Consider the following 72,089-nt stretch of genomic DNA (forward strand, 5'->3'; position numbering starts at 1 on the left):
ATCATGGTATGTATAAGAAACGGTTTCCAGTTTGTAAAGGATCGGGTATTAGACCAGTGATGATTTCTCAAGGTATAGTTCTTTGATGTTATAAAGAATGGTTGGAGTATAAAAGTTTCTGTGCTTTCAAACAATTTTGTTCCAGTGTTTGGTGTTTGGTAGTTATACATTTGGGGAGTGGTATCATATTTGTGTGATTTGGTATCTGAGGATCAACAAAGGATGGTTTACAAAGAACAAGGCTTACGGCTCAAGATCAAGAAAATCAGGGTTCAAGGGTAAATAGTTTAAAGCACTTGCAATATAACCAAGAGTTATTTTGAATAAGAGTGACATGTTATGAAATAGTTCAAAAATAATTGCGATATATCTTGAAGAAAAGTTCGGAAGTACTTGCCTTACAGGGCTGTACAACTATTACTGATCAAATCTGAGCTGATTCTGCCGCTCAGGCTCTAACGTCCAATCACTAGATCACATTGGATTCGACTTTGATACTCAAGTTTCTCTTTTGAAACTCTACTGAGCTCGTCGACTGGCTACTAGGTCATCTTTAGTCCATCGTCCACTTTCAGTTTCCCGACTAGAACCTACAGGGTAGAAATACCCTACGTTAGACATCTAGGTATGCTTGACATATCCTCGATACCAATTTTACCCAACGATATTCAAACCCGACTCGTAATTATTTATATCATAATAACACACGCAACAAGTAGGGTTCACAATCTCGAAAATCGATTTGGTGTTTGTTTTCGGAAAATACATATACTCTTTATTTTACAAAATCAGGGTTATCGATTGGCAAAATATTTCATCACATCGTACTACCAAGTTCGTATAAAACACCCACATATATATGTATAGTCTCTCGATGTCCCGATATTCATCGGATACGTTCCCGTATTTACGTAATTCAGTTTCCCGAAAATCGGGCAGCGTCTCCTTTGTTTATCGAACTACCCGTCGAAACATCAATCGACGTCAATTCAACAACAATCCAATTTAAAACACGACAACCAATCACAACTCGTCAACTAAATTGCATACTCGACTTTAATGTAAAAATCAAATTCTTGTTTCAAAGATAATTTCACGAATTAATTTATTTATTTATATTAGGACTCAGAACCGCGTCATCACAGTCCACCGTCGGCTCGCCGAGGCTCATCACCGACGGCGGTAAAATCTGGAGGTTCCCCTAGTCCGGATTCCGATCGTAGATCTCACCGATAAATTTTATGAATAATTAGTACCGATAATTCATTTAATCACAAAATTTATTCGAATTTATTGATTCACGACATCACGAAAGCAATCATCGAATTGAATCGAAATCTCAAAACAAGTCTTCGAATTCTACAATCACAACAGCACAAACGGAATAACAGATTCGAGGCTACAGAGAGCAACGCCGATCACATGCCACCTCTTCGCCGGAAAACAGCGAAGGGCGGCGGCTGGGCACGGAGAAACAGACAGCAACCATACACAGCAACATCACCCACACAAAACACATACAACGCACGCACAGTATAACACATACATAGACCACCTCGCCAGAGAGAAGTCCGGCGGCGGCCAGAGGTGAAAGACAAGAATCGTAGGCGGAAATTACCGAAACAAGAAGGGCAGCCGGAAAAAAGTACCGAAAATGGAGCTCGACCTGGAGGGAAGAGCAAGAACATAGGAATTGCAGGAAGCAGAAAAACGAAGAGTAGAGGAGGAGGAGGAGAGACTGAGATAAAGAGAGAAAGACCGAGAGATTGTTTGAGAGAGAGACAGGATCGGGAGGAAAGAAAAAGAAATGCCAAATTTTTAGACTGCAGACACGTATCCAACAATTGTGATACGTGTCGTTTTTGTTTTTAACCGACTGTAATTACGTGTTTTATTCTGCCCCGAATTCATAATTTCTGAACCAAATTGTGTATAAAATAATTCCAGAAATTTACTAAAATAACCTTAAAAGGTTACAAATATCCCTAACTTAAATAAAACATACATTTTATAATTTTAAAATAATTTCTGAAACGCAATTTATACCCGATTTTAGCAATTAAACGAATCGACGCGCTTGTGGAATTAATCCCTAAAATTTCCAAAATGATTTTAAAATTCTCGAAATATTCCAAACATAAATAAATATGAGTTTCATAATTTTTGAAGAATTCTGGAATTAACTATGGATTTTACAAATAAAAGTAATCAGAAAATCATTTAAAGATAAATAATCAATAAAATATTGATTTCTCAATTTTATAAAATCCTACAAATAATCATTGTAATTATAAAATCATAAAAACCATTTTAGAGACACTTCAAATATTTATACAAATAAATTTTCGTTAAATCCACTTTAAAAGTGAAACCATTTAATATAATTCCTTAATTAATCACGCGGACAACCTGATACATCATAAATCACAAATAGATAATAATCAAACAACCCATAGCGGTCAAAACCAATGCACATATTTTATTTAATAATTTCCATAATAATCACATATTTAAATAATTCAAAAATATACGAGTCATTATATCCTTCCCCCCTTAAAAAGATTTTGTCCTCAGAATCTGATATAATTGCACAAGTGAGGATATTTGTCAAGCATATATGACTCTAGTTTCCAAGTAGACTCTTCTACTCAAGGATTTCAAACGTACTTACTATAGATATACACTCATTTTCAATGACTCGCCTTTAACGATCAAGAATTTGGATTGATCACTATGTGCAAAACAAACTTGGACAAGAGCCCCATTGGCTCCTGATCAATCACTTAATTCAAATCAAATACTTATCGCTTTAACTTTGACAGGCCAACCACATTATATGTACACATTGTTGTGACGGTAACATCAACTCATGAACAACTTTATCTATATTTATCAATATTTCGAAAATCATTCACTAATTTTAGGACTTAACCTGTCCCTTCTACTTAGACTTATCCAGTCTCTTTCAAGATGAAACTTGTACTAACACTACTGGTCCTATTTCTATACTCATATTCTCTCTCGATACAATTTCGCCTTTTTTCTTTGTCTACTCCGAGCTGCTTCAACCAATATTCCTACGCTCTTGGTGTGCTGAATTAACTTAGAATTTAACAACTTTCTTTCTCCCACTTTATCTCAATAAAAATGGGGACCTACACTTGCGTTCACATGAAGCTTATTAAAATGGCATTCTAAAGCTGACATCGATGATAAATGATCATTCCGGTGTTTCCTTAAAACTCAACCTCTCAACATATCTTACATTTCCTAAATCACTTCCGTACTTTGACTCTCCGCATAAGGATGTTAGGCGGTGCTCATTTTCAACTTGGTTTCTAAACATTTAAACATCTCTTACTATTTTTCATCAGTTAAAGTTGAAAAGTAGTCTCATATATCCACGTATTATCACCTTTAAGTATTTAAACTTCAGATTCCACTCTTTCCAATTCGTCTATTAACTCCTCGGTGGTCTTAATTACATCCAATCTTCTCTGTCGGCATAATGCATCTGTTACCATACAGCTTTGCTTAGGTAGTTGTTCATGGATCAATTCAGAATCTTTTGTTAACCTTAGTCAAAACTTCATTCTTGAAAACTCAACGTATAGTTGCTTTCCTTCTGATCTTTGGAGAAAAATCCTTGGGCATTCCACACAAACTTTTTTATTCTTTGAGTAGCTGAGGATGTTATCAATAAATACAGTTTGCTTATTTGAGTACTCCTTATACACCATGTTCCTTAATTCTTTATAGTCAACTGATACACTTGTTATTTCACATAATATCCCTGGGGCTGGTAATGCTCATAACTCATTTTAAATCGTAATCTCTAATATGTTCTCAAGTCAGATCTTAAGTTAATTCCCGAGACATAACATACTTCTTGAATTAGGTCTCGTAAGTAATCAATTCTTTATAGGGGTCACTTATTCTTAGTCGTTGTTTTATTAAACTCCCGCTAATTAGTACACAATCTCATAATTTTATCCCTTTTCTCCAACAACATCACTGGTACATTTTACGATTCACTTTTTGTAAAACTACTCCTTGGTCTGTCTTGTCCACTAGACCTTCGATACTTCGCCTTACTTTTTTTTTGACATGTCCAAAACTTCTTAATCCATTTCGAAATTTCCTTCTTATACCTGCTTATTACTATTTTTCTTTGAAATTTCCCATATATCTAGGCATTTCTTCAGTAAATCAAATACTTTATATTGTAAATTCTCTGTAGGATCTCATTTCTTAGTTCGTTTGCTTGTAGCATCCAAGTGCTAGAAGAAAACCTAAGAATATCGTGATTATTCTCCTGGGCGCATAGATTTCCTCTTACTAACTGCTAACATCATGATTTATTATCTTCTCTTGACATCTCCTTATCTTTCCCTTAACAACTTCGACTGAAAGGTCATACAATCCATCCTTGCTTTTTTTGGATTATGAACTCTGACTTCCAATTCCAACTTCAAAAATTCTATAGATAATTTTTCTAGTGTAGTTTCTATGTTTGTTCTCTCTATTTTGCTTCTCGCTTGCCATTATATTTGCTTTCCTAAAGGCGTCCGGAGACAGTCCGAGCTCAAGTTCCTCGTGAATACATACTTCAAACTCTTATGGTTCGTATAGATCTTACACCTTTCTCCATACCTATCATGTTTCCCAATCTTTCAAAGCGAATATTATTATTGCTAGTCCCAAATTATGAGTAGGATACTTCTGTTCATAAGGTTTCGGTTGTCTGGGTGCATATACAATAACTTTATTATATTGTATCAACACACATCCTACTCTCTTATAAGAAGCATCACTATCAATTACCAAATCTCCTTGATTCATTCAAAGTGATAGAGCAGGTGCTGTAACCATTCTTTCATTTATCTCCGCAAAACTTTCTTCACCCTTCTCCATTTCATATAACTTCTTGCTTTTCTTGGTTAGCTTCGTCCAAGATATTGCAACTTTCAAGAAATCTTGCACAAATTTCTGATAGTAACCGGTCCATGATAAAACTTTTTACTTTTATTCGTGTTTCTGGTTTCTTTTCATTCATAGTAACTTTAATTTCTGCTGAATCTCTTTTGATCTTCTCCCCATTGACTATTTATGCTAAGAACTATATTTCATACAACTTTTTTCTTCTCCAACTTCCCGGTTATCATTAAATGCTTTGCATGGTTCTCCGTTGACTTTAAGTGTTACACTCCAGCTTATCCAGATATTCCTTAAAGATTCTATCCATCAAGTTCAAATATTACTAGTATACTGGTTAATCCCAAATGGCAATACAAGAACAATAATTAGTTCTGAAAATTATCTTTGGTATATCCATAGGTTTAATCTTCAATTGGTGAAATACCAAGTCTTAAATCAATCTTATAAAAGTACTTTGCTTCTTTCGTTTGATCAAACAAATCATTGGGTTGCGATAACAGATACTTGCTCTTGATAGTAGACTTGTTGAGCTTCCGCTAGTTGATGCATAATCTCCTACTTCTATCTTTCTTATTAACAATTAATACCGGTGCACTTTATGGGGTACACTAGGTCTAATCGCTCCTTCTTCTAACATCTCTTGCATTTGCTTTACTAGTTTCCTCATTTTAACTGGTGCCATTTTGTGGAAGGCTTTGGTCACTGGCTTCGTTTCAAGTGTTAAGTCAATCGCGAGCTTCATTTCCCCATCTGGAGAACATTTTGGTAATTCGTCTGGAAGTATATCTTGAAACTATAAAATCTTCAAATTCTGTTTACTCCTGACTTCTATACATAATCACCATAGTGCTTACCTCTTGGTCACCGTAATCATTGCTAACAAATTCTTTACTCTCCTTCGTCCTTTACACCTCATCATATTCTCATTTGACGTCTTCAGGACTATCTTTTCATTACGACGGTTTGTCTGAGCATCACGCTTAATAGTTAATTCATTCCTTAGAATAATATCAAATCCTCACAAACTTATTGTCAAAAATCTCACTTTCACCATTGGTACTTACTTATGTAACAAATACACGTTCTTGAATTTGCTAGTCCTTTAATCATAATTTTATCAATTCAACGAGGTAAATCATCTTATCAACATTACCTTGGGGAATAAAAAATCAAGTTGCTTCCACATCTTCCGATACTTTAACGCATAAGGTATTCACAATAATCATCCAGGTCATCATGTCCGTATTCTGAATAACATACTTTACAGACAACTCGTAAACTCTCGTTCTGGGAGACGTATTCCCTATTGGAGTAGATTCCCTTGGCTCTTAGTGGATCCTTCACTGGGGCTAGTGATTGCAATCATTGTCATATGCCCTGGTCTCCTTTCCGTGTATAAGAGGTAGCATGAACTTTTTTCGCTTGGTTCATAATACGTTGATTTGTTTGAAAAACTTTTGCAAAGAACGACGGTATAACGAAATAACTAGAAGGATTCATAATTCAATAAACTTGAAGTTGAAAAGAAAGAAGAAATAATGATTTGGATATTAATGAGACAACCACATTGGTACTTAAGATGGCCAGTCTTTCATACCATATGGCATATAGCACATGATTAGGTGGCGTCCCACCCGACTCTTCGTCACCCCGACAAAGCGTCTCACCATAACACTGTTTGTCCCAATCAAATAGCAAAATTTGACGGGAATAATTAAATTTGAAAGGAATGCAAAATCCTCCTTTTTGATATCATCATAAGGAGTTTATTTAAAAAAAAGTTCATACATTTTTAGGAATTAAAAAGGAATATACGCTGTAATATTGAAAACAAGAACGATATCATTGGACATCATCCACATTTCACTTTTCTTCATCTTTCGAGCTTGTTCGATCATATCCCAATTGTGTCATATAACAACTTTAGGAAGTACGCTGAAATGCCTTCGCAAATCAAGCATTATAATGAATTCTTACTTATTAAGTCTTGCATCTTTAACATCGCACTTACACATATAATACTTTAACAATTTGATCATAATGGCATCCTACCAGATAACTTCGAGTTTCCTCTTTTAATTTAGAATAACCACGAACCATTCAACATAACGATCCTTTTGTTGATAATATTCTTTTTTTAGAAAGGTCTGGAACTCTTCCCAATCTTCTTCGATCACGCCCAGGCTCCTTCTATATCAATGAATTCTTTAAACCTTAATGGTCTCTGCCACTGGCTGAATAATTACTCCGTACGCGGATTCTGTTATTAACCTGGTCAAACCGTTAGGAATAATCAGCTTATTCATAATCGCGGGTTACTTTGTTCTCTAAATAAACAAAATTAAGTCTGAAACATCCTTCCAGGTAATTCGGGTCTTTTAACAAACAAGAAACTCTAGTAGTAACTTGAAAACCAAGATTTAAAACTTATTTATTCAAAAAGGCTTTTAGAAATTTTGTAAGGGAAAAATCTTTTTCCAAAACTTGTTTAAAGAATTTTGAAAATCAAAAATATGGTTGTTGCCCTTCCTACCTATCACAAGGTACCAAATTAAAGAAACAATCACATAAAGGTCCGTTCACTTCAATCTACCTTTCTCCTTCATCGTGTCCATTTGCCTTTCTTAATCGACGAAACTTCAATTGTTGTTGCATATTATCTTATTCATAGCTTCACATCAAGGCTCCCATACTGGTAATACTTCCATCATCAACTTTGCAATCATTAAGTGGAACAGACTATCCAATAGTCAACAAGTCTATTTCATAGAACCAAAATTTGCCCATATCACATCACATCACTACTTTACATATCACATTTATCATAGCACCATCATTTAATTCTATAAATATTCTAGATTTATATTTTTCTCTCTAACTTTTTCATAATTCATCTAATCCATCCCACAACCAATCACTGGTGGCCTATTTACTAGTAGCTCCATTTAATCTGGTAACAGCTATCCTCCGAGACACGTGAATCTTCTTCCTAAACTCCTTCTGACTTTTACTTATATCTCAAATACTCACCATTTACTGTAACTCCCGAATTCATCCTTGTAGGTACAATTGCTTCATAGGATAAGTTTTAAACCGGGGTATAGAACAGGGTGTAGGGTAAACTGAAGAGATACACTCGTAATTGAATTTCCAGTAAAACAAAAATAAGCAGATAGAGGTTCTTAAATAGATAGTCTCGTATCAAGAGGTGATTGAATAGCGCAGAATAGCTTGAAGAGGTGCAACTGTCATAACAGAAGGTAGTACTGTTAATACGGATGGAGGAACAAGGTGCAAATCAAATCCGAGAGAAGATGACAGTCCTTGAACGGAAAGCCCCAAACGATCGGATGGTACAAGGAAATCAGGATCTGCCATTATTGTTGTCTAGAAATCATGTCACAAGCTAAGAATCCCGAATTGTAACACGAACCGTGCCGGAGATCTACTATATAGTCGCACTCATCCTCATGACGTCTTATCTTTCTATTTCCTAATCCTAACCCTCTACCCAATCCCGACAATCTAGGCTTGTTTCAGTGACTTATAACATGTAGCTCTGATACCAACCTGTGGCGCCCTCCGAACCCGGGTCAGAAGTTTGGGGTCCACAACACATACACAATATATGAACCTGTATATAAGATACTATTTGCTATGACCCTGCTTTATACAACCACGGATCGCAATAGGTTAAAGTACGAAAACAAGCCACAACCTTAACTTTTATTACAACGTACCAAATCCTAACTTTTATTACAATTTAGTATAATAAACAATGTAATTCAATAAGCAAGATCATAATCAACAGCGATAGAGCATTGGTATAAAAGCGTAATGCAATTCTTGAGTATCACAAGGGTATATCAGGGTATATATAAGAAACGGTTTCCAGTTTGTAAAGGATCAGGTATTAGACCAGTGATGATTTCTCAAGGTATAGTTCTTTGATGTTATAAAGAATGGTTGGAGTATAAAAGTTTCTGTATTTTCAAACAATTTTGTTCCAGTGTTTGGTGTTTGGTAGTTATACATTTGGGGAGTGGTATCATATTTGTGTGATTTGGTATCTGAGGATCAACAAAGGATGGTTTACAAAGAACAAGGCTTACGGCTCAAGATCAAGAAAATCAGGGTTCAAGGGTAAATAGTTTAAAGCACTTGCAATATAACTAAGAGTTATTTTGAATAAGAGCGACATGTTATGAAATAGTTCAAAAATAATTGCGATATATCTTGAAGAAAAGTTCGGAAGTACTTGCCTTACAGGGCTTTACAACTATTACTGATCAAATCTGAGCTGATTCTGCCGCTCAGGCTCTAACGTCCAATCACTAGATCGCATTGGATTCGACTTTGATACTCAAGTTTCTCTGTTAAAACTCTAATAAGCTCGTCGACTGGCTACTAGGTCATCTTTAGTCCATCGTCCACTTTCGGTTTCCCGACTAGAACCTACAGGGTCGAAATACCCTACGTTAGACATCTAGGTATGCTTGACATATCTTTGATACCAATTTTACCCAATGATATTCAAACCCGACTAGTAATTATTTATATCATAATAACACACGCAACAAGTAGGGTTCACAATCTCGAAAATCGATTTGGTGTTCATTTTCGGAAAATACAGATACTCTTTATTTTATGAAATCAGGGTTATCGATTGGCAAAATATTTTATCACATCGTACTACCAAGTTCATATAAAACACCCACATATATATATGTATAGTCTCTCAATGTCCCGATATTCATCGGATACGTTCCCGTATTTAAATAATTCAGTTTCCCGGAAATCGGGCAGCGTCTCCTTTGTTTATCGAACTACCCGTCGAAACATCAATCGACGTCAATTCAACAACAACAATCCAATTTAAAACACGACAACCAATCACAACTCGTCAACTAAATTACGTACTCGACTTTAATGTAAAAATCAAATTCTCGTTTCAAATATAATTTCACGAATTAATTTATTTATTTATATTTGGACTCAGAACCGCGTCATCAAAGTCCGTCGTCGGCAACCGCGTCATCACAGTCCACCGTCGGCTCGCCGAGGCTCATCGCCAACGGCGGTAAAATCTGGAGGTTCCCCAAGTCGGGATTCCGATCGCAGATCTCACCGATAAATTTTATGAATAATTAGTACCGATAATTCAATTAATCACAAAATTTATTCGAATTTATTGATTCACGACATCACGAAAGCAATCATCGAATTGAATCGAAATCACAAAACAAGTCTTCAAATTCTGCAATCACAACAGCACAAACGGAATAACAGAACCGAGGCTACAGAGAGCAACGCCGAGCACACGCCACCTCTTCGCCGAAAAACAGCAAAGGGCGGCGGCTGGGCACGGAAAAATAGACAGCAACCATACACGGCAATATCACCCACACAAAACACACACAACGCACGCACAGTATAACACATACAGAGACCACCTCGCCGGAGAGAAGTCCGGCGGCGGCCAGAGGTGAAAGACAGGAATCGTAGGCGGCAATTACCGAAACAAGAAGGGCGGCCGGAAAAAAGTATCGAAAACGAAGCTCGACCAGGAGGGAAGAGCAAGAACATAGAAATTGCAGGATGCAGAAAAACGAAGAGTAGAGGAGGAGGAGGAGGAGAGACTGAGATAAAGATAGAAAGACCGAGAGATTGTTTGAGAGAGAGACAGGATCGAGAGGAAAGAAAAAGAAATGCCAAATTTTTAGACTACAGACACGTATCCAACAATTATGATACGTGTCGTTTTTGTTTTAACCGACTGCAATTACGTGTTTTATTCCACCCCGAATTCATAATTTATGAACCAAATTGTGTATAAAATAATTCCAGAAATTTACTAAAATAACCTTAAAAGGTTACAAATATCCCTAACTTAAATAAAACATACATTTCATAATTTTAAAATAATTTCTGAAACGCAATTTATACCCGATTTTAGCAATTAAACGAATCGACGCGCGGGTGGAATTAATCCCTAAAATTTCTAAAATGATTTTAAAATTATCAAAATATTCCAAACATAAATAAATATGAGTTTCATAATTTTTGAAGAATTCTAGAATTAACTATGGATTTTACAAATAAAAGTAATCAGAAAATCATTTAAAGATAAATAATCAATAAAATATTGATATCTCAATTTTATAAAATCCTAAAAATAATCATTGTAATTATAAAATCATAAAAACCATTTTAGAGACACTTCAAATATTTATACAAATAAATTTGTGTTAAATCCACTTTAAAAGTGAAACCATTTAATACAGTTCCTTAATTAATCACCCGGACAACCTGATACATCATATATCACAAATAGATAATAATCAAACAACCCATAGCGGTCAAAACCAATGCACATATTTTATTTAATAATTTCCGTAATAATCACATATTTAAAAATTCAAAAATATACGAGTCATTATAACACTCCTCCTGAGGGTAATATAGGGAAGAAACAGATCTATCCTCCATCGCCTTTTCCTAAGCGGCTGCAGAAGAAAAAGCTGGACAAGCAGTTTGAGAAGTTTCTGGAGGTGTTCAAGAAACTTCATATCCACATACCTTTCGGTGAGGCTTTTGAGCAGATGCCTAGTTACGTAAAGTTTATGAAAGGTATTCTTTCTCGAAAAGTGAAACTAGATGATTTAGAGACAATCACTCTCACGGAGGAATGCAGTGCTGTGCTACAACAGAAGTTGCCTCCGAAGCTTAAAGATCCCAAAAGCTTCACTATTCCATGTACTATTCGAAAAGTGTCTTTTGACAGATGCTTAATCTGATGCCTTTGTTAATCTTCAAGCAGTTAGACTTACCTGATCCAAAACCAACTTATATGACTTTGCAATTGCCCGACCGTTCTGTTACATATTCGCGAGGTGTTGTGAAGGATGTCTTGGTCAAGGTTATTAAACTCATCTACCCTGCTGATTTCATCATTCTTGATTTCGTGGAGGATAAGAAGATTCCCATAAACTTGGGAAGACCTTTATTGGTGAACAGCCGAACTTTGATAGATGTGCAAGAGAGTGAGCTTACAATGCTAGTGCTGGATCAGGATGTAACTTTTAATGTGTTCAATGCTATGAAACTTCCTACGGAAATGAAGAGTGCTTAAAGGTGGAGTTGGTCGATTCTATGGTTACTTCAGAACTTGATCAATTACTAAGGTCTGATGCCTTAGAAAAAGCCTTATTGGGAAATTCAGATAGTGAAGATGATGAAGGTGAAGAACAATTACTGCTAGAAAATGAAAAGAATGAGCTTATTTCTACAATAACAGTCATGGGGTGGAGAGTTTGCATGGACTACAGAAAGCTGAACAAGGCCACTAGGAAGGATCACTTCCCTTTGCCCTTCATTGACCAGATGCTTGATAGATTGGCTGGTCATGAGTACTACTGTATTCTTGATGGTTATTCGAGTTACAATCAGATTTGTATCTCTCCAGAAGATCAGGAGAAGACTGCCTTCACTTGTCCATTTGGTACTTTCGCCTTCAGACGAGTTTCTTTTTGTATGTGTGGTGCAGCAGCCATATTTTAGAAATGTATGATGGCCATTTTTTCTGATATGATTGCCAGAATGCGGAGGTGTTCATGGACGACTTCTCTGTATTTGGTGATTTTTTTGATGAATGCTTGCAAAACCTTGGACATGTTCTCAAGAGGTGTGTTGAGACCAATTTGGTTCTCAATTGGGAAAAATATCACTTTATGGTGTGACATGGCATTATTCTTGGGCACAAGTTTTCTAGTAAGGGTCTTGATATGGACAAAGTCAAGGTGGGGGTCATTGAAAATCTTCCTCCTCCTATTTCTGTTAAGGGAATTCGTAGTTTTCTTGGTCATGCGGGTTTCTATAGGCGTTTCATCAAAGACTTCTCTAAGATTTCGAAGCCATTATGCAGTTTGCTAGAGAAATACGTCCCTTTCAAGTTTAATGATGAGTGCCTTGCAGCTTTTGAAATATTGAAGAAGAGTTTAATCACGGCACCTGTCATAACTGTACTTAATTGGAATGAACCTTTTGAGATGATGTGCGATGCAAGTGACTATGCAGTTGGAACAGTTCTTGGGCAGAGGAAGAACAACATATTTTATGTGGTCTACTTCGCTAGCAAGACCCAAAATGGTGCTCAAATGAATTATACTACTACGGAGAAAGAACTTTTGGCTATTATCTATGGTTTTGAGAAATTTCGATCTTATCTACTTGGGACTAAGGTGACAGTTTTCACTGATCACGCTGCAATACGTTATCTCGTCTCAAAGAAGGACTCGAAGCCTAGATTGATTAGATGGGTTCTGTTGCTTCAAGAATTTGAACCAGAGATCAAGGATATAAAGGGGACTGAAAATCAAGTCGCTGATCATTTCTTGCATTTAGAGAACCCTAATGCTACTTCATTGGATAAGACCTTGATAAATGAGTCTTTTCCCAACGAGCAGCTATTTGGAGTGCAAGAAGAAGAACCGTGGTTTGCAGACATTGTGAACTACCTTGTGAGTAATATCATGCCTCCCGACTTATCTTATGCTCAAAGGACGAAGTTTCTACATGAAGTGAAGTGGTATATGTGGGATGAGCCATTTTTTTCGACAATAAGCTGACCAAATCATCAGGAGATGTATACCTTACAGCGAAACGGGGGGGTCTTGCGAGATTGCCACTCAACGGTTTATGGAGGACATTATGGTGAAGAAAAGACAGCAGTTCGTATTCTGCAAGCATGTTATTTTTGGTCAACCTTGTTTAAAGATGCTCACCAGTTTGTTTTGAAATGTGATCGATGTCAACGTGTGGGTAATATGTCTAAGAGGGATGAGATGCCTCTTAATGTCCTTCTCGAGGTTGAGGTCTTCGATATTTTGGGAATTGACTTCATAGGCCCATTTATCTCATCCTGTAACAATCAGTATATCTTGTTGACGGTGGATTATGTGTCGAAATAGGTTGAAATTAAGGCGTTGCCAACGAACGATGTGAAAGTGGTGCTTAATTTTCTTCATAAGTAGATATTCACAAGATTTGGAACTCCAAGAGTCATAATCAGTGATGAGGGGTCACATTTCTGTAACCGCAAGTTCACTACTATGATAAAAAGGTATAATATGAATCATCACATTGCTACGGCTTATCATCCTCAAACGAATGATTAAGCCGAGGTATCTAACAGGGAGATCAAGCGCATTTTAGAGAAAGTTGTGTGTCCATCGAGGAAGAATTGGTCTTTGAAGCTTGATGAAGCTGTTTGGGCGTATTGAATAGCATTCAAGACTCCGCTAGGGATGTCACCGTATCAGTTGGTTTATGGTAAGGGGTGTCATTTGCCGGTGGAGCTGGAGCATAAAGCGTATTGGGCTTTGAAGAAATTGAATCTGGATTTCGATGCAGCTGGAAAGAAAAGGATGCTTCAACTGAATGAGCTCGATGAATTTCAACTTCAAGCTTATGAGAACAACAATATGTATAAGGAGAAAGTCAAGAGGTCGCACGACCGGGGTCTAGTGCTTAAATCATTTGTGTCGGGGAAAGAAGTTCTTTTGTTCAACCCTCATCTCCGTCTTTTTCCTGGAAAGTTGAAGTCAAGATGGTTAGGGTCATTTATTGTCAAAACTGTGTTTCCGCATGGAGCGGTAGAAATTTTTGAGAATGATCTGGCCCAAGCATTCAAAGTAAATGGTCAGAGATTGAAGCATTACTATGGTGACACGGCAAACCGAGAGGTAGTTTGCCGTTTTATTGTCCATTTGAGCTCAAGGTTCTACGTCAAGCTAACGACGTAAAGCAAGCGCTTCTTGGGAGGCAACCCAAGTTTGTTGTACATTAGTAAGTAGAGGAAGCAAGAAAAAAAGAGAAAATCACAAAAAAATCATAAAATGGAAAAAAATTCTGGGCTGACTACAAAAGCCTGGCGCGCCCGCGCTGTCCTAGCGCGCGACCGCGCTGTCCTAGCGCGCGACAGCGCTGAAAACACAGAAACACGGCACGCCCGCGCTGTTCCAGCGCGCGCCCACGCAGGTTTGGCAGAAGTAGTACACGCCCACGCTGTCCTAGCGCGTGGCCGCGCCGAGGTCCCGACTCAGAAAAAATGAAAGGCAGTTTTAAGGGGGGGAATCGGGATTTTTGCTACAAAATCAATTCCCAACCGAATTTTACTCCCCCACATCCCAAATTTTCCTCTCCAGATTAAACCCATTACTCCCATTATTCCCATAATCAAATCCCACTTATATTCCATATATAATTCTCTTTTCACCACCTATATATACATACACCTCATACACAAACTTCTTCACCACTTCACAAATTCTCAACACAAATTATCTCTCAAACACAACTCTCATTCTCTCTACTCAATTCCAATGGCACCCAAGAGACAAAGAACACAAGTAAGCAGTAGCACCACCGATTCTTCAAGTGTGGGTGGTTTAAGGCCGAGGTTCTCTACTCCCGAGGCTGAAGCGGAGTATACGAGGGTTCTCTCGATGTCGATCATCAAGGAGCGAGGTTTTCTGCCATCAGGGAAGGATTGTAAGCTATTGGAGATGATTCTGGAGATGGGCTGAGTTCCTTTTTACAAGGCCCCCGTTGCTGTGCCCATGAGTGTTGTTCGCGAGTTCTATGTGAACACGAAGGCTGAGAAGAATGGCTTCACGGTGGTTCGCGGGAGGACTGTAGAGTATAGTGCAGAAGTTATCAGGACGGTGATTGAGCAGCCCGCGAGGAAGGTCGGGCAAGACACGTGAAATGATAAGACTCTAGAGGACTTTGATCTGGATCTTATTGTTGCTACGCTGTGCCAGCCCAACACTCACTGGAAGATTAAGAGGGGTACGACCGAGTATTCTACGTTCCCGCTTCCAGCATGAACAGGTTTTCCCGTGCATAGAACGTGTTTATTTGTGCTAACATCATGCCATCTTCGCATGTACATGAGATTACTGTGGAGCGTGCACGGCTGTTATGGGGCATTCTTCAGGGCGATTATGTGGATTTGGGGATGGTGATTTATCAGGGTATCCTGAAGTTCTTGAGGGGGAGTACCACGGGGTCTATTCCGCATGCGTCTGTTGTGACGTAGCTGTGCGTGGCAGTTGGTTTTCATTGGCCCGCACATGAGCAGTTACAGATCCCGAGTGCTCCTATTGACAGCACTACTTTGGCTACAATACAAGAATGAGATAGAGGCAAGCCCGATCTGAAGGGGCTTGGTTATACTTTTGACCACCTACCTGGTGGGAGGCCAGCTGCTGGGGCCACTCAGGCGAGCAGGAATACATGGAGATCTCAACTAGGAGATGAGGCAGGGCCATCGCAGCAGGCACATGAGGAGGAGAAAGGAGCTGATATGGGAGCTGGCATGAGCATGATGCAGTACAGGCATCTGGCTAGGAGGATGGATGTGATGCATGACATCCACAGCAGGTTTGCACGTGATCTTACCTAGGCATTCGGGACAGCTTTTCGAGCCACCGGTGTTGACATCCAGTGGCCAGGTTTTAGTGAGGATGTCGTGTATCCACCTCCGGACACACCTGACACTCCACCCGTTGAGGGTGAGGAGCCTGATTTTGAGTAGGTATGCCTGATTACTTACTATTACCTTCATTGAGGACAGTGAATATTTTAAGTTTGGGGATAGTAGTTGAAGGAATATGTTTTGTGTGATATACTTTGCATATTCATGATAATTTAGTTCATATAGTGCATATTTTTCCATGTAGTTTTTTTTATTATTATTATTTTGGTAGTTTTTATGTTAGTTTGTTCATATAGTTCATGTGTTTGCATTATAACATGATCCCTTAGATGATTTTTCCGATTAATTTGTGACATTGATGCTAGTGTAGTGATGTCGTTTTTAGTGATGTTAAGTCTTATCGAATTAATTTGCATGCTAGAGACACTTGTATTTCACTAAGTCTTATAGGCTGCTTAAGTGCTAGATCATGATCATGGTTTGTTTGTTTGTCAAGGTTTAATCGCTTGTGTATATTTAAAATTTAGGATATTTTTTTAATAAAGAAATAACATGAATTTTTAGAAATTGGAGAAAAATTGGATTTCGCTACTAGTTGTTGTGGCTAGGTGTCAAATGGCTAGTAGTCGGCTCATAATTATATGAGTAGTCTAGGGTTGAACGAGATGGAGCGAAACGCACTCGTTCAGAAAGAGAAAAGAAAAAAAAAGAGAAAAAAAGAAAAAGAAAAGAAAAGAAAAAAGAATAAACGTTATGTATAATTGATCACGAGTGGGCTCTTTAGTACTCGAGTTATTAAGTTCTTAGGGGACTTTGTGCCTAGTGACCTAAGGCTTTTATAGTTTGGGATCCGCTAACCTAACGCTCGCTACATGGATACTATTGTATAAGTCTTTTGTGGACCTCACTCATTGCACGATCAAATAAACATATGTGTGTTATTTTGTTTGAATTAAAGCATGAATCCATATAAAACTCCAATATAAGAATTGAAGTATTATAAGTTATTTTGAGTCTAGCTTTTTATTTTATTTATAACCTTGCGATTGCCTTGTTGAGTAGTGAGTCATGATTATTGATCTAGTTACGATAGTATATCTGTAAACATTTGCACACACGCACATCTCTAGTTTGTAAATTGATTTGTATGATTTGATTGATCTTTATGCGAGTAACTGCATTTGTTGAGATGTTGCTCGTTGATTGGTTTAGTTATTCTATTGGGATCGTTGCATTCATATTAGTTGCATTCATGCATTTTTGTTTCTTTTTCTTTGAGTCTGTTTATGCTTGAGGACAAGCATCGATTCAAGTTTGGGGTATGTTGAGTGGCATTTATGATACTTTATAATGCTCTATTAAGCTTTGAATTGATGCATTTGTACTCAAGTTGTTAAGTGTTTTAACGTGTTTTCTAGTGTTTTTGCATTTCAAGCATTATCTAGGTAATCAGGTGAATTAGCATTGTTTTGGTGCTAATTTGGTGTCAAGGTGGTGTTGGAATAAAAGCTCTGGAAAGCTGACTCGAAGTAGCAAAGAAAATCAGAAATCTGAAGTTTTTTCCAGAGGTACAGCGCGCCCGCGCTGGTCAAGCGTGCGCCTGCGCCAGGATGTCAGAAAGGCAGAGCGCCTGCGCTGTGATAGCGCGCAGCCGCGCCGGTGCAAATTCAAAGAATCCTGATTCTATTATAATTACAATTGGAGGACTTCTGGATTGCATGGGGCTGCTATATATATTCAAATAAAGGACTTTTTTAAGAGAGAGATGTATCAGAGCGTAAGGAGATCCGTAAGAAAACCGTTTTAGCACGGATTCAACAAAGACGAAGAAGATCTTGTTTTTACTTGCGAATCTTTGTTCTAAGTTGTAACTTGGATGCTACTTTTCTTATTTGTGAACCTTACTCTTGTTTCGTACTTAGTCTTGTTATTTAAGTATAAAGACTACGTTTGTTATACCATGTTTTCATCAGAACACACGTTGATGATGAGTCTGATTATGGGCTAATCATTATCGTGGGGTTCTAACGTATTTATTTATGGATTTCTTTAGTTAATTTATTTTGATGCCTTAGTGTGTGGTGATTGTATGATAATCTAGTATTGGTTGTGTGTATTCGTCTTATGAGCATCGCGAACTTATAAGATAGCGTGTTAATCTTTAATGAAGCGACAGTGAATTTAAGGATTTAGAACTTGCCATGCTAGCATAGGTTCATGTGTTATTGTTATGCATGATTCGTAGATAATTTTAACCATCTTACTTGCCCTGTGTAATCATGATAGATAACTTGTGCTTAAACCGTTATGTTGTCAAATTTTATAGACATATAGGGTTATAATATAATTGGTGTCTATTCAGCTTCCATCTCTTGTGTGGATGTCTGATAGTATGTTATTCGTGCAACGAAAGTTGGCGTTTAGCAGTTCCGTGTTATCTGATTAATATCATCACCATTACATGCTAAAGTTAATAACAATAAGGCTTTTGAATGAAGTATTTAATGAAGTTAGAATTTCATGTTTGTCTCATATAATATACAACCCTCTTTATTCTCTTAGTTATATTTGTTAGTTAAATTCTTAGTTATAAACAACCTCAATTTGTTATCGTCTTAGCATTGAATAATGACCATACATTGTTGCTTAAGTGCATAAATTAATTAGTTAACCAAAGTGAGTCTATGTGGGAACGAATATGATTTATATCTTATACTACTTGCGAACTCGTATACTTGCGTGTAAATTAGCGCGTGTTTAGCGACTAACAATAATCTAATAATTATATAGATTGATGGTACCTTTTTATTTTTGAAAAATTCATATTTACATACCTAAAGTTTACTTAAATTTGAAATATTCATACACATACCTATGACACATATACATATACACATATTTATGACACATACACATATATGAATATAAATATATGATCTATTTATATTTCATGTTTAATTATATTTTATTTCATTCACACGACAAACACACACATGTTATATATGCATGACAATGTGACAAAAATTCATCTGAAAATATGTGAATACACATAATTTTAAACACCTAATTAAATTAATATACAAGGGCAAATTTATCATTGCACATTAATAAAATATCTCACCAATTTACATGAATAAAACATCTAGCATAAATGGCAAAAGGTAATGATAATGTTAAAGACCGTGATATTATAATTATGTTTGAAGTTAATAATAAAAAGGTAGTAATGTTTATGACACTCATATATTATGTATATAATAAAAAATACAAGTGACAATATGATGTAGTTGTGTAAATAGTTATATTGTTATGAATATATATGAGTTTGATTCTCACTAACAATAACTTTTTAAATAAATATTAAATATAGGGGTAAAATAGTTATTTCAACTCACAAATAAAATGTCACTAATTTTATACCCATGTTGATGTATTATATAGATAAAGATATGTATACATATATGATAAGTGTATAATTTATCACTTTTTTAAAACTAGGAATGAAAACTATGTTTGGCTTTTAATGGATGGGTTGAAAAACTAAAATTTCAAGTATAACCTTAAGGCGTTTGAGTAATGCAATGGAAATATGTATAATGTAACTATAATAAAAATTTAGCAAACGATAGTTTCTCGTCGGTAGTTTAACAGCCTAAATGTAATTACATGAAATGCACTTTATTCAAATTTAAATAATAATATCTTATATCTTGTGCAATGCACGATTTTTTAAAAGTTATCGTTTTTATTTTTTAATTTTTTTTAAATTTTTTTAATACAAATATAAATATATATATCCTTATTTATGATATTATTAATTTTTTACAATATATAAAAAACATGTGAGACCAAGTGCATATCTCGTTGGACTTGCTGAGCAGACTTAACTCCACTCTAGGTTGAGGCCACACGGATTTATTTTTGGACAACTCACAAAAGGTCTCATACTAATTGGAGTTATCTCGTTGCTTATATACTAACAAAATGCCCCTCCCACAAACGATGTGGGACAACTCCTAACAATCTCCTCCTTCACACATCGGGCTCGACACCAGTCGAATATCTGCTCTCCTAGGCCCGTACTGAAAGGCCCACTTGCCTTTTTCTTGAGCCCATACTTGATAGCCCATCTGCCGCATTTTAGGTCCATTCTGGAGCACACGTGAAATTGTTATGGAACGTCTCAACCAGGTAGCTCATATGCCGCTTCTTAGGTCCATTATGGAGCCCACGTAAGATTCTTATAGACTGTCTCAACCATAACTCAGATACCACTTGTTGGTCTTGCTGAACAAACCTAACTCTACGTTAGAATGATATTGTCCATTCTAGACTGAACCCGCACGGATTTATTTTTGAACAGCTCCCAAAATATCTCATACTAATTGAAATCATCTGCATGCTTATATACTAAAAAACTCCCTCTCCGAAAAGGAAAAAAAGGAGGAAATATAAGTGATTCAACAAACTTTGAAAAAGGGCCACCACTTTTCTAGAATCTGAATCCTCTATTGGATATTTAACGGAAAACACCATCAAGATCGCACGAATTCAGATAGTTCCATCCATGAAAAAGTTAAAAAGAACGATTACAACAATTTTTAAGGAAAAAACAGGACTACAAGCAATGGACCATCAAGACCCAAGTACAACAAACTTTGAACAAGGACAACACTTTAATCTAAAATTCAAACCCTTTCTACAATTTTCACAGGAAAACCACCTTCCATCTTTGAATTGAAGTAGGATATAAATTTAGGTTCATAACCATCCTGATCCATCACTGCCACCACCTTAAACTGCCGCAGCACAGCTGCAATCACCCTCTTCATCTGCCATGTAGCCATCTCCCTACCCATGCAAGTTCTTGGACCTGCATGAAACTGTGGAAAGTCAAATTGGTCGGCCCTCACCAATACCAGTTTTCCATCATTTTCATCTCTTTTCAAAAACCTTTCAGGCTTGAATTCTTCCCAGTCATTCCCCCACAACTTCTCCGACCGCCCCATTGCATAATTATGATAACTTACTCTTGAACCTTTCTTGACTTGAGTCCCATCTGGCATCACATCATCTTGTACAGCTGTTCTCGAGTTCACAGGAACAGATGGATATATTCTTAAGCTTTCGTAAATTGATGCATGAGTGTATGTTAATATATCTGATGAATCTTCATTAAGTTCATCAAGAATCTTTGCTTCTCTTTCAGGGTTTTTGGAGATCAGCCAGAAGTACCATGTTAAGGCTGCTGATACAGATTCTAGACCCGCTAAAATGAAGTTGATGACCATATCTTTGAGAAAGTTATCGTCTGTAATACCAGAGAATAGTAGAAGTGATAAGAAGTCCTGAGACTTCTTGTTTTTGCGGACTTCATCCTTCTTTTTCTCTACACTTTCTTTGAGGAAATTTTGTATGACATTTAATCCGTTTCTGAGCTCTTTCTCAGATCCGATGTTAAGAAACCTTTTGGTTCTCCAGATTATAGGTAAAAGTTCACTGAATCTTTGGTTGCTAATTCGAAGTGCATCATGAAAAGCTTGACCTAATACAGATGGAGGAAGAGATGGTAACAAAGAATTGTCATCATATCCACACGCAACATTACATATTGTGTCCAGTCCAAATCTTTCAAGTATGTCTTGAAAATTGAGCTCGAGTTTATTTGCCGACGCATGAGATAAGACCGGAATGAGACCATTGATAATTTTGGAAGAAACTACACTTTGAAAAAACTTGACAAATTCTTGGTTATCAAACTCATGGCTCAGAACTTGTCTTTGTGATTTCCACTGCTCACCATCAGCAAGAAATGTACCTTGTCCGAATAAATCAGATAAGGTGTTTCGAAAAGTGTCACCCTTTTGGTAAACATTGAAGCTTGTCTCTAACATATGTTTAACATTTGCAGGATTTGATGTCAAGACACTCTCTTGACCGAATGGACGATGAAGAATGAAAGATGAAGAAGGTGAATTCAGAAGAATGTCTGACGTCCATTGGATGACTCGGTCTTGATTAGCTACGATGGAAGGAAATGAACCGATAAGAGGATATGTTGGTAGAAGTTCTTCGGATTTGGTTTTAGTTAAGAGATTCGAAGTCGACATTACCAAATAAGCGATGGAAAAACAAAGTGGGTTTATGAATTTTCAGTTGATTCTTGTTAAGAATGATGGGGGTACGGTAATGGCTTTTTATATGAAGATGCATATGTATAAATTCGTTGACAATTCTATTACGTTTAAAATGTATATATAAATGCGTAAGATACCGGCGGAGATGAATATATCAATATACGCGTTGGCACCACCCACGTTAACCCAATTATGAAAGATATATATTACCTACCTAAGCCACAACACCCAATTATGAAAGATATATATTACCTACCTAAGCCCCAACACCAAGCAGAGTCCTACAAAATTCTATTATTGTCACATTCCTACAACAGCACAAGAGACTGCAAATTACTCAAATTACGGAAAAACAGGTCTCGTTACTTGATTAATACAACTATGTTAAGTTAACGCTAATACGACTCCACATTATTCAACTTCTGTTCCTTGACTAATTCATTGGTTAATTAGCTTAAGAAAAAAGTTATTGGGGGTGTTAGCTTAAGAACAAATGTTGACTTCAAGAGCCTGTTTTTTAATGTCTTACTTAAAGTTTTCTCATTCTAGTGTTCATAAACATATACACTACTTGCTAGTATTATGTATGGGCATCTATTATGTATGGGCAATCCATTCCATTACTAATTTAACAGCAAATTTATGTAGTATTTAAATCCTGAGGATCAAATTGAAATAAACTGTATTATGTATGATATAATGGAACTAAAAGCAAACCAAGAAAAATAAAGATAGACTACACTTTATACAGGCATATTCCAGCTCAGGGCAGCAGCATTTACAAGCCAAAGCAATACATCTTTTCACAAAGTAAAAGTGAACTCGCGGGTGGCTGTTGAAGTGCACCATCAGGTCGACAAAAATGGGTATCTAGATGCTCTACATTAGTCATATTAACTTCTGGGATTTATTCATCTTTATTTGATTCTCTAATCATGCGATTTGTATCTATAGAGTTCTCGAGTGACTTGCTGACTTCCTTTCTGTTTACTATTAGTTATCCTCTGGAAAAATCAATTGCAGATCTTCATTGTCCCTATAAACTTGAACTAGAGCTGCAGCTTTATAAGCAAATATTCCAACCATTCCTGGCACTAGCTGTTTAAGATTTGAAAAAAGTAAACTATGAGAAAAAAAAAATCCAAGACATTTTTTTCTGCACACATTTTAGGCATATCAGCGAGTACGGACACATAATCGTGACAGAATATGTAGCATTAAGTAGTACCTGGAAATCAAATATATCTTTCGTGAAATGCTGAGAAAGTCCCCATAATCCATATATCACAGCGGGGATGACAAGCCTTGGTGATGAAAGAGCAATGCTACTGCCCTTGATAAACTTCTCAAATGAATCTTCCAGGTCTTGGCTTCTTATTCCTATTCTGAAATAGAAGAAAAATTTAGCTTGCGTTAAAGATGAAATAAGTTCAAGTAACACAAACATATAACAAAACTAAAGTAGTACTTCTTTGTCTTCTTTTGCCTGAAAATTTGAGGAACTTCATCTCTGGAAATTTTGTCTGCACGTTGACATAGAAGTTGAAGATACAAACAGCTGCATTTAAGAGATCAAAATATAATTCGTCGTGTCAAATGTGGTACAGCAGAAAATTCAAGGACTCCACTATCTATCAGTTAAAAAGCTGGTTTTAAGCAGTATTTATCAACTTCTACTTGGTGGATAGAAAAAAGGCCACACAGCACCTCTCAAATGTGCTGCTAGTCCATTGTTTCATAGTATAGCTCAGGTCAGACAAATTCTTAGTTTAAGCAATATTTTACTGTAAGATGATAGGCGTGTTCTTCCCAATTACAGAACCAGTACAGATATCAACTTAAAATCCATTTTTAAACAATTTCACTGCAATCAAGTAAACTAAAACTCCAACGGTAGTAAGCGACTGTACGATAACATAAGAGCCACACAGCACTCTCAGATCTGCAGCTAGTCCATAGCTTCACGATATGGAACAGATTATACAACTGTATTGTTCCTAATTACAAAACCAGGATACCAATCAACTAAATAAAAGCTCATACAGCTACATGCTACCTTATGACAACATAAAAGTAGTAATGTGAACGCGTCCTTAATACAGCAAACTACAGTATATCATTTAATTTCACATAAGAGCACATAATTTATTTAGTGAGACCATTCAAATTACAGTATATTATCGAAGCCACTTCAATGCTATCTAGGTAAGATTTCTGAGTTATTTTTTAGCACCTTCAACAGTCAAGTAATCAAAAAACATAATTTTCTTGCATCGTGATGTTTGAATAATAAAACTAACCTGAAAAGAACTCCAGTTGCATAACTCACAGCAGCCTAGGTAGTTGTGTACAAAAAAAATTATAGGTATTAGTCAGAATACTGTCAAAGCGCTTGATTAGACTATAATAATTTAAAATATGAAATGTGACCAAATCTTAACAAGTTATGCATGCTATAGCATATCAAAGAATTATAAGTTACTCTCTGAACCCTTTGTGTGCTAATATTTTTATCAATTGAAATCATTTTCTCTTTAGCTTCCATGTTAAATGCAAATCCTAATGAATCTGATTATCAACAGAATAGATCTAGTCTTGCCAACCTTTGCAGCTGCCAAAAATAGAGCTTTTAACAGTAGCAGATGTTAACTTTTTCAGAGAGTGTAAACAACAGAAATGAGATGCCATAACAAAGTTAACTATCAAAACACACTTTAAACAGGCACGAGTTCAACTTAAAGTTTATACTAGTTTGCACAAATGTTGAGTAAGTTAACTCGAAATTCTCGGTTTATTTCTTAGAGTGTCATGCACTACCTCTCCATTTCCACTCTGTGTTCATGTTTCAAATTTTGACCAATATCTTTGATTATTAACTTTTGCAGCTCATGTGGTCAGGTATGTAAAACATGATTTAAAACATTACAGCTGCAGCTATATTTAAGTATTACACCTTCAAACAGGAAGCTATAAACAAAATGAGGTTTTGCAGCTCTTAAAAGAAGAAGAAAGAGGCTATGAGAATATAAAGCCAATCACGATATTTATAGTACCATAAAGCATGTTGCTATATCTTACTAGTTAGGTGGCCATTGTCTTTTCTTTTATTGCAGTGGTAGAGAGTGAAAAAGCTCTAATAATGGCACACATGTAGGGATGGCAACGGGTCGGGTTCGGAAAATCCAAATCCAAATCCAAATATTTTCAGGTTATCCAAATCCAAATATTTTCAGGTGCTACTAAAACCATATGTGTAGTTAATCATACACATATTAGGTATGCTTGTGTCTCTTTAAACAATAAATATTTGGTATTACAATTATTGAGACTTACTAATAACTTATAATCATATTTTTTTTACATTTGCTACTTTGTATCATATTATTATATAATTTTTTTTTTAATTAACATATACGTAATATTTCGTTAAATACACACGATATTGAGCAGGGTTAATCAAATTGAAATCAAGTATTATACATTTACGAAGGAATATATACAATAGTTCGATAGATATATTTTATCCCAATTTATTACTGACAACATATATTTAATTTAAATTAATTAATATATTTAACTAAATTTATATTATTTGATCGGATCCATTCTATAATATTATAGATATATAATCATATTAATCACGACAAATGTCATAGAATTACTTCATAAAATTCTAAAAAACTTTATAAATTTAAACAAATAATTATGACAATTGTTGAATTAGTCTATGGAGAAAGGTTAAAATCATGCACGAATAACGCTATATTAATCACTATAATAGAAAACAATCCATTTATGACCTATATCAACACGGTCATCACTACAATATATTCTCAAATAAAATCTCATGCAACACACATATATTATTAACTACACGCCATCGCCATTAATGTAACAATCTAGTACGGACAGTTTAATACGATATCAATGAAGTTGGACGGAGACATTGTCGACATTGTCGATTCCAAATACAACAAATTTCAATTACCGTACACCCATAAATATTGGACCTACACAAATTATAATTATTATCAACTAATCTTTAACTAAAATATTACATATATCTAAAATATCTATCATAACCAGAATCATCAAAGACTGAAAAGAAAAAAAAACTGAAACCCTACAAAATATTTCATCACTAAAAAGTCTAAACAATTATTGGGTATAAGCTGTTTTGAGTGAGATTTTTACTACACTCTAAATAAATTATTAAGTACTATACATTTTATTTTCTAACAAAACCCGTACTAAAGTTTTCTAAAATATAAAAATAACTTTTTTGTCTTTTTTCATGATAAAATCTAAGAACAAAACTTTATATATAATTTTAGTGGCCATATTGTTTTTTTTTAATTTTTAAATATATTTACACCTATTTTTAAAATTGAAAGCTGAAAAAACTGATAATTAGATCACCTTAAGTGACTGCAAATGATAACTTGTTGAGATCGGTAAACAAAATGATATCTGAGCTCCATTTCAGTGACCAGTTTAATGTATAACACACTGAAAATATCATAAAATACTTGATGTTATATCAAGAATATCATTCCGAAACTCTGTGCATTTCAAGTTAAAATCATAAATGTATTTCGTTATCCAACATTTTGATAAATACACTGTCACATGTGTCTTGTAGTGCTTACCACTTACAAAAGTTGACGCAATAATGATTCTGGTACGAAGTTGAAAAAACAGAAGGATCCGGAATCGCACACAAAGATGTTTTTACTTTAATTGTTAAAAGATATTATGTATTCTACACCCATACTTTAGAACTTTGCATTTTAAAATTTGTTTTCCTTTTCATAAAAGATATATAAATGTAACAGTATGTCACCGATAATAGCAACTTTAAGTTTTCGGTTTCATCCTACTTTTTCCACATTCAGCTTGCATGATTAAGAACGTAGAAATTTCATTACAAAATGAAATTTTTTTGATTTAACATCTCACATCCAAAATGACAGTCGACAGATATTTTGATGACTACTAGAGAATGGCCCGTCTAGTTATATTATATGGGTTGACATGATGAGTCAAATATAAGATGTGTTAATGACATATTATTTAGTATCCCATCATAAATGATTTTTTTGTAAATACATAAAAGGTACATCTTAAATAATGAAATATGAGAGTGAAATAAAGAAATTATAATTCACTAAATAAGTGCTGATAATCTTTACATTAATCTATTACTACTCAAATAATACAATAAAATTATGTAAATTATGTTTTACATTTAAAATATTGTATATAATATATTATTTTTTTTGTCGGGTTTTAATCGGGTTTCGGGTTTGGATTGAGTTTCAGATTTTGGATCGGGTATCGGTTCGATATCGTTGAAATCCAAATCCAAATCCAAATGCAAAATTTCGGGCTCGATATATCCAAAATTTTGGGTTTCAGATCGGGTATCCGTCGGATCAGATTAATTTGTCATCCCTGCACACATGTATGTTTGCTAGCATATATGTGACTATATGAAAATTAGGACTTGCAACTTCAAATTTTCATTTCATAGACTAAAGCCAAATCAGCTTTAAAAACTTTCATGTTTAACCTATACACCTTAAGATTTATATATCTAATCCTTTTAAAATCTATTTGTTCAGCCAACCCTTTCCGACGACGATGACGATCAGAATTTTTCTCGACAAAAATTTACCAAATTTCAATTGTTTTTCAGCTTCAATCCTTTAACGACGCTCCAGTTTCTAATTTGAACATCACAAGCAATATAACATGCATGCAGGCGTCCAGGAGAACATCACAAGCAATATATGTTAACATCAAAGTTCCTAGTTATTGTAGTCAGTTTGCAGGAACATGAAGTAGAACACTGAGGTTTAAAAACTAAAAATTAAAGGGCAAGGGAACAATGATGGTCAGATTCTACCTTACTGTTAATGTGTTTTTCTTTTGGATTAAGGTTCACCCACATTATATGGGATCCTTTTGGCTCCAGAAAGAGTTTTACAGAATATAAAGAAGTAAAAACTCAATATTAAAACAATTCTAAAAACAATGACAGTTATGTTGGCCCTTTTTACAAAGTTATATTTCATTAAATTGAAAACATCTGCACAAAGAGAGAAACAATATATATTAACCTCTTAAGTATGCATTACCTGGAATGATAAAGCTATCAAACAATATCCACTGCATGCAGTTCCAATTCCTACTGTCAGTAGAAGTAATTCCTTTTTAAGCTGCATGTAAAAGTTTACATAATCTTCAAGTTACATGTTGAATATATTATTTTCTTGTAGGTTGAAGTGGCATAATATAAATTTGCAAGGAGGCACGAAGTATGGAACAGATTCAAACTGATTGATTCATTGTTAATGTGACAGTTTCTGTTTACAATGTTTGTATTGTTAACCTATACTTTGTTCTGTTTACAAAGTATGGAACAGATTCAAACTACTACTACTACTACTACTGAGTGCGTCATAAACTCTTTAAAGGAAGAGGGATTATCATTTGAGATTTCCCTGTATTAAGGATATCACGGTTCTTAGGCAAGTCGTTGTTGACATGATATATATATCTAATAGTTATTACTGTATTAGTATTATATATCAAACTTACAGATGATAGGGTATATATATGAAAAAATATGACAATACATACATATTACTATTAAGTGCATGCTGTCTAGAAAACGAGAGTTTGAAAGAAAAATCAAAGAAATTGAGATAAAGTAACTAATGTTGAACTTATAAGATGAAATGGCCAATCAAGGATGAGGATGGAACTGATATTTAATGGAAAAAGAGAACTAACAAAATATCTCTCTTCTTTTATTATTCCCTCTATTCTAGACAGGTTAAATATCCCTTTTCAGCATGGCATTTTATTGGCGACTATCAATCTAAGAAGTGCATGCTTCAACAGGAAACCCTGGGTCAATTTACACATAACTAGCACCTTCACAATGAAAATAGCACTGCAAAGTTTGACCAAATATACACATATAGATTTTGGACGATTTGATTGGAAATGTGGCTGGTATGTATGAAAGACATACTTAAGGGGCACTGGGATACTTTTTTTTTTAACTTTCAGAGTCTATTTGTATATTTGGTCAAACTTTACAGGCCAACGGCTTAACAATCTAAAAATCTCTGCCACATGCAGACTTATGGATTCCTATGTTGCTGTGCGAGTGGGACAACAATGATCTAAACAGGGGAAGAATTAGATTAAAAAGTATACTATAATTACATGTAATGTAATTTTTGAATATCTATGTCATGAACATCAACAAACTAAACACAAAATCGGGTGTATGAAAAGCGGATGATCCGCATATCACTCTATATTTCATTATTTGACCAAAATAACAGAAATATAGTGAACTCCACAATATTAAGGGAGAGAAAACAATTAATTAGGAGGGTCTCTTTATATGACATGTTGACAGTTGACAATAGAATTTTATCTGTTTTGTGAACTTCAAATCAAAATAGTACAAAAAGTTGATAAATCAATATATTTGTACACCAAAATTTAGCCAATGTTAGTATGAACTATAATATATAATCAAAGTAGCCTATCTTTAATTTATATTAACTTAGTCATAGAATAAGACCATATTAAGCATTAACTATCTGACATATCTCAGAACAGAAGAACAAATGTAATTAATTTAATGCATGGTCATTTTTTAGGGTAACTGCTTATTTTTTTTGGGAGGGGGGGAGGACAATGAATAACAAATGAAAGATACAAGTAAGATGCGATACAGTTCAGGCCATATCATACAGCTTCGTATTTGAGGAGGTTCAGTCTCTTCCTTCTTTCTTTGTCATTCTGAAATTCCTGTTTCATGACTAAAAGTATAAGGGGTTTAGCAGGCTAAAAGCTAATACTGATGAGTGATGTGACTTTTTATGAAGCAAATGAATAGGAGTAATGATAGCGTAACAAAAATTAACAGAACAAAGAAGCAGGAAGATTGAAAAACATAAGGGAAGAACTAACCTCATACATTACTTTCTTATTAACTGGTGCAGTGTTGTCACCAAGAAGCCACTCACTGGTTGTTTTCAGTTTTAAGAACCCGCCCTCACTTTGGTCATCTATGGACTAATAAATTAGCAGGAATCAGGAATTGCAAGATAAGCTGGAAATTATAACTCAACAATAATAATAATAATAATAATAATAATAATAATAAAAGAGAAAGAAAAAAGGGGGTAACAAGTTTGAGACCTCCTGGTATACTTGTGACGAGTGAGAGCGCAGTTGAGTTTTGACATTGACAATGTGTTTGACATCCCTGAGCCAGAGACTGTCGGTAATCTTAGTAACAAAATCTCCATTAATCTCTCTATCCTTAATAAAATCATGAAAAACATCATCATTTTCAACTTCAGCTAATGAGACGGTGATTTTGTTGGAAAGAGATGAAGTAACAAAACGAGGAAGGGGGGTTGTCGGAGATTTTATGAAATGAGATGGATAAATGGTGGTGAGATAAGTGGCGGAACAACAATTACTCATATTCATTCTCCCTTCTGCCTTTCTCTTTGATTTTTATTCAATTATTAATTTGGTTATCTTTTCCCCCTTTCTATCAACTTCATTATTTAGTGACCAAAGTCCACTTTATGTAACTCCTCTGTTTTTTAGTTTCCGTAATTTTATTTTTAATTATATATTTATTTATCTTCATAATTTTTATTACACTTAACTTTTTACGATTGAATAGATATTAAATATATATTTATTTATAATTTTTTATAATATTATTTTTTATTATACTTTTTAATTAGTCAATTATTAGCAGAATTTACACCCTTGTACTCTAAGTCTAGGATAAATTTTTTTTTTTTCATTTCAAGGCTTGACTTTAGTAATATTTTATTCGGATATTAGCCAATTTCATGTATTATAATTTATGTTTAAACTGAATATAACTTAGTATCTTGTCGATTTGATAGTTTGTGATCTATCTAACCTGCGCCGAGTATAATAAACTAATATATAGTATCATTTTTATTTAGATTATTTGGATAAACATTAACCTGAAATTTTTAACTTTTCAGTTAGTTTGCAATATTAATAGAAAAACTTCATCAATATTTAACGAAGAATATAAAGTCGATGATGAGTCAAAGTCGAACTTAACATCTTAGACAAGAGAGAATCAATTTTTAATCACTTGAACTATCTAACCATCCTCGGCATTATAAGCATTTAGTTGCAAAAACTATGAAATTTTCTCTTATTATAACACTCATCAACCAAGGTGTTAAATAAAATAGTAATTTTCATGGAAATTAACTCTTGAAAGAAAAAAATTATAGAATTGAATTTAAGATTTTATCACTTATGTCTATATACGTAAGATTTTTTATGGCTTTAATGGCTGCAATGGTATTATAGTTTAAGATTTTTGATAATGCCAAGATACCGACATATTTGGGTGTTCATCGAACCACGCACAATGTTGGGGTTAAACCCAATAGGTAGTATGGTCTTGGTGATAGAAGACATAATTGAATTGGGTAATAATTGTATGGGTAGACAATTATTATTATAATTGAGTTGGGTAATAATTGTATGTGTTGACAATTATTATTATAATGAGAATGGGTAATAATTATATGGGTAGACAATTATTATTTTAATCAGATTAGGTATGTCTTGTTGCTAAGTTTGTGATGGCTATATATACATAGTCATGTTATTGTTTTGATGTATGCTTGAGTATTGTTTGATTTAAGTATCGCTTGAGTGAATACAGTTTGGTGAGATTGATTGTATTATTGATAATTGTTTTGATTAATAATACAAGTTGGGACGTGGGTTTTTTCCGCGTCATATATTGAGTGTGTGTTTTGTATTGTTTGTTTGTTTATATACTTGTGTGTGTTCCCCCTAACAATTGGTATCAAGAGCCAAGGTTCATGATGGAGAAGGTTGGGGGATTTGAAATTGAATTGTTTAATGGAAGAAATAATTTTACCTTGTGGCAAAGTACGGTAAAAGATCTGTTAATTCAACGAGGGTTATATGCGACTCTCGGAGGGAAGAAGCCTACTGAAGTTGATGATACAAAGTGGGGAGACATGAAGTTACGTGCGGCATCAACGATCCGGTTGGCCCTTGCACCGGAAATCAAGTATGATGTTCTTGAAGAGGACAATCCCAAGAATTTGTGGGAGAAGTTAACGAAGACTTATCACTCAAAGTCTTTGGCCAACAAGCTGTTTCTCAAGAAAGATTTGTTTGGGCTCAAGATGGAAGAAGACGGAGATTTAAGAGATCATCTGAATCGTTTTAATGGCTTAATCAACCAGCTAAATAATTTGGATGAAAAATTAAAGGATGAGGACAAAGCTGTTCTACTACTAGTGTCTCTACCGAAGAAGTATAATACTGTGATGACTTCTTTATTGATTGGGAAAACGAAGTTAGATTTGGATGAGACTATTGTTGTTCTTCTGGAGGCCGAAAGATTGATGAAACAAGAATCGAGTGACACATTTGATGGATGTGCATTTGTGGTACGTTCGCGTGACACGGAAAAGAAGTATGCTAAGAAACATAACCCTAATATCAGGTGTTTTTATTGTGAGGAATTGGGTCATATACAATTTATGTGTCCAAAGGCAAGAGAAGACTTGAGAGAGTTGAAGAAAAATCGAGGGGGTAGTGTTTCGCTTGTAGAAGCTGATGAAGATTTTCTTTTGGTTCAAGAAGAGAAGGGATCAAAAGAAGAATGGGTGCTTGACTCGGGATGTTCTCATCATATATGTGGTAGGAGGGAGTGGTTCTCGTCCTATAAAAAGTGTGAGGGAAAGATTGTAACTTTACCGAACGGTAAAATGGTAAAGGTTGTTGGCATTTGTGAGGTAACAATGAAACGTCACAACGGTCGTGTTCAGAAGTTAACTCAAGTAAGATACATACCGGAGTTAAATCGAAATCTGATTTCGTTAGGTAAATTAGTTGATTTGGGATATACTGTTATGATGAAGAACAGTATGTTGAAAGTCACTAAAGGAGATTTAGAGATACTCAAAGGTCGAAAAGATAAGAGAAATCTTTTTGTACTAGAAGGAGGGGTTATTGTTCGAGGGGAGGTATTGGGCGATCGACGTCGATGGCTTGATGGTGACCGTTAATTCGGTTGTGCATGAAATCATATTGGGTTGAAGGGGAGGATTGTTGGGGTTAAACCCAATAGGTAGTATGGTCTTGGTGATAGAAAACATAATTGAATTGGGTAATAATTGTATGGGTAGACAATTATTATCATAATTGAGTTGGGTAATAATTGTATGTGTTGACAATTATTATTATAATGGGAATGGGTAATAATTGTATGGGTAGACAATTATTATTTTAATCAGATTAGGTATGTCTTCTTGGTTAAGTTTGTGATGGTTATATATACATAGTCATGTTATTATTTTGATGTATGCTTGAGTATTGTTTGACTTAAGTATCGCTTGAGTGAATACCGTTTGGTGAGATTGATTGTATTATTGATAATTGTTTTGATTAATAATACAAGTTGGGACGTGGGTTTTTCCGCGTCATATATTGAGTGTGTATTTTGCATTGTTTGTTTGGTTCTATACTTGTGTGTGTTCCCCCTAACACACAATGCATAAACCGCATGTACCCTATCATAAAATGCGTTTTTTAATTTTTGAGGTGTGATTATAATTTGAATTTTTTACAAACCACGCGGTACGGTGAGGGTTGCGATTTAAGTTTTTGGTAGTGTATTTCAAATCGCACCATACCGCAATCTATCTATATATATTATAATAACAGGTGAATGGCCAGTGACGTGGTAGTCCAAAAAATTTTAAAACCGTTATTTTATTTTCTCATTTACAGGCGGCCTTGAAAAGTGTCAAATGGTGCATTCGTGTTTCAAACCTTCGCTTTAACTTTCCTTTTACATTATTTTATTTATAAGAACACATAACTTTAATTATATAGGCTTTATTTGGGATTGCTGTTAAGTGTTGATGAAAAACATGATGTTGAAAAAATAATATGGCTATTTAAAAATATTTTTTTTAAAATGTATATATTTTGATGTAAAAAATTATAAAAAATAATGATTTTGGTGAGATTTGATATTGAAATCAGCATCTGCTTTCCATAAAAGCTGAAAAGCAGTTTTTTCGAAAAGTATGGGGTCTTACTTTCTTTAACAACAACTTTTACACCGAAAATACTTTTTAGAAAATCAGCTTTTGAATTTTACCAAACAATTTTTTAACTTATTTTCAGCAAATTATTGTTATTGATGTATGCAACATTAATATTAAATACACCCATAATCTTATATCCTTAGCTAACAAGATCTTAATTTACTTTCATTATTATAACACAAAGCGCCCAAAATAAATTTTGGTTGATTTCATTTATTTTGAGTGTATTATAATAAGACAAATGATTTAATTTTTTAAAATTATTTGTTAGGTTTTATCTAATAATTATTTTATTTATTTTACATGACCATGTCGCACAGATCTTTCTTAGAATAACAAATTCTACAAAATAAAAAACAATATAAAAATGTACAAGGGAATAAAAAAATTAATAAATAAAAAGTTTGATAAAAATAATTCTTACCTATATTTAATATTAAATCTTGTAAGCGAAGGGATGTTGTACTAAAATACCAACTATTTTTTTCAAGAAACCAAAATATCTAGCGACGGGGAGGATTGCCACAATCTCCCCCAATTTATGTCTACTGGAATTGTAGGCATAAATTAAGAGAAACTTGATGATAACAAAACACCCTTTGAATACAGACTGAATTATAGTAGATAAAATTTACAAGTGCTGCAATTTATTTGACAAACATACAGAGGAAGGTTTGTAGAGAAGCTCACAGTCCATTTTCAAGGTGCTCCTCTAGACTGAGCAAATTTGGATTACTTTCTTGACTGTCTGAACTTCTTTCCCAACTTCACATTATTTTCCTCTATTTGATTTTGGAGTTGCCTGTAGAACTCAGATTCATCTTCATTTGTCTGGTCCACCTTTTCTTGCATCTCCATGAGAGTTTCATTGCTTGAAATCTTTAGCTGATCTTCCAATCTGAAGAATCTTCTGATGCATTTTTCATCTTTGAACTCCATTATCCAGTATGATCTCAAATGCACTTTATCTCCTGTAAAAGGAATTGTTAATACCCTTGGGAGTGCATTTGGTCATCTCCATTTATTCCTAATCTCCTCAATCTTGTTTAATACCATTTTCTTAGCAACTATGTTGAACCCAAAGTTCTTCTTGATTGAGGAGAAGATAGTCACCAGAGTAGAATAACCTTCATTGAGAATTCTGTGAAGGGGCCAAGTCATCTCTCTTCCACCCATGTACCTGAAGACTAATCTTTATGGAAGATGTCTGCAAGCATCAATGGTTCTAACTTCATCTATCTCTTCCAAATAAAGATTTATGTCTGAGAATTCTTTAATGTCACAAATGAAGAGTTGATCTTCCTTGTTGACAGTTGGTTTGGGTGTGGTCAGTGATTTGGATTGAAGTTTGACAGGCTTGGCCTTCTTGATAGCTCTTTTCTTTGTCTTTCTTTGCTTTACTTGGATTGGAATGTTTAAATCAGGAAGAGGCAGGCTGTCCCAATCTATACGTTCATTCTTAGGAATTACAGGTTCACCATGGAAATTTATGTTAGGATCAACCTTGAATTTAGCCTCCTTCAATGTAGGTATGGCTGGTTGACTTGAATTAGTAGATTGGATTGGTATGTATTCTTCCTTATCATCATTGAAATACAGCTTTCTCTTGGATGGGAGCTTGTATCTAAATTTTCTAGTCTGCTTTAGTTTTTCTTGCTTTCCTTCAATCAGATTCTCGGATGTCATAGTAGGAAAAACAAATTATGTGGTTGCAGGCTTCTTAGCTAGGTTCTTGGCATCTAAAGTAGCTTTCTTTTGTTGTTGTTTGAGCCTCACCTTTTCTTCTTTCTTAGCATCTGTAAATTGTGGATGTCCAGCCACCACACAGATCATTTTCCGATTCTTATAGATTTTGGCTATTCTCTTCTTTGAGACTGAATCTTTAGGATCTCTGAAGAGAGCTATAGACCTTCCAAGCAGCTTCTTTTCATCTGGCTTAGGGGTTTCATACATTAGGTCCAATGGATTTTTGTCTGAATTCTTTGGATAATTTCTCTTGGGTTTAAAAGTAACATTGGCCTTTAGAGATTTAATAGATGAGGATTGACCTCTTTCCATATTCCCTAAGCTCATGTCATTTGCTGAAATTGGTCTCAATTGAGAGAAATGAGAGAAGACTTTGTCTTACTTTTCAATTAGACCAAACTTCTTCTTGATGTTTTCATCAAGCTTCTTCCATTTTTTATTTAGTTCCAACTCAGCTGCTGCCACATCAAGCTTCTTCCATTTTTCATTTGATTTCGACTCAGCTGCTGCTATCTTGATCAGATCAATGCTGTCAAGAGCTGGTGGCTTAGAGAAAGCAATTTCTGGAACAATCACCTTCTTGACTTGTATGTTGTGCACTTTCTCCACCTCACTGGTTGACTCTCCCTGACCAACTGGAATGATAGAGTCTGTCTTCCCCTTTTTGTTAGCATCAAGTTGAGCAGGGGTAGAGGTTTGTGCAGCCACCAACTTTTGAAAAAGCAGTATTTGTTGAGCTTGATGGAGGTGTATTTGAGTGATTGAGGTTTCCAGGGTCTTGAGCCCGGAGTCCAAAAAGGTCCACTTTGTTGACTAGATCAGAGTTTTTCCTAAGCTGTCTGTTGATATCTAACATTGTTGTGTTAGGAAAGGTAGCCTCCAATCTTGCAGTGATGTCCTTTTTGACTTGACCAATTTCTGTCTTGAGCTCAGTTACATCTTGAGTTTGCTTTAGAGATTGAATTTGGTATAGTTGAAGAGACTCAAGGTGTGCTTGAAGAAGTCTCTTGGTGTTGGCATTTGTAGTAGCTTGACTAGCTGTCTGAGTCTGTTGAATTATGTGAAAGAGAGTTGATTTGAAATGGATCACATTCTTTGCTAAACATCCAAGATGGAGTATTTGTACTTGATCTAGGGCATACTTCTCCCCCTATGTGAATGAAATCTCTTTCATCATCATCTTCATCCCCAAATATATCCTCAGAACCACCAGTTGGATAATCAAAATCATCACCAACTGTGGAGGCATGGAAGTGATTGCATCATTGGCCCTTTGCATAAAAGCAGTTGTGTGCACCAAGTTTAGAATTCTCTCAGCAGCCTCATTGTCCCGTTCAGCCAAGACTTGATAAGCTAAAACAGGGTGAGTAAATTCCTCAGCTTTATAAGAAATAGAGTCTAAGATAGCTTGATAATCTTGCTGAAATAGTTGTTTCTTATCAGCCTCATTGACATCCCTTAACTCACTAACAATGGGATCTTCCCATTCTTCAGTACCTGCTTTTCTCTCATTTTCTCTATTTTCTTGCATCAAGGGCTCCCCTTGGCTTCCCACCCTCACACCCTAACCTTCACCTACAAAGGTAGGACTCCACTCACTCACTTTTGCCAAGCTGGAAGAAATAGCTTGCATATTTTCACTCTTTTCCTCTCCTTTTTCCTGAGAGCAACTCAGCCTCTCACTTTGTTCACTCCCTTCCCTCAATCATAGAAGTGATTGTACAACTACTAAATCATATGCACTTGTGACAACAGTTGAGATTCCAAATTGTGCAGTGATATTCAATGGATGAGAGACATCCGTCGAGGTAGTAGTTGAGAGTTTCAACGGATGACTGTTATTAAGAACATCCGTCGAGATACAATCACTAGTCGATGGATGAACAATATCCGTCGAGATATTAGAAATGACAGAGTTTGGAGTTGAAACTACTTTAGAATCTGTGGTGATTGATTTAAGATTTTTCACAGATTTCTCAGTAGTATCAGAAGGAAATGTCAAGTGAGCCAACAAATCATCTAAAAGATGATGCTCACTTGTTGTAAATTTTGGCTTCTCCATGAGAATTAGAGATGGAGAATCAGGAATTGATGTGTGAATCATATCTGAAGGGTTTTTAGCACATAAACGCAATGAAAACGTAAATTTAAATCTTAAAAAAACTGAAACCCTCCGCAGGATCCATGCGAAAAATAACATATAATTCGTAGTTCAGTATGTTTACCTTAAGAAGCTTTACGTTAATGGAAAGATGGAGGTCTTTAATAGCGATCCAAGAACGATGAACGGAAATCCCTAGCAGCTGCTCCTCAAGTGTGAAGCACTCCACCTGTATCCACCAAGAGTACAATGTGATGGAGGAGGAAGAGGTTGAGAGAATTAGTTGCCTCCCTCTTGTTCTACTTTAGAATTAGGGTTAATTATTTGGGTTGAGGCAAATAGGGTTTATTATAGTATTTATAGGCAAAATTTTCAGCTGAAAATTTTCCATAAAATATTATTATTATTAACCCTTTAATTGATTATTCTTATTAACCAATTAACTAATAATTAAAACACCTTTTAATCATTAATCCCATTTCTAAACACTTTAGAAAAATAATTCTCTCACTTGATTTAATTTCCAAAATTTAATTCTTAATTAATAATATTAAGAATTAATTAAATCTCATTTAATCAATTATTAAATCTTCTAATTATTTATTTATTTCATAAATAAATAATTACCAGACATTATTAATTAATTCCTCCACCATTAAATCATTCTCTTTTATGGTGTGACCCTGTAGGTTCAATATTAAGACGGTAGTAGAAATAAATAATAATAAAACTATTTTATTATTATTTATATAAATTCTCTAATTCATTAAATATGATTAATTAATAAATTAATCATATTTATTCTACATCGTGAGGGATACTTCTCAGCATATCGCAACTATCCGGATAATACGAATTCACTGCTTAGAATACCAAGAACCTATTCAGTGAGTAGTTACCGTACAATCAATTCCTTCTACCCTGCAATGTCACTATTAAATACAAGCCATGGAACTTGTGTCAAGCCTATCTTATTTAATCATTTGCTTTCCCATTCACTTTGCTTAGTATTATTTAATGTAAATTAGAAACTCATTTCTAATTTCATTCACTCTGGCCAGAGATTCCTGAACTAGCATAAGTGGATCAGCATTGAACATTCTCTTCCTTCACTGGAAGGGGTAGATCATTTATTGATCATACACTATCTTCGTGTACAAATTTGTATACCCAGTAGAGCCCTTATAATTATCCCTGGAGACTAAGAACTAAACCAAAGCATAGTTCAGTGTACACAAGATGACTATGATGACCTCAAGTCTAAGGATACTTGTACAACTATCACTATGTGAACAACTGCTGACACGTGAGTGAACTCCATCAGTTGTTCAGCTGTGTGAGTCATGTTCAGTGAACTTATTCTATAATAAGCACCTACATACTAGCTATAATGTCACCACACAAATGTCTATGAGAACAGACATCCTTCATAATGAAGCAAGCATAGTATGTACCGATCTTTGTGGATTACTAATTACCATTTAGTAATCCTATGACCAGGAAATATTTAAGTTTAGAGTTATCATCTTTTAGGTCTCATTATTATGATCTCATCATAATCCATAAAAAACTTTACTCTAAACTATGGTATATCTTATTTAAACACTTAAATAGATAAAGCCCGCAATAAAACCAAAACAAGTCTTTTATTAATATCAATGAAATCAAAACAGATTACATAAAAGTTATTCCTAAATCATCATACATGATTGGGCTTAGGACACATCTCTTTCAATCTCCCACTTGTACTAAAGCCAATCACTCTGGTATCTAATACCCATCTTGTCTTTATGTCGATCAAAGTGACTTTGAGAAAGTGGCTTTGTGAGTGGGTCTGCTACGTTGTTATGTGTGTCAAGTCTCTTGACGTCTCCTCTTTCAATACAATACAAGAAATGTTACCGCGCTCCCACTAACCTTTTTGTAGACACATGGTTCATCTATGTTTTTGATAAAACCAAACTCTTTGATTGTCTCATCAAAACGGATGTTCCATCTACGAGAAGCTTGCTTTAAACCATATATGGTTCGCAGCAGCTTACACACTAGGTTTCCCTTGGAAAGAAAACCCTCTGGCTGTGTCATATACACTTCCTCTTCAAGTTTCCCATTGAGGAAGGCCGTTTTTACGTCCATTTTCCAGATCTCATAGTCGTCTTAAGCAGCAATCGCAAGCAAAATCCGAATTGATTTTAACAGGGCTACAGGCAAAAAAGTTTCATCAAAGTAAATCCCTTGCCTTTGTCTGAATCCTTTTGCCACGAGCCTGGCCTTATAGGTCTCCACCTGCCCATCTGCTCCAATCTTTCTTTTATATACCCACTTGCACCCAATAGGCTTAACACCTTCAGGCGCCTCAACCAGAGTCCATACTTGGTTGGTATACATAGATTCCATTTCGGATTTCATGGCACTATGCCATTTCTCCGAGTCAACACTACTCATAGCCTCATTATAGGTCACAGGGTCGTCATCATCAATGATTGACAACTCATTGACATTCTCAATGACAAGGCCATAATACCTCTCAGGTTGGCAAGACATTCTCCCTGACCTACGAATGGGCTGTTCCACAGAAGGTTGTTCAGTCTGAATAGGTTTTTCCACTTGATTCATAGTAGTTTGTGCTTCTTGAACTTCATCAAGTTCAATTTTGCTCCCACTATTTCCTTCAAGGATAAACTGCTTTTCCAAGAAGGTAGCATGTCTGGAGACAAACACCCGATGATCGGTGTAAAAGTAATACCCTAAAGTCTCTTTAGGATATCCCACAAGATTATATTTTACGGATCGAGATTCCAGCTTATCTGGGTCAACTTTCTTGACATAAGCTGGACATCTCCAAATCTTAACGTGTTTAAGACTCAGTTTCCTTTCTTTCCATATCTCATATGGAGTTTGAGGAACAGATTTGGAAGGCACCTTATTCAGTAAATATGCTGAGGTTTCCAATGCATAACCCCATAGGAATACTGGAAGATTCGCATAGCTCATCATGGACCGAACCATGTCTAACAAAGTTCGATTTCTCTTTTCAGATACCCCATTCAACTGTGGAGTATATGGAGGAGTCCACTGGGAGACTATACCATTTTCTTTGAGATAAGCTAGAAACTCTCCATTCAAGTATTCACCACCTCGATCTGATCGAAGAGTTATAATACTATGTTTGGTTTGTTTCTCCACTTCATAATTATATTCTTTGAACTTTTCAAAGACTTCAGACTTGTGTTTCATTAAATACACATATCTGAATCTAGATCGATCATCTATGAAAGCAATGAAGTATGAAAATCCACCCATGGCTTGCGTAGACATTGGTCCACATACATCTGTGTGTACCAATCCTAGCATATCTGCAGCCCTCTCTCCATGTCCACTAAATGGAGATTTGGTCATTTTACCCTATAGACAAGACTCGCATGTAGGATATGATTCAAAATCAAAGGGGTCAAGTAACCCTTCCTTATGCAATGTCCGCAGTTTATTTTCACTAATATGACCAAGTCCGCAGTGCCACAAGAAAGTGAGATTTTCATCATCCCTTTTTCTTTTATTAGTTTGTTCAATCTGAAGTAAATTATGCTCTACGTCACATACATATAGACCATTGTTTAAAAACCACTTCCATAAAGAACGTTATCTCTAAGAATTGAACATTTATTATTCTGAATAACAAACGAAAATCCATCCAAGTCTAACATGGAATAGAAATAATATTCCTTACAATCAAGGGAACAAAATAACAATTATTTAGAACAATAGTCTTGCCCGTAGGCATATGTAAATGAAATGATCCTACAACTTCAGCAACAACTCTTGCTCCATTTCCCATCCGTAGAATCACCTCCTCTTCTTCAAGAGTCCTACTTCTCCTTAGTCCATGCAATGAATTGCAAATATGAGAACCACAGGCGGTATCTAATACCCAAGTAGAAATTTGACTTAGTGACATATTAACTTCGATCATGAACATACCTGAATCAGAAGCGGTAGTCTCACTACCCTTTTTTTTAAATTCTGCAAGGTAAACCTTGCAGTTCCTCTTCCAGTGCCCCACCTTGTTACAGTGAAAGCAAACAGCTTTGTTCTTGGGGTCTTCAGCTTTTGGTGGAACCGGCTTTTTCTCACCTACTTTCTTCTTCTTGGAAGGGTTCTTCTTCCTTTTCTTAGGATTGGAATATTCACCAATTAGAAGAACAGAACTCTTTTTAGGGGGGAAATTTGATTCCGTAGTCTTCAACATGTTGTAGAGTTCAGGCAGGCTGACATCCAGCTTACTCATGTGAAAGTTCACAAAAAACTGCGAGAACGAACTCGGAAGTGATTGCAAGACCAAGTCTTGGCTCAGCTCCCCATCCATGGCAAAACCAAGTTGTCTAAGACGTTCAATCAAATTGATCATCTTAAGTACATGGTCATTCACAGATGATCCCTCAGACATCCTACAACCGAACAGTTCCTTCGATATCTCATATCGAGCTGTCCTCCCTGCCATATCATACAACTCTTGTAGATGCATAAGGATAGTGTGAGCATCCATATACTCATGTTGCTTCTGTAGCTCAATGTTCATGGAAGCTAGCATGATGCATTGAGCAACATTTGCATCATCTATCCACTTACGATACACAACATGTTCATCGTTATGTGCATCGCTAGTAGGTTCAGTAGGCTTAGGTGAGTCAAGCACATATTCCAGCTTCTCAACCTTGAGAACAATTCTCAAGTTTCGAAGCCAGTCAGAAAAATTAGGACCAGTCAACTTGTGAGCATCTAGTATACTCCGGAGTGATAGTGCAGAAGACATAACGAATATAGTAAATCTGTAAATGATGAACACATAACAACACTTAGCAAATATTCAATTTCATTTCAAAACACTATATGAATCGGGTCTTTATTCATAAGTGGCTCCCACTAGTTTAATCTAATTTATACAACCCCTAAGTGAAAATTAAGCATTCATAATGCTAGGGGGAATAAGGATCCTACATTCCATCACATAACCTCGGCTGTAGCACGAAACGTCATGTGATGTTCAATAGGCAGACAACTCTTGTCAATTACATCTTATGTTATTCCCTAATAAAACTTTAGCCTCTTGAATAATTGAGTCACGGATGTAGCACGACAAACTCAATATTCTAAGTCAAGTTTAACCCAACATTTCGTACAATTGAATCAGACTCCAACGGCCCATGGCTGTAGCACGTAACGACCTTTAGATTCTAATTCAATATACACATCTCTATGTAATAGACAAGTATTTATTATTTCGAAATCAAAGCCCTCGGCTGTAACACGAAACGACAATGATTTAAAAATAAGAACCACTTTCTACCATATTGGAAGCCTGTGACCGACACAAGCCCGTTGTGTCATTGGCCAATTACTACTTGATATTATTTAATTTTAGAGGGATTATATTATGTTACAATCATAATCATATTATAAAGAGATTCTTCCTTTTAAATTAAATATTTCAAATCAATAATCGATAATCAGATGATTCCCAGATCGGGGGGAGCATTGTCAAGAGGCGTCACTTAATACCCCTTTCTTACAGATAGAAATCTGCTTTTGACAGAATCATCCTTTCTCTCAATATTGAAAATTCATATTTAATTACGTGTTTCATAAACACAAGAATCTCATGATTGTATTCATAATATTATTGTTAAGGCAAGAAACGATTCCTATTCTAGATTTTCTAGAGCACGCCTTATATTGATTTAAGTTTACCTAAATTTATCATCGCATGGTAAACATAGGCATATATCTCATATATAAAATTACATAAACAAGTAAATGTAAAGTGCAATAAAGTAAATATGTTTGGTTATGGCCTCATCCTATGTGATCTTTATCAAGCTCATGATAAAGATCAAGGTCAATCTATTATGGTGATGGAAATAAATACAACTACTTATTACATAAGTCTTCTTCTTTGTTTAAACTTCTTGTATGCCTCGTCTTCTTCTTTGTATCACCTTCATTTGATAGCCTTCTTGAGTCTTCAATTACATTACATAGATTGAAAGTAAAACTAATCTAATGAACTTACAAGAATAACTCGAGTTACATTCGAGATTTATGATTACAAAGATTGACGACCTGCAAGTCGTATTTAAAACCAAAACCAAAACCATTACACTAAGGTCGAAAGGCCATAACCATCCACCATGCTCATACAACACATAAAAGCATGTTAAAACACATAATCTGATCTTAACATATCATATTATCCATGATCTAATCATAAAAAAAAATGACAAAAATCAAAAAAATCAGAATCAAATCAGAAAAACAAGAATCACTGTTTACGGGTAGTAAACGATGTCAAACGCCTTACAGACGAGTCGTTGATAGCACAAGCTATCAGTTTTGTTTAGACGCTCGTTTACCTATGGAATAGAGTATTCGTTTGCGTAAATCGGTCACCAGACCCAGATTTCAGCAAATCTGCAGCAGCCAATTCAGAATCCATATCTAATATGATTCTCATAATTAGAACAAACATAAATCATGTATATATCAGTATATATACAGATTACATAATCATCTTATGATTATACAACTCACATGAATATCATATATTCAAAACCATACATATATAAGCATATTATATCAACATCAAATCATGTCGAATCACGTACATGCTCATATATCGAAAACAGTTAAACACATAAACGAATTAAAAACTTTTCACAAGTAGCTCTGATGCTATTGAAGGGTTTTTGGCACATAAACGCAACGAAAACGTAAATTTAAATCTTAAAAAAAAAGCGAAACCCTCCGCAGGAACCATGCGAAAAATAATATTTAATTCGTAGTTCAGTATATTTACCTTAAGAATCTTTACGTTAATAAAAAGATGGAGGTCTTTAATAGCGATCCAAGAACGATGAAAGGAAATCCCTAGCAGCTGCTCCTCAAGTGTGAAGCACTCCACCGGTATCCACCAAGAGTACAATGTGATGGAGGAGGAAGAGGTTGAGAGAATTAGTTGCCTCCCTCTTGTTCTACTTTAAAATTAGGGTTAATTATTTGGGTTGAGGCAAATAGGGTTTATAATAGTATATTTATAGGCAAAATTTTCAGCTAAAAATTTTCCATAAAATATTATTATTATTAACCCTTTAATTGATTATTCTTATTAACCAATTAACTAATAATTAAAACACCTTTTAATCATTAATCCCATTTCTAAACACTTTAGAAAAATAATTCTCTCACTTGATTTAATTTCCAAAATTAAATTCTTAATTAATAATATTAAGAATTAATTAAATCTCATTTAATTAATTATTAAATCTGCTAATTAATTATTTATTTCACAAATAAATAATTACCAGTCATTATTAATTAATTCCTCCACCATTAAATCATTCTCTTTTATGGTGTGACCCTGTAGGTTCAATTTTAGGCCGGTAGTAGAAATAAATAATAAAAAACTATTTTATCATTATTTATATAAATTCTCTACTTCATTAAATATGATTAATTAATAAATTAATCATATTTATTCTACATCGTGAGGGATACTTCTCAGCATATCGCAACTATCCGGATAATACGAATTCACTGCTTAGAATACCAAGAACCTATTCAGTGAGTAGTTACCGTACAATCAATTTCTTCTACCCTGCAATGTCACGATTAAATACAAGGCATGGAACTTGTGTCAAGCCTATCTTATTTAATCATTTGCTTTCCCATTCACTATGCATAGTTCTATTTAATGTAAATTAGAAACTCCTTTCTAATTTCATTCACTCTGGCTAGAGATTCCTGAACTAGCATAAGTGGATCAGCATTGAACATTCTCTTCCTTCACTGGAAGGGGTAGATCATTATTGATCATACACTATCTTCGTGTACAAATTCCTATACCCAGTAGAGCCCTTATAATTGTCCCTGGAGACTAAGAACTAAACCAAATCATAGTTCAGTGTACATAAGATGACTATGATGACCTCAATTCTAAGGGTACTTGTACAACTATCACTATGTGAACAACTGCTGACACGTGAGTGAACTCCATCAGTTGTTCAGCTGTGTGAGTCATGTTAAGTGAACTTATTCTATAATAAGCACCTACATACTAGCTATAGTGTCACCACACAAATGTCTATGAGAACAGACATCCTTCATAATGAAGCAAGCATAGTATGTACCGATCTTTGCGGATTACTAATTACCAGTTAGTAATCCTATGACCAGGAAATATTTAAGTTAAGAGTTATCATCTTTTAGGTCTCATTATTATGATCTCATCATAATCCATAAAAAGCTTTACTCTAAACTATGGTATATCTTATTTAAAACTTAAATAGATAAAGCCCGCAATAAAACCAAAAGAAGTCTTTTATTAATATAAATGAAATCAAAACAGATTACATAAAAGTTATTCCTAAATCATCATACATGATTGGACTTAGGACACATCTCTTTCAATCTCCCACTTGTACTAAAGCCAATCACTCTGGTATCTAATACCCATCTTGTCTTTATGACGATCAAAGTGACTTTGAGAAAGTGGCTTTGTGAGTGGGTCTGCTACGTTGTTATGTGTGTCAACTCTCTTGACGTCTCATCTTTCAATACAATACAAGAAATGTTATCGCGCTCCCACTAACCTTTTTGTAGACACATAGTTCATCTATGTTTTTGAGAACCTTGAATGAGGAATAGGAGACACAGACTTCAATCATATGACATCAGTATGATTTGGAAATAATCACTTTGGATGAAGTCTATGGCATGTTGAGAACTCGTGATCTGGAATTTCAGCAAAGGAAAGAGAGGAAAAGTAATAAGGGAAAATCATTTACTTTGAAAGTGAATGTTAAATCTTCAAAAGAAAGGTCTATTGAAGCTGCAAGGAAAAAGAACAATCTGCCAGAATTAGATACTGATGATTCATCATCAAATCCTGATGATGATACTGATTCTGAAACTAATGAGAACATGCCAAATTTTGATGTCATGCAAATGGCTGCATTGCTAATTAAGGGCTTCAAAAGGATGCAATTCAGGAATTCTCAGAAGAATAGAAGCTTCAGGAAAAAGTTCACTGGAGGAGAAAGGAAGTCATCTGGAAGAAGAGAAGGGAAGGACTCTAAAGCTGGAAAAGTCGACATTTCGAAAATCAAGTGCTACAACTGTGATGAACCTAGTCACTTTGCTACAGAGTGCAAAAAGACAAAGCATGACAAAGGGAAGAACAAAGCCTTGATTACATCAAGCAAGGATTGGATGGACTCCACTGATTCTGAAAATGAAGAAACATGTTATGCACTAATGGCTAGCTTTGATGCTCCTACTTCCTCTAATTCTAAGGTATCAACTTATTTCTTCTCTTTTGATATTGAAGATATATTTGAACTGAAATCTATTCTTAAGTCTCTTCATGCAAATTTTAAAAATAAGACTTTGGAGAACAATAGGCTGTTAACTGAAAATGAAATCTTAAAGTCTAGGAATGATCAGTTGGAGTCTGACTTAGTAAATCAGATTGAAGTTCAGAAAGAATGTGAGAAAGCTAAACATACAGTAAAGATACTAGAAGCTAGGTATAGTATGTTGGAGAATGAATTCGAGAATGAGAGGAAAACCCTTAAAGCCTGGACTAATTCAGGCAAAAAGGTTCATGAGATGATCTCTAAGAAAAACTGGAAATAATGTCTTGGTTATGTATATGGAATTAAGGATGTTGACACTGAAAATAAAACTACCCTTAAGACTCCTGTAAAGTTTATCTCTTCAGAAGCTGATGAACCCAAATCTACCTTTGAAACGGGTTCAACGTCAGCATCCCAAGAAAAGTCAGTAAGTGATAAATCTCAAAGAAAGGAAAACAAGGAAACCATTAATACTGTTAGGAAAGAAAAGAATATAGGACTTTTGTCTAAAAGACAATTGAAAAAGAAATTATCTGAGGTTACTCACAAAGCTCAGGTTAAAAGTCCTAAAAGAAACAGAAATGGTAAGCACGGTATTTCTAAGGATTCTAATTATAAGTTTATTCTCAATGATCCTAGAAAAACTTGTTTTAACTATGGTAATACTAATCATCTTGCTATTGATTGCAGGAGGAGTATTAAAATGAAAACTGATTTTCCTGAATATGGTGTTAGGGGTAGATCAGTATTTTATAAACCACAAAATCCTTGTTTTCATTATGGTAGTAGTTGGCATTCAATTTACACCTGTAGTTCCTATCATAAGCTGTATCACAACTATTATGAACCTTTTCCTAAATTCAAGAAAACTGCTTATGTACTCAATTCTTCTAGTTCTACTAAATCTACTTCTGATAAGACAAATCCTGACAAAGGAAAAACTGTCATAAGTATTTCTGAATCACAAAGGCTTAAGTTGTCCAAAAAGAGGGCCCAAAAAGTGTGGGTCCTTAAAATCCTTCTAATTAATTACTCTTCTGACTGCAGGGTAACAGGAAAAACACTCTTGTCTTGGATAGTGGATGTTCAGGACATATGACTGGAAATAAATCCCTACTGTTAGAGTTTGAGAAGAGGTTGGCCCAGTTGTATCTTATGGAGATGCAAATGTAGGACACACTCTGGGATATGGCAACTTGATCATTGGAAAGGTAGCAATATAGAATGTAGCTCTGGTGGAAGGACTGAAGCATAATCTTCTAAGCATCAGTCAAATTACTGACAGAGGTTATCATGTGGTGTTCTATGACTCTCACTGTGAAGTGGTTCACAATATGTCAAAGAAGATTGTCCTGATGGGATACAGACATGGCAATATGTATGAAGCAAGGCTACATGAAAGTCTTGAGCAATACTTGCCTTATCTCAAAGGCCTCAGTAGATAAGAGATGGAATTGGCATAAGAAGCTCTCACATCTCAACTTCAATTCAATCAATGAACTTGCCAAGAAGGAGCTAGAAAGAGGATTACCAAATATGCTATACTCATCTGATGGTCTTTGTGATGCTTGTCAAAAGTCTAAGCAAAGAAGAGTATCTTTGAAAAGTAAAACATAATTCTCTATTACTGAGCCATATCATATGTTACACTTGGATCTCCTTGGACCAGTAAACATAATGTCTATCGACAAGAAAAGATACACATTTATAATTGTTGATGATTTCACTAGATACACTTGGGTTTATTTTCTACACAGGAAGGATGAAACTCCAGAAATTCTTCTGGATCATATAAGGCAAATTGAGAATGGATCCATCAACAAAGTGAAAATACTGAGAAGTGATAATGGCACTGAGTTCAAGAACTCAAAAATGGAGGAAGTTTGCAAGTACAAAGGCATACAACAACAATTCTCAGCTCTTGGCACACCCCAACAAAATGGTGTTATTGAGAGAAAGAACATAACCCTGATTGAAGCTGGCAGGACTCTACTGGAAGAAGCAAAACTACCCACTTACTTCTAGGCTGAAGCAGTAAACACAGCATGTTATACTCATAATATCACACTGATAAACATACAAGGTGTTACTCCTTATCAGATGCTGAAAGAAAAGAAGCCCAGTCTCAAACATCTTCATGTATTTGGTTGTAAGTGCTTTGTTTTGAGAACTCATACTGATCAGCTAGGGAAGTTTGAATCAAAATCTGATGAAGGAATCTTTGTTGGTTATTCACCATCAAGAGCATACAGGGTTTTCAATCTAAGAACAAATACTATAGTTATCTCCATAAATGTATCTTTTGATGATAAGAAGATTCTTGGTTTTGAAGAAGACTCTCATAAAAGTCTAATCTTTGCAAATGAAAATACATTGTTGGAATCTGGATCAAACTCTAATGAACTGTCAAATCCTGATACTCCTTCATATTCTGAAGATGAACACTATACTAATGAACATGCACATGTTGAGGGGGAGCAACAACGAGGTTCAGCTGATGGTACTAACACTGAAAAATCAACTCAAGGTTCTTATCAATCTGGTCATTTAGAATCCAATGCTGATTTAATATCAGATGGACATGATTCAAGTCCCAAAACTTCATCAGGAGATGACAGCACTAGTTCAGGGGGAGCCTCAAATGCATTTGATGAGGCATACAATTCAGGGGGAGCATCTAGCTCCTGAAGGGCACTTCTTAGTGCCATAAAATGGACTAAAGATCATACTCCTGATCTCATCATTGGATATCCTGATGAAGGTGTAAAGACAAGGAGTGCAACTCAAAATGAATGTTTGTATCACAATCTACTTTCAAAAGAATAGCCAAAAAAAGTAGAAGATGCACTCAAGGATGCAGATTGGGTCATAGCTATGCAAGAAGAGTTAAATGAGTTCAAAAGAAATGAAGCTCGAAAGCTGGTGCCTAGACCTAAGAAGAGGTCAATTGTGGACATAAAGTGGGTCTTCAGAAATAAGACTGATTCTGATGGAACAATTGTAAGAAACAAGGCAAGATTGATGGCTAAAGGATATTCTCAACAGAAAGGCATTGACTATGATTAAACATTTGCTCCCGTTGCTAGGCTGGAAGCAATCAGAATTTTCTTGGCATATGCTGCACACAAGAAATTTAAAGTCTTTCAGATGGATGTCAAGAGTGCATTTCTCAATGAAGAACTTGAAGAGGAAGTCTATGTTGAACAGCCACCAGGTTTTGTGGATCCTAAGCATCCTGATTATGTTTATAGACTTGACATAGCACTCTATGGACTAAAGCAAGCACCTAGGTCATGGTATGAGACCCTTGCTCAGTTTCTGCTAGAAAGTGGATTCAAAAGAGGTACAATAGATAAAACTTTATTTTATCTAAATCAAGGTCAAGATCTGCTTTTAGTTCAAATCTATGTGGATAATATCATTTTTGGATCAACTAATCAAAAACTGTGTGATTAGTTCTCAAAGTTAATGCAATCAAGATATTAAATGAGCATGATGGGAAAGATGAGTTACTTCTTGGGATTGCAAATTAAACAGACTGATAATGGTATCTACATTAATCAGTCAAAGTACACAAAGAATCTGTTGAAAAGGTTTAATATGCAAGAAAGTGCAGCTGCAACTACTCCTATGGAAACTGCTATAAAGCTTGATCCTCATGAAGGAAAAGCAGTTGATGTCACAAACTACAGAGGTAAGATTGGTTCTCTTTTATACCTAACGGCTAGTAGACCAGATATTATGTTTGCCACCTGTCTGTGTGCAAGATTTCAGGCAAATCCAAGGAAGCCACATCTTATTGCAGTAAAGAGAATCTTCAGATACCTCAAGGGTACTGTATAACTTGGTCTCTAGTATGCAAGGGAAGCTTTTTTGAATTATGTGGATATTCAGATGTTGACTTTGCTGGATGCAAGATAGACAGGAAAAGTACATCTGGGAGCTGTCAGTTTTTGGGAGACAGATTAGTCTCATGGTTCAGTAAGAAACAGAAATCTATTTCTACTTCAACTGCTGAGGCTGAATATATTGCAGCTGGGAGCTGCTGTGCTCAGTTTCCATGGATGAGAAACCAACTCATGGACTATGAATTATCATTTTCTAAAATTCCTATTTATTGTGATAATCAAAGTGCTATTGCTATGACAGGAAACCCAGTGCAACACTCTCTTACTAAATATATTAGCATCAAATATCATTTTATAAGAGAGCATGTCATGGAAGGAACGATTGAGCTTCATTTTGTTCCTACTGATCAGCAGTTTGATGATATTTTCACGAAGCCATTACCTGAAGCAACATTTACAAAGCTTGTCAATGAACTTGGTATGGTTAGTTGGGACAGATAAATTCTTTTAAATTTATATTTGATCAAATCCTGATGTATATTGATCAAATCCTGATATGTCCTAAATACTGTTCAAGATATTAAGCTGGGAATTTTTTATGTATTTTATTATATGCATGATAAGTTAAGTGAGTTTATTTGCTAAATGTGCATGTATACATATATATCATTGTCATGATTGCAAATCAGTCTAGGGAGACATGCTTTAATAAGATATATTTTGGTTAAATCATTAAGTTAACTCAAAACTTAATAATTAATCAGACTTCTAATCCCTTGATATTCCCTTCTCTCTCGGTTATTTAAACCGTCATTCTCATTCAATCAAATCATCTCTCTCTAAACATAAAATGCTCTCTTCACTTTCATTTCTCATATTTCTTCTTCTCCATCACAAAAAAATGGTTCTCTGTAATATGTTCATGAACTAAGAAAATTTCAGTGTGGAGTTTAGCTGTGAAGACTGGCAACAGGAATAGCACATCACTGCCATTACCAATGAAGTATGGAACTGGGTTCCACAAGAGGTTCTGACAGATCTCCTGTTCTTCGAGATGGATTATCTCCTCCATCTCGATCGTCTGGAGGAAGAAATATGAGAAGTTCTTCGTCAGCAAGAACTAATCATTTGTCTTGCTGTGCTTTTCATAAAGAGTAGGAGGAACTAATAAAAATCATCAGCTTCTTCTATTAGACTAGGATTTTCTTGTAATCATCTATGCATGTAATCGAAAATTTCATGAAATGTACTCTCTTGAATTATTAATGAAATTTTATTTATTTTGCGTACAAGACCTAATCTATGTTCTTTAGCTGTGTATGCATGTGCGTGTTCTTAATTGTAGCCTGTTAATATCTAAATCAAACTATTAACATGTATCTTCTAATGATTCTTGAGATTAAAATTGTGGTTTTCTAACAAGCTTGAGTTGTTTTGACAAACACTGATGAATTTGAATCGACAAATCCTGACGATGTTATATCCTGATAGATAAGAGGTACTAAATACTGATGACATGTCAGCTAGTTTTAATTTAGAATATTATTGAAAGATGATTTTTGAATTGTTTAATGCTAAAAAGTCATTGTCTTCTTAACTATTATGTAAAAGTGGATAAATTGTTGAACAAGGCCACACATCAATTTACTAAAAGAGAAGTGCGTTCTTTGTTGCTAATTCCGCACATTACTCCATTTTTCACTCCAATTCTTCAGTAATTATCCTCTATCAGAAGTCTAATTCACTAAGCTTCCTTCTCCGAGTGTGTTACATACAACTAAGCTTTGCAAACTTATATTTGCACAAGAACCTCTATGACACATATTATCATACACACAGCCACAATATTCACATCTAACGAATACCTTTCCTCAACGCCTACAAACATCATGTCCTCTTCTGAGATTTCACCCTTCTTCAGTAAAACCACTATTATTCATGGCAACACTTTTGGAACCAATAACTACTTGGCTCCGCTTACACATCAGCAGTTTTCTCAATCTTTTCATGATATACAGGATTTTTACTCCAATGTCCAATTGGATATGCTCTCACAAATCCTACTAAGGTATCATACAGGGCTGTGATGTAGGTATGGGATACAGCTCTAGTTAATGTAATAAATATTGTTTTCTCTTTTGAATATAAGGGACGCATGTATGAGGTTGATGTTGATGTTCTAGTTCAAGCATTGAGGTTGCCTGCTTGTGATGGTGCTCTTGATAATTATGCAACTGAGCAGCTATTTGATATGCTCAGAAGTTTGAACTACAAAGGTGACATCACAACAATTGGTAAATTGACAAGAACAAAATTAAAGAGAGAATGAAATTTCTTCTTTGATTGCATCAACAGATGTTTCTTGAATAAGGCAACAAATTTTGATGCTCTTCCGTCCACTTCTCTGAAAATTGGGTATTCTCTTCCCTATTCTGGTAATTTTGACTATGGTAACACCATTCTTCAATTCATAATTGCTAGGAGAACAGATACATTAGGAGTAATAGGGTATACTAGATTTCTTCAACTTATTTTTAATTTTCTATGCCCTCATATTGAATTTGATAATGATGAATTGCTTCCTGTATTTCAAATCTCTGAGAAGGCTATCACTGATCTTATTAAAAGAGATGAGAATAATAAGTTTTCAAGATCTCCTTTCCTGCATCAGGAGGTCAGGCAATTTTTATTGAGAAATAGACCTACTCCTTCACAAATGCCTGCAAATTCTGATGCTGGCACCTCTATAACATTTCCTTATGTTGTGGAATAAGACACTATCCATCTTATTTCTAACTCAAGCATTTCTTCTCCTAAACAGAACTCCAATCTAGCTCCTAAATTAGCCTCCTCTGATGTCTCCCAAAATACATCAGTTGTACTAAAGAAAAGGCTAGTTAAGAAATATGTTCAATCTAAACAGAGAGCTCAACAGGCCTCACTGAGTGAGAGTGAGAAGAAAGAAGGATGTTTTCCAGTTCGGAAAAGAAGGCTAATCTTGCAAGATGATTCTAACTATGATGATCAGATGCCCGTTGGGCCAAGCATGAAGATAAAGAAATCAATAGTTGCAATTCCTGATGACTCTGTTGACACAACTGGAACCAAGGAGCCAACTACTAATGCTAGTGCTCTGATCAAAAAATTTCCAGTGAACAAAGAAAATGTTGAGCACAAGAAAACTGACAAGAGCATATTGAAAAGAAAAGCTGAAGATGTTGTTAGATACATCAGAAAGAAGAAAAAGACTCAGTCCTCTACTATGGATGTCAGTCCACAAGAACCTAATTTTCAAAGGGATTTAGCAACTGAGACACATCCCGTCACACAAGAACCATCTTCTCAAAGGGAAGATGCAGACAAAGAGACTGCATAAATAATTGTTAATTTTGCTCAAGGTGATCTTCTTGCTAACTCTGAATAACTACTTCAAGAAAAGAAGGCTCATCAGGATGTATTGTCAAAGGTGGATGCAGTTATTAATGATCTGATGTTTGAGGAGAGTAAACAAGAACCTTCACCACTTCTTGCTGAAGTAGCTCATCTTCCTCAGGCCCCAAAAGAACCATCAGTTCAAAGTACTGATGATGGCCTAGCTCATTCTCCTGACAAATCAAATCCTGATGCTACAACAAATCCTGATATTGATCAACTATCCATTCAAGCAGCTTCTACTGATGATTCTTTGCTTCTAAGTAGCTTGTCAAAGCATCCTGGTGCGTTGTTTGTTCCTCCGCTATCATCTCTTCACTTTGAGGACTTAACTTCAAGTATTGCTTATTTTCCTCTGTTGTTCTTCATGTTTGTTTGATTATAAATAGTCTCTTATTTGAGGTTACCTCTATTTATATGACAAGCATACTACTCCTCTCGGCCATCTCTTTTTTCTTTGCAAAATGTGTGATTGTGCTTTTCTGTGAGACTGTGTGAAAATACTATGTGAGAAAATTAAATTTTGTATAGCAGTCTCCTGTACTGGCAAAAGGAGAGGTAGTTTTGAGAAAAGAATTTTATAAGTTTTTCTTTACTTATAAACCTTCTTATGTGAGAAACATATTACTCTTCAAAGTAATATATTGTGTGAGAAGTGATTAGTTCACTTGAAAAGAAAAGAGAGATTTAGGTGTTACATTGTTTTACATTTCAGGATCTCACTAGAAACATATACTTATTGCTAAGAATCCTCTTAAGGGCAAAGCAATTCTTCCTAGCTCTGCAAATTCTTCTGAGAGTCTGTCTAGCTCTGATTTTGATGAAGACAGTGATCTTGATGAATTTGACACAGCTCAGCTTAAGATTGCTATTGATGCATCTAAGAAGTCCAATGTTGGTTTTTCTTCACATTTCAATGCCGATCCTTCTTATTATAATCCTGATGCTGAGCATTTTCGAAAGACTGAATGGGATTTTACATGGAGAGATGCATATATTTCTATCTCCTCAGCTGTTGGTATGCAACATGTTCACAGGGCATATGATGGACTTCAAAACCCTGACCTTAAATTGCGTCTCAAGGCCTCTACCATCTCTGTGAAAGGAATTCTCTCTGAACTTGCTGATATGAAGACATCTCATGCTAATTTATAGAACAAGATTGATGCATTTATAATTAATCCACTTACTTTAGATGAACTCGTAAGTGTGAAAAAGGCTGTTAAAGCCGTGGTTCAATCTCAATAAAGCATGGATACTCGATTTTCTTCCTTGAAAGATAAAGTGTCTTCAATGGCTGATAAACTAGATGCTATGTTTTCTCTTCTTTCAAATACTGATGCCAAAAAGGGGGAGAATATAGCTGTCACAAAATGTACACCTGACTCTATTCAGTTGAAAAATAAAGATACTGATGATGGTGATAAGAATCAGGTTATAAATGTTCAAATTGCTCCTATTGCTCAACAACCTCAACATTCTAAAAGATCCGGTTCTTCAGAATAAGGAAAGTCTACTGGTGCTCATGAAATTAAGCACAAGACTAATGTTGATGCTCCTGAAACTAGTGATGTCACAATCTCTAACATAGCAGATGCTAAAGGATTATTCTTTCCTTACAGACACAAGGAAACATGTGAAGAGATTGCTCTGTACTACAAGGATAAGTAGTTTGAGCAAAAGAATGTCAGAAGTGCTCTTAGGTTGATAACTGAAGAATTTCATGATCTAACAACTGAAGAAGCAGTTATGCAACAGAATGAGTTAATGGCTCAAATTGAAGCTGAAGCAAACACCTCTAATGGAAGAGGAAAAAGAAGTAGAAGAGCTACAAGAGCTAGAGGAAGAAGAGGAAGAATTTCTAATTCAAGTCAAGTGTCTGTAATTGACTCTGCATTTCTGAATGTTCTATTAGAGAAGGTTTTGTTCCTATACAAGGACATGATATAAAAGAAGAATTTGTGGATACTGAAGAGATGATTGTCCAAAGAAAGAAGAAATTAACCGCTGACATTGCTCAAGTTAATATAACTAATGCAAATATGTCTCTTGAAGCAGACATAAAACTTGAGGAAAAAGCAAATCTTGATGCTGTGAATCTGATAGCTGATTTTGACACTGATGAAAAGGTGATCAAAGTATTGGATGAATCAATTTTTGATGAACAAGAAAGAATTGACAAAAGAAAAGATGATCAAGCATGCAGTGACTATGAGCAAAGAATTCTAAATTCAAGAAGAGAGCTGTGGAAGAAAACAAGAGGGAAAATTCAGATTTATCTACAGGGTATGCTCCTCTCAGCAAGAAGGATAAAAGATGGAAAGATGTTTATTTATTTAGTTATCCTAAAAGATTCAAGCATATTGAATTTTTATGTCAGCAGGACTAAGGGATTCTATTTCAGAACAGGAGAACATTGTTAAGTCCATCAAGAAACCTTCGTGGGTGGAACATAATGAAAAGGTAAAGCTTATCAAAACTTGTACTAGAGGAGGTATTGGTCATTCTGGAATGGAAACTCTGAGGTCTGATTTACTGGACACGGATATTCTGACTGACAATCTTGGTAAAAGAGTTACTCCTTCACATCTTGAGAAGGTTGAAGCTGTAAAGATTGTATATAGGAAGATAAATATTGGTGATGTCAGAGAAGAGATTCTGTACTTCTTGAGAGATGGTAAAGTGAAAAGCTTTATATTACAGCAACTCTTGATGAAGACTGTGACTGAGTTGAAATATATTGACTATCTTCTTAGAGCTGAGGACAATGTCACCAGAAACTGGTCTTCTATGATACTTGACAGTATCAGAAGAAGAGTTCCTATGTACAAAACTTATATTGGTCAAGAAATGAAGATGGAAAAGGGAGCTGCAGTTCTGAAAGTTTTTCTCAACAATCCTCAGTTGTCTTTCAGTCCTGATCATGAAGATGTCAGCTTAAACTTTATGTTGATTGGTGATTTTTAAATAACCAAGAGTTCGATCTCTAAATTAAGATCAGCCATTTATCAGCTTGAAGAAGATACTGAAGAGAAGAAAGAGTTGAAGAAAAAGCTTGTCAAAGTCCTTCAAGACAAGAGGAGGAAAGGTTGAACAAATTTATGGGAACAACTGTCAGTTATCTCAGAATACTTGAGTAAGCCTTATTCCTTGTACATTTTGTAATTGGTTTTAGTATCATTGAGAATGGAATTTGTGCATCATTACATTAAGTATAAATTGGGGGAGATTGTTACGTGCTGATTCTCAATGATCAAGGGAAGCTCAGGATCTGACTATTTTAGATGTCATCAGGATTTGATGTGCCATCAGGATTTGATGCATCATCAGTATCTGCAGAACATCAGCATCTGAAGGCAGTCTGTTGTGAAGATTGATTATGTTCCTTATTTTGAGGGATGGATATAGGTTCGTTCTGAGTGATAGGACTATGTATATTCAGTTAAAGATGTGTATCATTTTCTGTTAGTAATTGATAATGCATATCCTAGACTGATTTATAGCAGTTGTGTATTATATAAACATAGTTTAGGTCATCACATAGTGATTAACTCGAGCATTGTACGACCTAGCAACTCTCAAGAACATCAGTATTTCTTAAGAGAGTTTGTAACAGTTTTTATCAGAAATATAAAGAACTGTTATTTTTTTATACTTGTTCGAAACGTTTATACAATTGTATTCAACCCCCCTTAATTAATTTTATCATTACTGGGCAACAATAACAACAAAAGGGGTGAGCCATAAGTTGCTCAACAAGTCCACAATATATAAGCAATGTTATAATAAACTAAATGCACCGGTAATTTGGTTACATCTACAAAGATATAACCTCTCAAGAAAATAATAAAGGCCATTATCGGTGAGTATCAATAAACTAAACTGGACACAAGTTCGCACCTATATCCAGTTGATCAGCCAAGATATAGTGCAGATCCATACCTCAATGTATAGATCCATTCGGGTACCTAGGCTCCACGGCCCAACACAAGGATCCGATTAATTCCCGGTCCTTAGGATCAAATGTATATCTGATCCTAATCGTCACCATCCAGTCCATAAAGGAGCAACCGGAACAATCAGTATGTTTTGATGTATCCCAATATCGGAATATATCTGGATATATATATATATAAACTATTGGAATATGAATAGAGGATTCAATGAATTAGGAGAATTAGGGAATCGAAATGAAATATGAACAAAGTAATAACAATTATGTATCAGTGTTTTTGAAAAGGAATTATCAGTGCGTAACTGCGATAAGAATCTGAAAGTAATTCACTATTCTGAATTTAGAATAGGGGAAAAACTTGTCTTCCACGCGATCTACCGCAAGAAATTTACCGTTCTCTAACCCTGGTTCGGTCCGCCTTGTTGGCTCTGTCTCTACCAAAGAAAGATGCTTATTTAGTCCCCTCGTATCTCAATCGCATCTCAAACTGACTTTATATAGCCCTTATCATCTACCTGTACCCGTATAATTGACTCGTATAATAATTAGTAATATTTAAGACTCGATTAACCACATAATTCATATAGTACATAAGTCACATAGTCATTTTAGGTATAAAATAATTTATAGAATTGAAATTGACTCGCTATTTGCTTTACTGAACAATATATGGCTGGTTTCCTATTTTTTGAAATTTATTGGACTCGTCTCTATAGTTAATAGGGCTTATAAGTAAAAAAATACAGAAAGCTGACTCGCTTCTAAAAGAAATTAGGATTTAGAACTATTTTCAATGAAAACAAATCATTTTTCTAAGTCGAAGAGCTTTCGTTTCGCTTAAATCGAATAAACGGTTCAATTATTATTCGATAAATAAGAATACATCAATTTATTATTCAATATAATAAATTATTAAAAATAATTGAACCTCAAAAATATGTTTAAATAATTATTTAGGAAAATTCAGAATTAAAAATGATTTTTCCATAATTTTTTGGAATTAAAATGAATTTATTATGAATTATTGAAAATAATATGATTAATTATCAAAATAATTAATCATTTTTAAATAATTAATAAATAATAAATAATTAAATAAATAATTAAAGAAATAAGTAATTTGGATTTCTAGAAAATATTTTAGAATTATTTATAATATAAATCAATTAATTAATTAATTAATTTATAAAATAAATAAAACTGATTTTATAATTAATAAAAATAAAAAGGAATATAAAATTTCAGAAACATTTGTCAGGATTTGATCTTCTGACAAAACGGATCAAAGGCGGGTTCTGGTAACGGGTCAACCGGGTCAAAATTCGGGTCGTGACGAACATGCTGGATTCTGCCCATAATCCGGTCACCGGAGCAACTTTCGGCCAACCATTTTCAGGCAAAAAAAGTAACCGTTTGGTTTGTTTTTGAGCTGGGTTCAATTCCAAATCACTTCTTCTTTCTAATTCAGGCCAAAACCAGCCGTAAAAACCTCCGGAACTCCATCTCCGATCAAACTCAACAAAACTCCGGCCAAATATCGATTTTCTTCGTTTGTACATAAAAATTTGATTTTAATAGCTCAAATCAAAGCTTTTTCAACACAGAATCAAAGCCCTAACATCTAAGGAACCAAATATTCATCAAAATAAAAAACGTATAAATCAAAAATTAACATAAACCCTAATAATTGAATTCATGTATCCACGAATCATTCGTTCAATTAAATATCATGAATCGAATACAAACTTCCATACCTGTTGTTTATTTTTATTTGTGATCATCTTCCTGGAAAAAGGACAGTTTGATGATAAGTTAAACAAAACACTTAAGTAGAAATCTAGTGTTTGTAGCCTCAACGGATAAGACCACTTTGGCTATCCGTTGATGGAGTAGCTTTACTTAGAAATAAGTTTAGTATTGTAGCACATTTCAGTCTTTGTAAATGAGTTATAATTCTTAGAAGTTGTAGAAAATTTTAAGTCATGTTGACTACTAGTGGATATGCAAATAGGAGGGCTAATTATAAATATTTGATGCCTTGTAATTTTGTATAAATGAAGTAGTATCAACTGATAAATTAAAGGCCTTCAACCGATGAGAAACAAAGCCTCAAAGGATGTCTTTAAAGCTTCAACGGATAACATCCATCTACGGATGAGTGCATCAACGGATAAAGCTTCAACTGCTAAAGCATCAACGGATAAGAGCATCAACGGATAAAGCCATCAACGGATGAAAGTTTCAATGGATGCTCAGTTCCATAGCAGTTGATAGTGACAATTCATAAGCTGACAGAGGCACATGGGTTGACAGAGACAATTGGAATGTGGTAGCCTCTTGGAGGAATCAAGAAAAAGCAGTGTTTCCATTCTGGTGCAAACAAGGAAGTATTCAAAGATTATCTTAGATTGCATTGGACAGAGAAATGAAGAAGAAACATGTGAAGAACTATTTTATAATTGTATTTTATCTTTGTCTTCACTTGAAATACTCGGTGATATATAAACCAAGTTACAGCTAGAAATTAGATGTGAATTTTCAAGAGCTGTTTAGAAAAATTCAGAGAGAAAATCATCTAGTTTGTACTAAGAAGCAACTGTGAACAATTCTTTGTATCACAGATTTTCTGAAATACACAACTCTGGTGGAACAACAAATCCACCAGAAAAGTTTTTAAAGTCTTTGTGTTCTTTACATTTGTGTTTTGAATATACATCTGTCTACACTTGCTTAAAGCAATTCACACACATCTGTTCATCATATACTTAGCTTTTGAAACTGCTCAAAACTTGAAAAAGTTTTGAGATTTACATTCAACCCCCCTTCTGTAAATCTCATTGTTAGTTCCTTGGGAATAACAATTGGTATCAGAGCAGGTTCTTAACATACAAAAAGTTTAAAGATCTATTCTACTAACATCATGAGTAAGAAGGATATTGGAGTGAAGATTCCAATCCTGGAAAGAGATAATTATCATCACTGGAAAGTGAAGATACATCTACATCTTCTCTCTCAAGATGAAAGCTACATAAACTGCATTGAGAATGGTCCTCACATCCCTCATAAAGTAGCCACAGCTGCTACTGCCACAGTTACTGTTGGACAGTCTATTCCCAAGCCAAGAGCAGAATGGACTCCTGAAGATATTGAAGAGGTTCACAAGGACAAGAAGGCCATGAACATTCTGTTTAATGGCCTAGACAAAGATATCTTTGATAATCTCATTAACAGCCTCTCTGCTAAAGAAATTTGGGATACTGTACAACTTATTTGTGAAGGTACTGAGCAAGTTAGAGAAAACAAAATGCAGCTTCTCATTCAACAATATGAATATTTTCATTCTGAAGAAGGAGAATCATTGAATGATACTTTCAATAGATTTCAGAAACTGTTGAATGGATTGAAGCTGTATGGAAGAGTGTACCAAGTCAAGGATTCCAACTTAAAATTTCTAAGGTCTCTACCAAAGGAATGGAAGCCTATGACTATTTCATTAATTAATTCTCAAGATTATAAGGACTTCACACTTGAAAGATTATATGGAATTTTGAAGACCTGTGAACTTGAGATGGAGCAAGATGAGCTGGTGGAGAAGGGAAAGAAAAAAGGTGGATCAGTTGCACTTGTAGCTGAAAATGAGAGAATTGAAGCCAGGAATGAAGAAAAGACAATGCCAAGTCTCAAAATTGGCACAAGCAAATCAGAATCAAGCAAGGGAAAGGAGCAAGCAGCTGAGGTTGAAGACAATTCCAGTCGAGATGACTCTGATGATGTTGATGAACATCTGGCCTTTCTGTCCAGAAGATTTGCAAAGATGAAATTCAAGAAAAACTTTAGAGCCACTAAGCCAAACAAGAACATGGTGGACAAGTCTAAGTTCAAGTGTTATAACTGTGGCACAAGTGCACACTTTGTAAGTGAGTGCAGAAAGCCAACTTCTGAAAAGAAGAAATTTGAGCAAGTGGATTACAAAAAGAAATATTTTGAATTGCTCAAACAAAAGGAAAGGGCTTTTCTGACTCAGGAAAATGACTGGGCAGCTGATGGAGCCAATGAAGATCATGATATGGAGTATGTCAACCTAGCCCTAATGGCTAATTTTGATGAGAATGAAACTAGTTCATCAAGAAATCAGATAATTACAACTGACCTCTCTCAGCTTTCTAAAGATGAATGCAATGAAGCTATAAATGATATGTCTACTGAATTGTATCACTTACGTGTTTCACTTAAATCACTGCCTAAAGAGAACATGAGACTTAAAGAGAATAATCTGTTTTTAAGTGATATGAATACTATGTTAGAGGGTAAGGCAATTGAGCTTGAAAAGATTAAAATCAAATGCTTATCTGTTGAGAGTGAACTAGAAGAGTCTGTTAAGAAAGTAGAAATCATTTCTAAACAACTAGTGTTGGATTTTTAACGCAGCGGGGCATGGCAAAACACTTTTACGCATATAAAATCCAAATAAAAGCATATAAATCGTGGTAAAAACATAGGGATCGAATCTAACCTTTAAAATAATTCGGAGACAACGATCACAGATCCTTAGCAGTTGCTCCTCAAGTGTGAAGCACTCCACCGGTATCCACCAAGAAAACGATGTTAAGGAGGAGGAAGGAGGTGGAGAGAATTGGGTTTTCCAAACTTTTTGGGTTTTTGGGTTCTTGTGTCAGAATGAAAATAGGGTCTATAATAGTGTATTTATAGGCAAAATTTTCAGCTGAAATTTTCCCATAAATATTATTATTATTATCCCATTTATTATTCTCATTAATAATTAAAACACCTTTTAATTATTAATCATTTTTCTAAACACTTTAGAAATAATTCTCTCTCTTGATTTAATTTCCAAAAATTAAATCCTTTAATTAATAATATTAAGAACTTTTCTTAATTAATTTATAATCAATTAAATCTCATTTAATCAATTATTAAATTTGCCAATTAATTATTTATTTCACAAATAAATAATTATTAGCCATTATTAATTAATTCCTCCACCATTAAATCATTCTCTTTTTATGGTGTGACCCTGTAGGTTCAATATTAAGCCGGTAGTAGAAATAAATAATAATAAAACTATTTTATCATTATTTATATAAATTCTCTAATTTATTAAATATGATTTAATTAATTAATCACATTTATTCTACATCGTGAGGGATACTTCTCAGCATATCGCGACTATCCGGATAATATGAATTCACTGCTTAGAATACCAAGAACTTATTCAGTGAATAGTTACCGTACAATAAACTCCTTCTACCCTATAATTTACCGATTAAATACAAGGCATGGATCTCGTGTCAAGCCTATCTAATTTAATCACTTGCTTACCAATTACTATGCGTAGTTCTATGCAAATTAGAAACTCCTTTCTAATTTCATTCACTCTGGCCAGAGATTCCTGAACTAGCATAAGTGGATCAGCCTTGAACATTCGCTTCCTTTACTGGAAGGGGTAGATCCTTTATTGATCATACACTATCTTCGTGTACAAATTCCTATACCCAGTAGAGCCCTAATAATTGTCCCTGGAGACTAAGAACTAAACCAAAGCATAGTTCAGTGTACACAAGATGACTATGATGACCTCAAGTCTAAGGATACTTGTACAACTATCACTATGTGAACAACTGCTGACACATGAGTGAACTCCATCAGTTGTTCAGCTAGGCGAGTCATGTTCAGTGAACTTATTCTATAATAAGCACCTACATACAATCTATAGTGTCACCACACAAATGTCTATGAGAATAGACATCCTTCATAATGAAGCAAGCATAGTATGTACCGATCTTTGCGGATTATTAATTACCAGTTAGTAATCCTACGACCAGGAACTATTTAAATTTAGAGTTATCATCTTTTAGGTCTCACTATTATGATCTCATCATAATCCATAAAAATCTTTACTCTAAACTACGGTATATCTTATTTAAACACTTAAATAGATAGAGCCCGTAATAAAAACAAAACAAGTCTTTTATTAATATCAATGAAATCATAACAGATTACACAGGAAGTTATTTCTAAATCCTAATTCATGATTGGACGTAGGACATATTCCTTTCAACTAGAACGTGAGCAAGAGGTAATCAAGGCCTAGAAAACATCTAGGGATGTTAGTGCTTAAATTGCCAAAGTTCAAGGAATTGAATCCTTCTGTGAGAATGCCTGGAAGAAAAACAAAAAGGAAATGGAATTGATTGATGGACTATCAACGGATGTGGAATCAACGGATGATGAAAGTCATCCGTTGAAGGAAGAAAAGGAGCATCCGTTGAAGGCTGATCAGTTGAAATAGGCAAATGATTCTAAAAAGGATAATTTGAAAAATCTCAGTAAGAAGTTTAGTTCAACTTCCAAGAACTTTGTCAAAGAAGAAGTTAGCACATCCAAAGATGCTAGTAAGGTGAATATAGTACACATGACTTTAGACCAGTTGAAGAATAGGCTTAAGTTGGTTGAGGATAAAAAGGAAACTAAAAGAAAATCCAATAGAATTGGGAAGGTAGGGATTAACAAACACAACAACTACACACCTGATAAGTATGCTCCTAGAAAAGTTGTGTGCATTGTAGTAGTGTTAATCATCTATCTGCTAACTATAAATCTGTTAAGAATGATCCCATACCTTTAACTCCTTCCATGCCTAACATGTCTATATCACCATTGCATGTCATACCTGTTTTGTCTCAGCAGAATTCCCATGCACATTTTGCAAACATGCCATATATTAATAATCCTTATTTTGCTGCATTTAGTATGCCTCAAATGTCATACAACATGCCTATGTGGAATAACATGTTTGCACAATCTATGCCTTATCAAATTCAACCAATTGTGCTAAATGATTCTGTGACTCACCCTACACTTCAACCAACTACATCTGAGACCAAAATTGACTTAAAGTTACCTAAGTCAAAAGGTGCAGGAAGTATGAAGTCTAGGAAAAAGACTAACAAGGCTGGACCCAAGGAAACTTGGGTACCAAAATCAACTTGATTTGATTTTGTTGTGTGCAGGGAAAAAGAAGGAATCTATGGTACTTGAATAGTGGTTGTTCAAGGCACATGACAGGCGATTTAACCCTGCTCACAGAGTTCAAGGAGAGAGCTTGTAATAACCCCAATTTTTGGGAAATTTTTGAAACCCTTATGAATAGTGTTTTTGCTGAATGAGAAAACTTTTCATGCCACACTAGGTAGGGGTTCTGTTATTGATCTTCTGGGATATTATTAGTACTCTATGTGGTATATAAGTGTATGTAAAGATTGTCAGAATCCAATTTCCGAACACTTGGATTTTTCCCGGAAATCCACTAGATACGGAAAGGATTGAGTATAAGGTAACAGGATAAAATGGATTTAAATTAAAGGATTATAATAGAGGATCATAAAAAGGAATATAATGTATTGAGAAAGGTTAAGGGAACCTAAGTAATAAGATCCCGGGTATGATCCTTCAAACGATAAACGAAAATGAAAGTTAAGCGAACCGTATAACAGATCAGCGGTCATTAGGCAAACGATTAGGAAGTTAAGCAAAGGGATTAGAGGGAGTGATGTCACCCAACCAATGAGAGGAGGAAAAAGAGGGAAAGATGACATCACAACATGACATAGGCATGACATGGGAAGGAAGGAGGTGTGGTTGAATGAGAACCACATAAATTCAAGGGCAACAAGGTAATTAACTAAATCAAACACAAAAACAAGCCAACCAAGCCAAGCAAAATCATTTTTCATCAAAATCAAAAAGCAACAAAGGCATGGTTCATCTTTGCTCTTGGCTTTTTACTATTCAAAAGGCAAGGAAATTCAAAAATCAAAGATCCAAGCTTCCTAAATTGGTGAGTTAATCCCCTAATCATCTTCATGCTTAGTTAGGGCTATATCATGAGTTTAAGCCATCAATTCCTTCTCCATCTTCTTCATTTAATCAAAGAAGAAGACTATGAATAGTGTTTTCAAGTTTTTAACTTGAAAATTTTCTTGTTTTCCTTGAAGATCCAAGCATTCCTAAGACTTCTCAAAGCTTCTTAAGGCTTCCTAGCTCCTCCCACCACTTCAAGGAAGGTATATTATCTCCAAACCATAGATTCCTATGTATTATAAGATGATTTTGATTAGTAGGGTGATATTGTAGATTGATGTTGTGATTTAGAGTTTGGGATTTGAAATGGTATTGAATTGGAATGGTAAATGTTGTTATTTTGATTAAAAGAACTTAAGAATGGTTAAAGTTAAGCTTAGGCATAAGTATGAATGTTAAAATTGAATTGGTTGGGGTTGTTATGATGTGATAAGGATGGATGTTGGTTGTATGATTGATTTGGGGTTGAATTGTGGTTGGTTTTGAATGGTTTAAATTTGGGAAATCACGTAAACATAGCCGTCGTAACGTCCGATTTTCTTTAGACTGTTTTTGTGCATAACATTAGGACCCGAGAACCCCCTGCTAGATTATTACCACTGCCATGTTTAGGTAGCTCATGTTACGAGCTTCGTTTTGATATGTAGTTCGTTCGATTCCGATGCACGGTTTAGGAGAAACGACCGTTTCAAGTAACGGCGTTTCGCGAACGAAACTTTTCCCCTCGCCTTACTTTGAAACATAGGTTAAAGACCAAAAAGGGTTAATTAATGTATGAAACATTTATGGTAAGTGTGTTAGGCAGTTGGTAAGACACTCGCGAAGGAATCTCTTTAAAACTCGTAAAGGTTAAATTATTAAAAATGGTGGAGCCGAGGGTACCCGAGTGACTTAAGCGAATCAGTAAGCGCAAAACGAGCGTTAGAGTCTGAGTTGGTTAGAGTATAGATTTACAAGTGACTTTGGTTTAATTCCAACTTACTTGTTGTTTATAGGTTACCAGACTCGTCCCGAGCCATTCGTAACCCCCAGTCGCTCAGGCAAGTTTTCTACCCGTTATACTGTTGTTGTGATGTATATATGTATATGCATTATCTTGCGATAGATGCATGATGTTTATATTAGCAAATGTTGCAATATATTGAAGCATGCTGCTATGGTATATATATGCATGCCTGTTTCATATTCTTTCCATATATAATTGTTGATTCAGTTGATAATACCTATGCTAGAGGATAGCGGTAACTTGCATATACCCTTAGTATAGGGATCAAAAGGTGAACTTTTTCTAAAACCGGGAGGCGAGGCTCCCGAGTATAATATATATATTTATATATATATATTGATATAGTTTTTAAAATTATTAATCGAATAAGGTTTATTCGATAACTTTAGCTTTATTTTATTATTGAATATTATTTGAATATTCATTTGAGGATCTATGACTCCGATTATTTGCTGAGATATATTCTTTATTTTATTAAAGAATAAGGTGTCAATAATCAAACTTACTTTCGATTATTCAAATAAAGATAGTACTTTCATATAAGTATATCTTTGGTTATTTGATATCCATTTCAAGTATAAGTTTTAATACTTCTACTTCAATTATTTTTATAAAGATTATTCTTTATGGGAATATTATTTAAATAATAATATTCAGTCATTTTCTAAATATTCTGGGGACTGATTTACTTCATTAAATCAGCTTTACTCCAAACACTCTATAAAGTGTTTTCGAGTCTTCAAAATGATTTTTAAAAGTTAGAGCGGATCCCAAAACTCATTTTTATATTTAAGATCTTCCTTTTTAAGGGGATTTAAATACTCGCTCAAAACCTGAGGGATCCGGCTCTGTGGTGTGTTTTATATTCGCAACAAGGTTGCTGTTTTGATAAATGAATTGATTACTTACCCAACACTCGGGAAGTAAAATTCTTGGAACAAGTTAATCCATTAACAGGCATCGTCTGGGAAATATCGGTGAGTTCTCCTTTCCAAATAGATACGACTTCTTGGTGGAGCCGTATCAACAAGTTTCTACTTGGGGAAAGTGGGGACGAGCTTTACGTTTCAGAGTCATGGATTTCATCTGAACTAGGAGTGGCGTAAGTGGCCGAGTACCGCCGGCCCAACCTTATTATATTGGCCCAAATGGCCTGGAAGTTCCGCTAAGGCGGTCCATTCCTTAGGAGTTCGGTGTTCGGTTGACAAGTAAATCCGACAGGTTCTCCTCTACATGTAGAAAATGGTGGGGTTGTACTACTACGACTGATCATCGTAAGTGGTCTTCCTGGCGCGGCAAACTCCCGTAATGAGTTCATCATCCAATTGGATAATTTCTGTAACACTACCCAGAGCACTTCGATAGAAAGGCTACGGTTGGGCGATTGTTGGGTGTTGGCAGGGTCAAGTTTTCAAAATGATGTTTACATCAAATGAAGTATCTTGTAACTTCATTTTATTTTGATAATATTTTAAAGATTTAATCTATTCAAATCTTGTCTTATAGTCTCATCTATGTGATGAACTTTTGAAATTAATTATAACTTGAACGGTGGTAGTTCAAGTAGTATTTGGAAAAGATATAAGTATATTGGAGTATTTGGTAACTTCATCTTTTAATCTTATATCTAATTAATAATTGTCTTATGAATGACAAAGATTTTCAGAAAAACGTTGAGACAAGGTTAGATGTATGAGATCACCTTGCAACGATATTTTTTTTATATACAGTTATACACTGGGACTTTGTGTATACTATGCATGGAAGAGGACTTCCAATATTTTGAAAAGTATATATGTATATATGTATATACTGAATATTTTGCGACTTCATCGCATTAAGATATCAACTTGGTTCATTTCTTTTGACCAAGACTTTCATGAGTATTATGAGTAGGCTCATATATTGTTAATCATTATACATATTATTTTGGTGGGCTTGCTGTTCACCCTTGCTTTCTTCTTTCATCACACAACATCAGATAGACAAGATGAACCGGACCAAGCTCCCAATTCGCGAGCGGATAGGAAACATTCCGCAGTTTCCTATAGGCGTTGATGTCGCTATAGCTGAGGTAGGAACTACCAATAGGCTAGGCTTTCAACTTTTGATGTACCAGATTTATGTATATTTATGAATTGTAATAATGGCAAAGAACTGTAAATTTATTCAGAAAACCTTTTAAGGTGTATTGGCAGATAATTGTGGAATAAAATGACTTGTGATTACTTTTGGATGTTCATCTCTGAGACTATAACGTGTAGTGTGTGTGTTTATTGTGGGGTCATAGTACAGAGTAGTTGATTAATTATTAAGGTTGGGTGTTACTAAGGGAAATGGAACTCGTGACAACCCGGATCCCCGACCCCGGATCTGGGGGTGTTACAGAAGTGGTATCAGAGCTAAGCGTTATAAACCTCAGAGATGATGGGACGTTAAGATAATAAGTTCACAAAGATAATAAGAACTCTTGCCAAGTTCATAGTCGGGCTACCTAACGTAGTACTGACAGTTAAAACCCTTATGGGAACCCTTATAAATATCATGATAGGAGCGTAGTTCGTTATCGTATATGGTAGCGGGACTCCGAACCCTGAGGTTGAGGGGCAATAGCGCGATGATGTTTTATTACTAATTGGAGATCGGATTGTGGATCCGATAGAGTGTCCTAATGCAGGACCGGATGATGTTGATATTGAGGATGTAGCGGTTGAGGATGTTGTCCTAGAAGGGATAGTTGTTGAGGAGGATCCCATGGAGGATCCTGACAGGATTGGATAAAGGACCACTGATGAATTGATGACCATGGTTTGGTCGACTACCAGAGGTAGGATTGGCCGGTCACTACCAGAGGTTCGTTCAAGTTTGTAAAGATAGTAGCCCCTTTAGCGCGGCTTACTCGTAAGACTGAGAAGTTCGAATGGATAGAGAAATGCGAGAACAGCTCTCAAGAACTGAAGCAAAGGTTGGTGATGGCCCCTATGCTGGCGTTGCCGGATGGAAAAGGAGATTTTGTGAAGTGTAGTGACGCTTCGCACAAGGGCTTAGGGTGCGTGCTTATGCAGCATGGTAAGGTAATAGCGTACATGTCAAGACAATTAAGGTAATATGAAATTCGATATCCCCACCCATGAGCTTGGGCTCGTGGCAATAGTTTTGCCCTAAAGATTGGAGGCACTACTTGTATGGAGAGAAGTGCGAGATTTACCTAAGCCATAAGTACTCTAGTACATTTTCCCGTAGAGAGAGCTCAACATGTGCCAAATGAGGTGGTTAGAGCTAATCAAGGATTACGATTATGAGATTCTTTATCATTCGGGGAAAGCCAATGTGGTGGCTGATGCCCTTAGTAAAAAAAGGAGAGACTCAAGATGATAATGTCTTTGGGAGAGTTTATAAGAGATTTTGGAAATAGTAGTGAAGGTAACCGGAGCCGGTACCGAAAAGCTGTTTGAGATTGCAATAGAGACCGAATTATTGGAAAAGAGCATACGGTGCCAGAGAAAGGTGATGAATGAAGGCAGAGAGCCAACAAATAAATATGAGATTAATACCGAGAAAGATGATAAGGGAATAATGAGGTATTCCTATAGAATTTGGGTTCCGAAAAGTTCAAGAGCGTAAGGATGAGAACTTAGATGAGAGCCATAGTTGGAGGAATAAGATTTAGAGCAAACCCTGAACGTGATAGTCAGGGAGGTCGCCATCAAGATAGAAGGAACCCATGACATAATGGAGTGGAAAATGAGGATTTTAAAAAAAAAAAAATGATCCCAATTATGGGGAGTAGGATGAAACATTTCATACTAAGGAAACAGAAAGTCGAGTAAGGAAAGGAGACCCGAGACGGTACTCCTATACGGCAATTCATGGACCTGTCTAGACAGAACTTAGACTATTATCCCCAACCACCACCTTGAGGAAACAATGCGATAGGAAAT

General features: G+C 35.1%; 2 protein-coding genes across 3 annotated transcripts; both read right to left on the reverse strand.

The window, feature by feature from the left end:
• Positions 1-20,979: 20,979 nt before the first annotated feature.
• Positions 20,980-22,671, reverse strand: LOC141668427 (cytochrome P450 94A2-like). Its single transcript, XM_074475312.1, has one exon. The coding sequence runs from the start codon at positions 22,546-22,548 to the stop codon at positions 21,127-21,129; it is 1,422 nt and encodes a 473-aa protein (XP_074331413.1). The 5' UTR covers positions 22,549-22,671; the 3' UTR covers positions 20,980-21,126.
• Positions 22,672-23,301: 630 nt separating this feature from the next.
• Positions 23,302-31,164, reverse strand: LOC141667286 (uncharacterized). 2 transcript variants are annotated; one of them, XM_074473713.1, is made up of 8 exons: positions 30,805-31,164; positions 30,574-30,678; positions 30,355-30,411; positions 28,716-28,796; positions 24,876-24,910; positions 24,044-24,133; positions 23,804-23,960; positions 23,302-23,673 (listed from the first exon to the last, which is right to left on the reverse strand). In XM_074473713.1, exons 1-8 carry the CDS (start codon positions 31,099-31,101, stop codon positions 23,569-23,571), a joined length of 927 nt encoding a protein of 308 aa, XP_074329814.1. In that variant the 5' UTR covers positions 31,102-31,164; the 3' UTR covers positions 23,302-23,568. The 2 variants fall into 2 exon arrangements, with proteins under 2 accessions (XP_074329814.1, XP_074329815.1); XM_074473714.1 differs by lacking the exon at positions 30,355-30,411.
• Between the last annotated feature and the right edge of the window lie 40,925 nt (positions 31,165-72,089).

Source organism: Apium graveolens, chromosome 6 (genome assembly GCF_009905375.1).
Source record: "Apium graveolens cultivar Ventura chromosome 6, ASM990537v1, whole genome shotgun sequence".
Classification (NCBI taxonomy): Eukaryota; Viridiplantae; Streptophyta; class Magnoliopsida; order Apiales; family Apiaceae; genus Apium; species Apium graveolens.

What these genes read in the sequence shown, in the direction of transcription:
- LOC141667286 (XM_074473713.1), bottom strand. Translation starts at nt 31,101, where the DNA reads ATGAATATGAGTAATTGTTGTTCCGCCACTTATCTCACCACCATTTAT. An exon ending in ATAAGAAAGTAATGTATGAG is followed by an intron (nt 30,412 to 30,573) that starts GTTAGTTCTTCC and finishes GTCATGAAACAG; the next exon opens with GAATTTCAGAATGACAAAGA. An exon ending in ACCTCCTCAAATACGAAGCT is followed by an intron (nt 28,797 to 30,354) that starts GTATGATATGGC and finishes TTTTACATGCAG; the next exon opens with CTTAAAAAGGAATTACTTCT.
- LOC141668427 (XM_074475312.1), bottom strand. Translation starts at nt 22,548, where the DNA reads ATGTCGACTTCGAATCTCTTAACTAAAACCAAATCCGAAGAACTTCTA.